The following is a 72,089-nucleotide window of genomic DNA, read 5'->3' on the forward strand; positions in this document are numbered from 1 at the left end:
TCCTCTGGAACCCTGTTACTTTCTATCAATAAAGTTTGCATGTTCTTCTATATACTTGTTTTACATAGATGCTTTTGTGTTTACATGTATATTTGATGCAACCTAATCCATGCTTCAATTATGATTGCTTGTATCTCGTAGTTTGCTCCCTTTTGTTGTGCAGATTCTGTGTGTAGCTGGATCGGCTTGGAGAGTAAAGAGCTGGGAACGGGATACAAAGCGAGAAGGACAAGGATCGACTAAGCGCAAGACACCAGGTTGGTTGATCCTCTTTCTATTCTCTCTGTGCTTTCATAAAGATGAACATGAAAACTTTGTCATTCAGTTGTTGCTAAAGTCTGTCACCTTTAGAAAGGGTTAGTGTCATCCGCATCGGATACTTTTCCCCACAACAAACTGGCGACTCCGCTGGGGAGATCCTAGTATCTTGTTGTTGTAGAATTTTGCTATTCATTTCTTGAAGAAAGGAGTACCGAATCGAAAAGCTTTTAACTCTATCAAAAGCGAAGTAGAGGGTTTTTCTACTCTTGCTCCTTTGCTGAGCAAATTCAAGATTTAAAGAGCTAATCTACAGATGAATCCTTACTCTTTGTGATAGATCTTTATCCTCTTGATCATCCCTTAGCCTGTACTTAACCCATAGCATTTTATTTCAGTCAAAACAGTACATTTTTGAGCTTTTTATGACCCGGAATTCTTAGCAGACGTAACTCTCGTAAGTCAGTGCAGGCTGTCCACAGGCAGTCTGCATTACAGCGCAGGTGCTCCCTTCGGGAACTGCGCTGAGAGTGAAACTGGCAGACCAGTGCCTGCGCTGGTCCAGTTGGCCTTAGTCTAGCTCAGCTCTTCCTTTATGTCTTGGCCCTGTTTGCGCTTGTTTTTGGCTGATTGCTTGCTGGTTATTGTATTTGCTGTAGACCTTATCTCCTTGACATTATTCCGCCTCAGTTGTGTGATGAAATTGTAAACGTTCTTTCAGTATTTCTTGTTTCAGTTACAATTTCCCATTGTGAAAAGCGAACCTAGTAGCTGTGGCCTCTTAGATTGCGATCTTATGAGTTAGTGTTATTACTGTTCATAGCTGTTTAAGTTGGTTTGTTTTCACTTTATGGTTTGAATTCATATATTTTTGGTGTAAAACAAGTACCTGTAAAGCGTCTTTTCATTTAGACAATACTTGTTTGTTTACGCTTCAAATTGAATTCGAAAGTCATACAACAGTTTTCCTTTTGTTAAGCATCAACATTAAAGGAAAAGAAAAGAAATACATGCATCTTGCATTTGCATAGTTTGGGTGTCTGATCTAGGAGAAAGTGCATTAGTTTGTGCTTTGTGCTCTGTGTGGAAAGATATTGTTTTTCTCTCCCCTCAGTAGTTAGGATTTTCAAAGCTAAAAGGATTGTGAAAGCTTGCTTATCATTTTAGCTGCATTTAGGAATTTGTACCAATACATCTCGTGGTGATCCTGAAAGACAAACTGATAAACAAGATCAACTTAAAATATATTGAATGAATCTAAAAACGCATTGTAACATAACGCTCACAATAGAGGTCTAGGTAGAGACGTGTTCCGGCGTCGTTAAACGTAGTGACTGTCGATCTCTACGAAGGTGGGTGATTCCTCCTGAGGGACGATAGCACTAATACGGATTTGAGCTCCCGCGTACCGTCGCGTATATTGGGAGACCCCTATAGGCAATTATCCTTTATCCTTAGGAAGCCGTGTCGACCGCCCTACTGATCGCGATGCAGTGAACACAGCATTCACGAAGATCGACCACCCGTACCGTAAAACGTATTCTGTGGTTTCGCGAAAGGTTTGGCACACCCTCTGCCTAGATCTCCAGAGCAGTTTCTTTTGGCTCTTTTCAAACTCTATAATTGAAAAGGTCCAACCGAGCATTTGTCACTTCGGGCTCGTTAATACATCGAAGGCGACTAGAGTCATCTTTAGCTTTTTCTCGACTCTTAAAACATGAAAAAGCAAAGTTGTGTCCAAAAGCGTCTAATAAAATTCATTCAATACGGAAACATAATTCCCCTTTTTGTATTTTAGTTGATCAAGTAATCCGCAATCGTGGAGGAAAGTCAATTAAAACCCCGTCGTTCAGGGAGGCTTGCAGGTCGACCATCTTTGTCTCCGGAACCGAAAGTAGTACGAGCAAAGCGATCTCGCTGGACCAGGTCAAAATCTCCTTTTAAAGTTAGAACGGAAGTTCCAACAACATCTGAGATTCTGGTCACTCCCAATATTTCTGGAATCCCTGCCTCTATTGAAGAAGTTCAACGGCAACAGAAGGACAATTGTATTGATCCTAGTCTGAAAACAAGTACTTGTTTAACTGAACCAGTTCCATTTGAAACCGGTCCACAGAGTCTTGCTGTTCAAACAACTGTCGCTGTCGAAACAACCCCTTCTTCGGCACCAGAAATCTATTACGGACCTGACGGTCTGCCTCTTCCTCCTGGTCTGATCGCAATAGAAGAAATCGTAGAGGACCAGCAAGCAAATACTCCAATTCATTTTGGAGTAGGTTCCACTCTTTTTCCTTCTGCATCAGAAGTTTGTCTATCGCCACAAGAAGTTCCTGAAGAATCGTTAGGAAGTTTATTGGATAGACTTAAAATGTCTGAACAACCGTCGACATCTAGAACTGTGCCAAACGACACGGCGACAGCAGAAGCTCCTGCTGCCATTCCAACGATGTTTGCCGGCATACCATCTGTCCCAACTAGTTCTCATCAACTAGAAGGAGTCCACCCAGGGACTATTATGACAACTTGGTCTGTTCCAGTTTGCTCTTCCGGTATAATACCCGGTAATTCTTATGTTGAAACTAGACAAATTGATCCCTTTGGGAATCATTTTGGGCCATCCAGTCCTCAAAGGCCATCTATACCCTTGAGCTCCGGATTGTTACCGTATGGGGGGCAATATGCCCTTTCACTTCCTCTTTCGGGAGGATACCCATACGGCAGTTTTCAACCACATTCAGGTTTGACTGAAGTAACGACGAGTGGTTGGGTACCTATGTTACCCCAACAACCAAGAGTTGTATATTCTATGCAACAAAGTGTACCTATGTCTCATATCCCGACAACGCTAGCAATTGTAACCGTGTCGCAAGTTCAATCGATGCCTGTTGTATGTCAACCCCAAGTTGTAATGCAACAGCCAATTGAACCTGCAACACAACCACAATCGCCAACTGCCGGGACGACACAGATACAAACGGGGACCATAACCCCGCATCTTGGGCCGTCGGTTAGTGTTGCACAACAAAACATGGCTTCACAACCATGGATGGTGCAATACCAACAACCTCAGTTTCAACAGGTATACCAGGGATCTGAGCAACAGATCTTTGCGAATAGTGGGCAACCCTATATTCAGAACGGGTTAAACCAACCACTTTACAGTGGCCAAGCCCACCAACCATATCAGTCATATCAACACCAGTTGCATTATACTGGTATGCAAAGACCTACTGCTCAGGCGATTCCATCGTACCCTGGGTACGCCTCGCCAAACCTGAATCAGCAGTTGCCATTCGTGGCGACTTTAGAATTACCAGATTTACATCGATTGACGAACGATCCAATCGCCTATGCCCATTGGTGGCCAGCGATTCCTCACAAAATTCCTTCGGACATTCCTAAATTCAATGGAAATCCGGGCGAAGACCCGTCGAATCATGTGATGACATTCCATCTGTGGTGTTCGTCGAATACCTTGAATGATGATTCAATAAGGCTTCGTCTTTTCCAGAGGACATTGACTGGTCCGGCGGCCAAATGGTATATTGAATTACCTAGAGCCTCTTTCGACAATTTTAGTTCCCTAGCCACGACTTTCTTAACACACTTTCAGTTACCTATAAGGTACGAAACTGGAACAGAAATCTTAACTAATTTCAAGCAGACAACCGCCACACATATATCTGATCATATACATGAGTGGCGTCGTCGTCGCAGAATGGTAAAGACCTATGTTCCAGATCAGCTATTAGCTGAGTGGTTTATAAAGTCGCTTCTGCCGGCAATTACAGAAGATGTGGCCAAGGGGGGCGTCGTAACAGAGGAGCAGGTTATTGCTCGTGCTCAGTATTTGGACTTAGTGTATACTCAGTCGGGCACGCTCTATGATAAGATACCTGATGCCCCCAGACCGGAATTTTCAATCCCTCCTCCTCCCGGATCGAATAGTGACTCTCATGCCGGTGATGGCGTGATTGGAACTGCAAACGCTAAGTCGACAAGGGATTCGAATAAGAAAGCCCGTAAGACTTCGAATCAAAAAGCAAATCAAGAGATTCTTGCTTCGGAGGTACATGCTGTATCTACAGATAAAGACAAAAACTCCAATCAACCAGGAAGCAAGAAGAAACAAAACAAAGGGAAGAAGAAGAAACAAGGTGGATCATCCCCTCAAAAAACTTCTTCAAACCCTCCTGGGCAAAAAAACAATTTCCTCCATGTCAAATATGTGATGAAAATCATTCAACAAGGAACTGTCCGTTCAAAGCTGAGTTGAAGAGGTTCCTGAAAAGTTCCCAAACTTCAGCTGTGTTGACTGATCCGTTTCCTGCCCCAGGTCAGAATATGGTTGATAGTGGAAATGCTTCCCCGTCACAAGTGCTTATGCTGTCGGTTTCTAAGCAAAGTGATGCTTTGATATCGACTAGGAATAAAGATTATGGAAATCCGCCGGTGTCGAACGACAAAGGGAAAGATCAACCCAGTAGTTCGACAACAACTTCGGCAGAAGTTGTACCCCCCCTCACGCATGAATTAACAATAAAGCCACCTAAGGGAGTAGTCCACAAGTCGACATTCAACCCTCGCGCCAGAGCGGCGCAACACTATAATGTAGTGGAGGATTTGGCCCAATCGCCATCTGCTATGTCGACTCTTGAGGTACTACAAAATTGCCCATCCCAAAGACAGGCATTGTTATCAGCAATTGGTGGAGTGGATCCTAAAGATTCCAATCTTGTATCCTTTGATCACAAAGGATATGATCCTCAGTTACCAGCGCAATTAGCTTTCCTTATTCAAGTGAAAGCACTCAACAAAACTGTTCATAGAACGATTATTGATGAGGGCGCATCGACATGTATCATGTCGATGAGTTGCTGGAAAACTCTTGGATCTCCAACATTGTCGTGATCTTTGACGACATTGAAAGCATTTGACGGTAGGACGTACACTCCGTACGGAATCCTAAATAACTTTAAGGTTGAACTAGGAGGAAAAACAGTAGAGATTGATGTTGAAGTCATTGATGGCAATCTTGACTATAACATTCTACTGGGAAGACCATGGATATATGCCATGGCAGCTGTAGTGTCGACATATTTTAGGAAGATCGCATTCCCGTTTGAAGGAGGGATTACGATCGTCGACCAACAGAATTTCCTCCCTAATGGTTCACAAGTTACTGGAAGCATTCCCCTGATCCATGGGAGCGACCATTCAATAAAAGATATAGGAGTAGGCTTGCTAAAAGATCCCACAATGATGGGAACTTTCGCGTTGCCACCTCCGTTCCATGAAGGGAATATCCCGTTTGTAGCAACATGCAACATGGTATCTTCATCGAAGGTCGCAGAAGACAAAGTCGTCATGGATCATCAAATGGTTTTGCCCCCTAGCCCTATTGAAATATTGTAGCAATCAATGTTTCAGGCATGGGAGGCGAGCCCAAAAGAACGCTCGTCAAGCGTTTGGGTAGATAGGTCCGAAGAATATGGTACCCCATTAGATCCATGGTCAAAAGTTCATGGGACTGACGAAGGAATCTTGCAATCAATGATGATTAAGGGGGCACCATGGAATGATAACCACCATCGTTCCCTTCTTCCAGAGTGTGAAGAAGAAACTCATCACGACCTATACCACCCTTCAGTGTTTGAATTCCTAACAAATACTGTAAATACGGTGGATTCAGAAAGAAACCTATCCAATATTGAAGAGACCATAGCCATAAATATCTCGACAAAATCTGATGTTGTTGAGAATATTCATGTCGGCAAAAGTTGTTCCCCTTCAGAACTAGAAATATATAGTGCTCTCTTTCGCGAATTTAGAGATGTCTTTGCATGGTCATATGATGAAATGCCAGGCATTGACTCGAGCATAGTTGAACATGAAATTAAAATGTATCCTGATATCAAACCAGTAAGACAACGGCTTCGGCAGGTACATCCGAAGAAATCCGCTGCCATTAAGGCGGAAGTTGAAAAACTCCTCCATGCTGGATTCATCTACCCGGTTCCTCTAACCGATTGGGTATCGAATATTGTCCCTGTTATGAAAAAACAAGGGACGATAAGAGTGTGCGTCGACTATAGGGATGTAAACAAAGCTTGTCCAAAGGACAACTACCCTACACCCTTCATCGACCAGATAATTGATGAATGCGCCGGATGTGAAATCTTTTCATTTATGGATGGATTTTCCGGGTATAATCAAATAAATATCCGCCCACAGGACCAGTCTAAGACTGCATTCATCTGTCCGTGGGGCACATTCGCTTATCGAAAATTACCCTTTGGTTTAAAGAACGCAGGGGCGACGTTTCAGAGGGCAATGAATTATGCCTTCCATGACATCAAGAACATCGTTCAACCTTACCTCGATGATCTTCCGGCTCATTCGCGGAAGCGGACTGATCATCCGCGGCATTTGAGAGCAATATTTCTACGTTGCCGACATTACAAGATAAGACTCAATCCACATAAGTGTGTGTTTTGCGTCGACTCTGGTCGCTTACTTGGATTTGTGGTTTCTAAGGACGGGATTCGTCTCGACCCCTGTAAGGTTCAGGCAATCATTAATTTGCCTCCACCTTCAAATTTGCTTCAGATTCAGAAACTCCAAGGGAAAGCAAACTTTCTGAGGAGGTTCATTCCTAATTACGCAGAACTTGCAAAGGGTTATACTCGTCTTTTGAAAAAGGATGTACCTTTTGTCTGGGACCAGGTTGCGCAAGCTTCCTTTGACGCTCTGAAAGATTGTCTAGTAAGAGCATCATTAATGTACGCCCCGGACTATCAAAGAGATTTTAACCTGTATCTTGCTGCAGCAGATACGACCATTGCGATGGTCTTAGTGCAAGAAGTCGATGGAATAGAACATCCTATTTATTATTTAAGTAAAAACTTAAATGACACGGAAAGTAAATATTCCTATGTTGAAAAACTAGCGCTTGCTGCTGTTCAAGCGATTCAAAGGTTTCGACATTATGTCCTCTTTAGGAAAACTACCGTTTTGTCAGATTGCAATCCCATGACATATATACTGTCGCGACAGTTGCTTGGGGGCAAATATTCAAAATGGATAGCCATCCTTCAAGAGTTTGATTTAGATTTTGTAAAATCCAAATCGAAGAAAGCCCTAGTTTTCGCGGAATTATTATGCGATCTCCCATCGTCGTCCAACGATAATACATCAGAAGAGTCAATCGTGGATGAAAATTTGTTTCTGATATCAGTAAGCGATGAGTGGTATGGAGACATCATTGTTTATCTCCAAACCCAAAAATTTAGGCCTAATACCTCACACTCGGAACGAAAACGTATACGATACCAATCAAAAGACTACATGATCGTCGGTGATACACTTTACCGTCGTGGCATCGATACAGTTCTGAGGAGGTGCCTTACCCATGAGGAGGCCGAAAAAGCCCTGAATGATTGTCATTCAGGCGCGTGCGGGGGGCATCAATCTGGATATGCAACAACACAAAGAATCTTACGAGCAGGATACTTCTGGCCAACTATGTTTAAAGATTGCATAATAGCTGTCAGAAGTTGCCATGCATGTCAGATCTTTGATAGCAAAACCAGAAGACCACCCGCACCCTTACAGCCGATAGTTGCTGTTGGGCCCTTCGCCAAGTGGGGCATCGATTTCATGCAATGTAACCCCACCTCGACCGGGGGGCATGGGTATATTATAGTCGCTGTTGACTATTTTACCAAATGGGCCGAGGCGATGCCTACATTAGATAACACTGGTGAAACAGCTGCCCTTTTCTTTTTCAATCATGTAGTCGCCAGGTTCAGCGTTCCGCAAGCTATAGTGACGGATCATGGATCGCATTTTCGCAATCACATGATGATCGAATTAGCTGCCAAACTAGGGCTATCTCACGACAGCTCTACTCCGTATTATCCACAAGCCAACGGACAAGTTGAGGCAATCAACAAGGTCCTGAAGCGTATGTTGCAAAGGATGATTGGGGTTCATAAAAGAAGATGGCATCTAATCCTGTACTCAGCACTATGGGCTTACCGAACCTCGGTAAAAAACGCCACTGGGTTCACACCATTCCAATTGGTGTATGGCCTGGAGGCAGTTTTACCGATCCAGTGCGAAATTTCGTCACTTAAACTCGCGATTGACCTCCTCCCCGAAACCTCAGAAGAAGAGGCTCGTTTCCTGGAATTGATCCAGTTGGATGAAAACCGTCGTGACGCCGCTTTGGTGAACGAGGCTCATAAGAAACGAGTCAAAGCACAGTTCGATAAGAATGTCAAACCGCGCAACTTCTCTGAGGGTGACTTGGTTTTGCTTTACGACCAAGAATCCGATAAATTAGGAGCAGGAAAATTTCAGTCCTTATGGATGGGTCCTTATATTGTTAAAAGGGTGTTAGCAAAAGGAGCCTACGAGTTAATGGATTATGACGGAATACCACTGGCGCAACCCCGTAACGGGTTGTACCTCAAGCGTTACTATGCCTAAATAGTAACCTGAGTGCTTTTGTTGTATTTTGTTTTCGCTAAAATGTTTGTTTCGGTAGTAATCCACCCTTCTCGTTTGTTGCAGATGTCGAATTATTCTGAAACATATGTGGGATATGCCGACGGAGCGAGTCGTAGTACGCGGAATTTGTCCTCCGCTGCCTGGGCCATTTTTGATCCAAGTGGCGAGTTAGTGAGTTTCAGAGGTGTGTGTATTGGACGGTCGACAAACAATATCGCTGAGTATAGTGCGTTGATCGAACTCCTCTCTGATACCATTGCTCATGGTATACGCCGACTAATTGTCAGGCTAGACTCACAACTTGTGATACTACAGCTCACTGGTATATACTCAGTCCGCAATCCAGCTATTTATCGTATGTTTCTAAGAGTTAAGATTTTGGAAAGAGAGTTTGATTCAATTCAATACTAGCATATTTCCAGAAACTTGAACACATTAACAGATTCATTGGCAAACTATGTATTAGATAGACATTTACAACATATATAAAAAGAGATGCATCGGTGCTATGTAAGTGGATCACAAATAAACTGAAATAAACTCCGAAAATCAAAATATATAAAGCTGTTTATAGTTTGTACATAATGTGCTGTAATCAAAACAAAATTGGTCATACGACCTAGAACTCAAAAAGATGCTAGGGGGCACCCTAGCCTAATGGTGCTCATGAAAGTACGTCACGGTCTGTGCGATCATGCGCAAGAGACGAGTCCATCGTCTAGGCACGCCGATGGTGTGTCGCTGCAACTGTAAAGGTAACTCGTCAATCTGTACATCCGGAAGGCCACGAGTAAGGCTCTCAACCTGCTCCTGCACAGCTGCAAGTATCTCAGTATCACCAAGGTCGCGAATAACAACTCTCCTAGCAGGCTCTGCTGCTGGGGCAGCAACTGGCGACCGTGGACGAGCTACTGGACGAACAGGACCAACATCTGCATGCACCCAAGAGTTTGATCAGTTTTGAACAGTAAACATCATGAATGAAAACAATAAACAGTGATATGGTCAGAGATTTTACCAATAGCACCCCATTGCTCGCCATCCGGAAGCACCAAGTCCGGATCACCTCGGTAGTCCATACCCACGTATGGATACTCAGAAAATGCCATCTCCTGACGCTCGAACCACCTAAAGAAGGACTCAGTGAATGTAATATGAGGTTGACCAGCATGCCGGGACATATGGTCAACCCACCTCTGCATGCGTGGCTCGGTCGGAGAAGGCACATCAAGCAAGATGTACTGAGGTTGCATCAATGGGATTTTCTCCAAGACAAAGGCAGTGAGAATAGAACCAAATCCGAAGTTCTTCAGCCCCCGTCCTTTACCTTGGTCAATTGACTTTTCATCTGAACAAGTACTGCATCACACCAGTTAAACACTTTCGGTTGGAGACACTCCAAGGCGTGCTGCATATAAGATCTGTTGGCAACATGCAAAGCTGCGCTACCGGCCATCCTACCAATAGTAAACAGAATGGACCTGAGAGACCTGTCAGTGATGTCACGGATATTGATCTTGCCGTCTTTGCTCGGCTGTGAACCTTCCCGGCAATGCTGACGGATATAGTCTCTGGTGGAAGTAGTCCCTCGAGCCGTACCTGACAAAGAAATGGGAGCACCCCGCCTTGACAACCCAGTCAAGAAGTACATGTCCTCTATGGTCAAGGGGAAGGACTTCCCCCTAATCTGAAATACTTGGTTAACAGGATCCCAAGCATCTAGCATATACTGCAGTAAAGAAATCTGTGCTCTCATGCTAGAGATACGGAAGAACTTCAGCAGGCCACAGTTCCGAAGCGCGTTCACCGTGACTGGGTCATGGAGTGCAACCATGTCCTCTGCTTCATGTTCTCGTTCTCGCCATGTAAGGGACATTTTGTCCAAAGTTCCCTACAATCAAACAAGAGAATGAGTAAGTTCCTGAATTTGATGAAAATCTGGCGAAAAAACATCAAAAAACTCATGCAAACTCAGTCTTTTTAGGCCCAGCGCAGGCAGAGATTGTTCCCCCTGCTCTGTAATTCAGTTTGCCTCAAAGCTGACTGGAATACAGCGCAAGTTTCGAAAGGGGAACCTGCGCTGATGCCAGGGCGCCCTAATGGAACCCCTGGGGCCCAGAAACACTGAAAAACAGGCATGAAACTGAAAAAGGAAACCATGAAAGTGAAGGGCTAAAGTTTAGCTCCTACCTGGTCCAAACGGCGCCGAAAATCGTCCACAGAATCTCCCGGAATCAGCTGGTGAAAATCAAGGAAGAAGAGGCACCTCCAGAGCTCCAACAAGCAAAATGCAAATGAAATGGTAAATGAGAGGTAAAAACCCCTTTTTATGACTTTTTACACCGTTTAAAGTTAAATATTAGGGTTATATTCTCGTTTTCATGCAATTATTATCCATTTCTAACAAAATTTGTTGCAGCAATTGATAATGAAGTACTACATTTGAAAAGAGAAAAGCTAATGAAAGTAAAAAATTAAATTTGACCATGAAACGAGCAGTTTTACCACGGAATTTATACTCGTTAAAAAAATAAAAAGTGTGAGCAGAGTTTTTCCGCCAAAGTTCAAGCTCATTAAAAAATGAACCTATCTAGGTAAATAACCATTGCGATCGTAAATTTATAAGCCTTAAAAACCTTGGTCGTGTTTTCATCCGTCACCTCCATTTCATTTGGCCGATCGTTCACCCCCATATGTGTGTTTACCTATTTTGAGGAACAGCTGCGAAGAGTGATTTCACCTAGCCCTCCTTGTGACACTACCGTGATTGGAAATTCCAATTTGTACCTGGAATCAGTTGCTATCCTTGTTTATCACTCGTTCCTCAAAAGACGAGTCTTCTTTGAGCTCTTTTCACTGACTCGTAAAATATGAAAAGTTTGCCGAGTTTTTGGCCTTCTAGCTCGTTAAACGACCGAAAGCTATCCCTCCTCTAGATTTTAATCTTTTTGGACCTGAGGGATTATTACACAAAAAGATCGAGCGCTTGTCTTGTTCGGCTCGTAAAAATACCGAATAGCCATCCCTTCTGTATTGTTTTATACTTTTTCGGACTTAAGGGATTAGATGACGAAAAAGGAATTATGGAGTTGACTTTCTGTACCTTTTTAGACTCTCTAAAAATGAAAAGGACCGAGTTTTCCTTGTCGTTAGACTCGTTAAAATGATTAAATAGCGACAAACTTGTCTTTAGACGAGAACGAGTTTCCCTATCGCTAGGCTCGTTAAATCTTAGCGATGGGCTTGCCCGAAGGGCAGGTTATAGAACAAGCATATGTTATCCTCCTCAAGCTTGACAAAAATAAAGAGGTACTGGTCAGAAATGACTGGGGAAAAATTGGGAGAACATCAAAGTTTAGAGGTAGCAAGTCACTCTTGAACATGACACTTTTCCTCCGTATCACATCGGGTTGGGTTGTCTCATTCACCGGTTTCATCACCATGGTCCTCGCCACACCATCCATTCGGGGTAATGCTACCGATCCATCGCATCAGTGTCGTTATATGTTCAAGAGGGGTCATTCAGAAAGTGTCAACCGTGTCCCATCCACTACCATACATTATCCTTCATCCATTTCACGATCGCCACCCTGAATCATATGTCACAGTTTGTTTCCACCTCCACTAAATCATTAGCTCCGTTCCGTGTCATTGATGTGGGATTCATTAAGGCCCTCCTTTGACGGATCGCTTCTTGTCGACATCAGCTCATTATCCAAGAAGTCGATCTAGGAACACCCCCATCAGTACTTTGAAGCTTGCATGCCTCAATGGCAAGTTTCTCACTTCCGGCGACAGGTATACATCAATGACCTTCGACCAGAAGATTTTGCGTGGCGTTCGACGCCAAGTCCTTTATTCACGCCACGTGAATTGTACTGCCGTACCTTGAGGGTCATCGTCCTTATTGGTGATTCCTCTCGCGCTTGTTAACGGTTTTCATTATTGACCGGTAATCAAGCGATGTCTTTCCATGTTCGACTTCAGCGTAATTCTCACATGGATCGACTTGTACTTAGAGTGAAGATCGAACGAGTTTGAAGACCCCGGATCTAGTTTCATCCATCCGGGCTGCGATATATATTCAGGAAATATAAAAGCATTTGCCATGTACATCATTGCAGCAGATGATCATCCTCCTCAAAGGATGATAATTTTAGCGGAAGATTATCAGTCTGTCTTCAGACGATCGTCTGCCATATGTACCAAAATGTATTTATAGAAAGCTGAGCATGGGAATACCCGCCTCAGCTAGATCATGAGAATAATGATGAATGAAAGATAATGTATTGTATTGTATTGTATTACAGGGCACTCTCCTCAGCACTGAAACGAACTTCGGACCCTCTAGCTAAAGCATTTCACCCGATTAACGGCCTCATACTTTAGGGGGCAACTGTTATAGATATTTTTGTGCCTCGCGTCAAGGAGCAGGAAATGTCGATAATTACAGGGATCCTCAGTCCCTAAACATGTTGTTCTTACCCCTAAAAGAACAAGGTCATCAATCAACAGCACTTCCAATCAGTTCTCCACCTGAAAACACTTCAGAACAGGCTTATTTTGGATCATGTCAGCTGCTTAACTGAGCTTCTGCGCTGTATTGCAACTGTCCCACTCTGTACCTGCGCTGGAAGTAAAAAACAATGAAGGCTACCTGCGCTGGGCGAGATTGGCCAAGTGGCACAGTCCTCCTGCAAGGTGTCAATTGCCCAGGAAGCTTCCAAACTGACACTTGGTTCATCAGATTCGCCTTGTGATGAGTAAGAGGTACTTGATCACCATGTGTAACCAAGGATCTCCAAGTGGACTCAAGAACTGAAGATTAACTGAAGAGGGAGAGGACACTAGTCAGCTCTATGCCAGCCTCAAGCTGACTCATCCTCTCTTCTTCTCTCCTATATATAGAGCTCTTCTATGAGGTCTAATGAGGCTGGAATTTTGTATAAGCAAGGAGGTGCTGTTGGTATACTGCCAGGATTATTGGGTGATTGTTTTACTAGAGGTGAAGAAGAGAGTTCTTGCTGCCGAGGAGGTGCTGCTGGATTGGGGCCAACATCATTGGTTGTAACTTCCTCTGGAACCCTGTTACTTTCTATCAATAAAGTTTGCATGTTCTTCTATATACTTGTTTTACATAGATGCTTTTGTGTTTACATGTATATTTGATGCAACCTAATCCATGCTTCAATTATGATTGCTTGTATCTCGTAGTTTGCTCCCTTTTGTTGTGCAGATTCTGTGTGTAGCTGGATCGGCTTGGAGAGTAAAGAGCTGGGAACGGGATACAAAGCGAGAAGGACAAGGATCGACTAAGCGCAAGACACCAGGTTGGTTGATCCTCTTTCTATTCTCTCTGTGCTTTCATAAAGATGAACATGAAAACTTTGTCATTCAGTTGTTGCTAAAGTCTGTCACCTTTAGAAAGGGTTAGTGTCATCCGCATCGGATACTTTTCCCCACAACACATACTTAACAGTATATGCGTGCAGAGTATTACAAGAAGAAAGAACGACACAGGCGTCAAAGCAAGCCCAGGTTGCAGTCGTAACAGCACAGAACCCGCAAGCAAATACAAGGAGCAACACGGCTATTCACAAATCAAATATAACAGTTATTAAAGAAGAGGTAACAGTTCAAACTATACTGTTTCTATTAATAGAGCATTTCATAAGTCTTTACATACAGAAAGTTCGGCAAATAACACAGAACCATGTATTAAACCCGGCACCGCCGTAACAATACCAGTTCCAAAACCTTGTTGCATTGAGACCGTATAATGACGCAAAGGGACACAACCCAGAGACTGTAAACGCCGGCAAAGGGCACGGCTAACCCTATATAACTTAAGCAACAGAAAACTACAGCTAACACCATATTGAGCAAACTATAGAAATGCTGGAGCAGGAGTAAACCCTACCCGATTACAAAGGGTACCAGGGTTGGAAGAAATCGAAGACTGCAAACTTGGAACCCTCGTGAGCAGGTCTCCTAGTCAACCTGCACAGAAAAACAATTTGAGTTAGTCCGTTTACCAACCAGAACAAATATCAATCTAAGAGAACGAAAGGGCAGCAAGGTGCGAGTGGAAAGGAACTACGAACTTACCCACAGGTCGACGGAGATTGCTGAGACAGAACCCAGTGCCACAAGCTGAGAATGCACAAAAACCTGTAAGTGTCGACAATAGGTGACAGAGAAGGGTAAAACATAGCACGAGAGTTTACCTCGAGAGCAGATAGAGTTCGGAAGAGCGGCAGTTTCGTGGTCGCAAACACCTGTACAGAACTAAGGCTCAGAAGTTGAAAACCAAAAAGACTTCTACACAGAATCCATGAAAATATAAACCACTTACCACAGACTTCCGAACAAAACCATTGAAGATAGCAGCGAAGGTGAAGGATTCGCATTTCAAACAGAACTGTAACCAGTGACGGAGCAAAGGGTTCGTTGGGCTATCGCACAGTGAGCATCGCCACAGCAACGCGGAGAGCGCAACAGCAGAATGACAGAGTGAAAATGAGCTAAGGATAACCCTTTAGGGTTTAACATAGGCGGGAAGTCATCCTGACTGGACGAGCCGGTGACTATACCCAAGAACCGGCAGATAAATGTTTTAATGAGCCTCGGATTGGGGGCCAGGTAAAGTCCACAAGATATTTGTCCGCGCACAAGTGACCACCGTGGGACTGAAGTGAGTCACGTGACTGTGTCCACGTCACCGAGTGCTGGGCCAGAGGGCTGGGCCATCAAAACCCCTCTCAAATATATGTGCACTATATTATCACATAGACAAAAATATAATAAAAAATAAACTGATTAATCTATGCGAATTTTTATGGAAATAAATATTTGTTTGGTTTTCTATTTTATTATTATTTTGATGGGCCTGTATTGACAAGTATCCAATGTTAGTTCTTAAAACTTTTTCGGGCTACAGGATCTCTGCTATTAGATTTCCCAGTTCATCAAAATGATGAATGTTTAGCGCATACAATTTAAGCCATTAAGATATTGCCAACTTCGTTAACGACATTGATTTCCAACTTAGATAATCATACACTTTTATTTAAATTAACATAAATAGGTATAGGGCTTATAGGAATGTAAGTAGTTTTTATATACTCTATTTCAGAATGAACAGACAGCAGAAATAAAGCTAGAGTTTAGATGGTACCTGAGTTTCAGAAAATGGTTACCATAAAAAAAACTGGTATTAAATACAACTATAAATTTTAAATAAGAAAAATTAGATTTCATGCATTTATTCATTATGAACCCTGCACAGCGTGGAAACAACACATTCCCTCCATAAATGCCCACAATGTCAGTGACGAAAGTGACCTAATGAGGAGCACCGTGAAGGGTCTCTTATCACTGTCAAAAAGTAATCAACCACTGCTCAACCCTTTTTAATTTATCTAAACACAAATTACCATTGAATTTGTCTGCGGGTCACTTGTTTATACTCGGTATTTCCTAAATTGGACTCCAATGGCAGCAAGCAGCGAATAGGCTCTACACTTTTATTCGATTATGATGCGATAGATAAGCCTAAACCAGAGATCCGAACTACTTGCTTCGGACCATTACGCTATAATTCAATTCGCAATTTCAATGCAACAGAAAGTTCTAAATGCCAAATCATCCACACATTTGGTGGATTAGGTCAAAAGGAGAGAGAAAACAGATTCGGAGTAGTCCGCCCAGTCGTGTAAAATATAATAATCTTTTAAATAATTGCAAGGGAGACTTGGCTAAAAGACAAAGAATCACAGTGCATGGACAGGGAAAATGTACAAAATGTGATTCTCTCTCGCTAAAGGATTTCGGTCATACACAAAATGTGAAGGGAAAATGTACAAAATCAAGCAGAAAACAGCTGTGGGAGGCATTAGGATGGTAATGGGTGAAATCGTCGCAAAAAATCTCTTGATGTTGCCACATGAATCATTTATGAGCATTAACTACTAAACTTACCAAACTTGTAGCGATTCTCACTGATTGTTGCATGTCTTTACTAAACTTGTAGCGATTCTCACTGATTGTTGCATGTCTTTTCTGCGTGATGTAGGATGGGTTATAACATACATGGGCTTGAATCATTTATGCGCATTAACTACTAAACTTACCTCACTCGTCGCGATTCTCAGCGATTGTTGCATGTCTTTTCTACATGATGTAGGATGATTATTGCATGTCTTTTTTGCAGGATGAGTTTCTGAAGAACAGGGCTTGTATTTTCTTCAGGATTTTATTGTTGAAAGAACAATACAGTATTTTCCTCAGGATTTTGTGGTTGGAAGAACAATACGGAATAACCTTTCTGTTAAGTTAATGGTGGAATGTTGGCGGTGAAATGAAGTAGCAGGATGAGTTTTTGTCCTCAGGATGATTTTTTGTGGTTGGAAAAACAGTACCCAATAACCTCTCTTTTGGTGGTGGAATGAAGTAGAAGTGTGAAAAATAGTGTTATTGGCCTTGAAATGAAACAATGATAGGTGGTGAGAACTACTGGCCACAAGTGATGGGAGGTGGCATGAACTTGGATAAAGGTTCTAGACTTTGTATAAAAATAAAATAACTTACCAGAATTTCCATAAAATTAACAAAGAGAAACCTCAAACTGAATCCAAACTTTGGATAATGGTGGATAGACCATTCTCACTCCATGGGCTCCACCACCAAAGGTCCAAAATTTGGATAAAATTAACAGAGCCAAATGGCAAAGCTAGTTCATACTTTGGATAAAACTTATTTGTGGATTGCAAGTTTTACAACCGGGTAATAAGATCTCCAATATGAACTTTTGGCTAAAAGCAAGTGTTTTTGCAAAAATATTGGTTAAATGCATAGATCAACCCAAATTAATATCGATAAAGCAAGTATTTTTGCGAAAATATTGATTAAATGCATGGATCAACCCAAATTAATATCGATGCAACGTGGAATCGATCACTATAGGTCCCTGCACTGCCATAGGCAGGGACTGACAACCATTCGAAAGGATTATTGACAAGCATTTAAATAATACGATGAATAACCATTTAAACAGTGTGTTAAAGAGACCATAAACAATAATGTGCGTTGAAGGATACACTACAATTGAACGAATATTCCTTATGGTTCAAAAGATAGTGATATTATAACCCTTCAAAATGAGATATCGTACGATGCAGATGAGAACTATATATCAATAGCAATAATATCAAGTTCAAAAGACTGCCACAATGTTCTATTAAATGCATGCGATGAAAAAATAATTCAATGCAATCATGAAATAATAATAAAATGATGCAATAGAATATAATAATGCATAAAGGATACAATGAGGTCAAGGTTTAACATTGAAAGCATGCCATCAAGTCTATGCCCAAGCACCAAAGTGAAAAATATTACAAGGCTTTGTAAAAGAAAGGAAGGGCAATGTGTTAAATAAATAAATGTCTTGAAGTAATACATTAACATTGCATTGTAAAAGGGAAATATGATAAAACAAATGCTTTGCAAAGAATAATATTGCAAGAGAATATTAAATGATGCTATAAAAATTAATGTCAAATGTCCCCGCCAACACACTTTTAGAGGGTGTAACTTATGATATTGATAGGAGAAGGGTTTGTGTAGGATTTAGCATATGATGAAATGAATATCTAAGCATTAGGGTTTATATTGCACACCATGCTTGATCAACTCTCAGCACTTTTCAAGCTAATATTAGAGGGATATCTTCTTTCTCTGAGCCTTGCATAAACCATTGTTCAAGAAATGATTCGAGCAAGAGAGAATGAAGCAGTTACAACAAATGAAAGCATACTAACAAGTGTTTTATAAAAAAAATCCAAAGATTAAAGGATGAAAACTTAAAGCACTTCGCCATAGAATGGTGGTAAGTTTCATTCCATAGAAGATTTACCTGGAAATGGAAGTGAGAAGAAATGGAAGATTTTCTAAGTAGTACAATCAAAAAATTGCTACTATCTTTATTAAATCATTGAACTTTGTGAAGCATTAACAAACAAGGAGTTAATTAACATATGTCATTGTATAATAACAACAACATGGTCATTTCATTACAAGATGCAAAGTTCTCCTCCCAATCTCTTAGTATTTATTTGGGTGCTCTCATGAAAATACTTGTTATGCATTTTTTTAATTGTTAATATGACGAGGTGTTCTAATTATTGGTTGCATGCTTGCAGGAATAGAGCTAGGTGAAGACAACATAAGAACACTTAATTACACATCCTATGGATTTGCATTCATTTTATTTTAGTTTCTTTATTGTACATATTATTGTTTTATAATAGATTACTTAAGGGTGAAAAGCCATTAAACCTAAAAACCATAGTCATAGGAATATGTGAAAATGATATGGAGGTTTTAAGAATCTAGCATTCCTTTCAAAATTTGTGAAGGGTTGTGAGATACTTACATGAAATTGTACTTTAGCTTGCTATAATTGCTTTCATAGTTTATTATGTTGAAGCATTTTACATTTTATCATGTTGGAACATTTTATGCATTACCATAATTATTGTTTTCTTGCTTGCATGAATAAATATAGTTGGAAGCCTACTACATTGCATGAATTCTCACCGTGGCATTAAATTTATTATGTCTTATTTCAATATGAATGTTATTGTTTTCTCGTTATAAAAGACAAAATATCCCACAAGCTAATCTATGCATGAAAGTGTCATGAACCCTAAAGCCTTTAGTCATAGGAATGTGTAAAGTGGTAATGCAAAAGTTTTAGAAATCAGACAAAATATCCCACAAGCTAATCTATGCATGAAAGTGTCATGAACCCTAAAGCCTTTAGTCATAGGAATGTGTAAAGTGGTAATGCAAAAGTTTTAGAAATCAAACATTCCTTTGAAAATTGCACAATATAATGAGGCATTGACTAGAGACTACCCCCTAGCTTGCTGCAACTATCACCCTCTCCTTTTAGTGATTAAGGTTTATTCATTTATGCAGAGACATTGTGGAGAATTTAGATGCAAATTCATGCATTATTAAAATGAAGTTGGTTTTAAATGGAGAAATTAATAAGTTATTTTGATGATTATGCAAGACTATTGCAATGATCTTGTATTTGTGGCTCAAGTTCACCTAATGCAAATGTCTATAGCAAGCTCATGAATAACATAAATCCACAACAATAGAAACCTAGTACCATTTAAAAGTTGGAACTATGGAGAAGGTTTTCAGTCATAATGAATTGCAAGCTCAAGCCTCAAAGCCTATTTCATTTCTTTTATTATATTGTAATTTCCATGTCAATAATAAACAATATGATTCATCCAAGGGTAACTTGGACTATAAAGAGTTATGTAATTCAAATGGGTAATGAGGGAATCTCAATAGTCATGTGAAAGGTGAAAGGTTACACACTCATTTGCATAAAAGGCCCTCATGCCTTATTCTTAGAAGGCTTTTAACACTTGAATGCTTTAGCATAGTTGTAGCATTCTAGGATTTCAAGAGATCTGCTCTTGGTAGTTGATATGACTAGTGATTCTAAGGATAATGTTTGTGTTTTGAAGATGACATGAACTACACTGATCCCACTATTAGGTTTTGAGAGGCTTGCCTTACATGTGCTTTTATTTATCAAGAATATTAATGAGAAGCGTTTTACTTATTGCATTGATTCCCGTGCATGACACTTGTAATGCATATCCATGCTTTTTTTGTTTATGGATGCATTCTTACATATTGGTTACATGTTAATGAACTAATTTATTGTATCCATCTAGTATGTTTGCTTTGAATCTTTGCTTTCCATTCCATGCAATGTTAGTAATTAATTTGTGAACTAATTTGTAATTGTTCTCTAACACTTTCCTATTTATGTATGTCTTATATACTCTCAACTATATAATTATCTCTTAAGACATACTCTTCCTAATTGTTTTGCTACTACTTTCTTGTATTTTGTTTTGCAACCTATCAATGGAGGGTTGATTTCATCTTCATTATTTAGGCATTTTACACTTGGTCTCACATTCATTTTCTACATTCAAAAGCCAAGAGAAACACACACATGGTGGTAGCTGGGCCAACAAACTCGATGTGGTTCCTATACCAAATGGTGTGAGGTATAATTTGGACTTCACACCAGGGACCCCCTACAGTTGGTGGAAAATCGAGCACCATCAACACAAGTCCAATGCAACTCCTTTATGACATGTGGCTAGTCTGATGTATTATTTGGTTGATGTGGTAGAATCACGACATGTGGCAGGTCCTATATAACACATTTTTATGTTGATGTGGCAAAGATGGCTAATGTGGTAGAATTAGTTGATGTGGTGGAAGTAGAGATGGTTGATGTGGAAAATGTAACCCTAAGTGGAAGATTTGTTTGACGTGGTGGAAGCAGAGATGGTTGGAATGGTAGGACCATGACACATGGCACCTCAAGGACATGACACATGCATTTTTGAGTGGCCAATAGGGCTGATTTTGGGTGACACATGGCACCACCCAAATGGAACCATGTGTGCATGATGACATCATGCCTATGTCAGCAACACGTTTCCCATTGACAAGTAAGGTTCTTGTCACTTGGTGAGGTCATATGGAAAACAATTCCCTCCCATAATCCCTAAGGGTCAACTAGTCAAGTTGTTGTCATATGGGTTGTATGTCATGTGGTAGACTCTAAAATTTATGAATGAAAGGTCTAGTCAACCCAACACAGGTTTGTCTCAACACACACACACACACACATATAACACTCATCACTATTTAAGGCATGGTGAAAATTCATGAACATAAAACATACATTTCATATCTCTATGGTCTTGTGTTTGAATTGGAATCATGACTCTATGGCTGAATGTTAAGTTGTATCTCTAATCACATTGGAATTGTAGTTATGGATTATATCTCTATGGAAGCATGTCCCTATGGTTGAATGTTGAGTTGTGTGCTTGTGGTCTCATTTTTGAGTTGGAGGAGTTGTTTTGTGGCTGGATGTTGAGTTGTATTCCTATGGTATCATGTTTGATTTAGAAGCATGCCTCTATGGATGAATGTTGAGTTATATGCATGTAGTCTTGTGATTGAGTTGGAGGCATGGATCTATGGTTTAATATTGAGTTGTGTGCTTGTGGTATCACATTTGAGTTGAAGGCATAATTTTGTGGTTTAAATAGAAGGACCACATTTTGGTCTGCATAACATATATCGTTTGGTACTGAGCTCATCTCATATGTAGTGTTCACAAGCTCAAGTCTTGTCAACAATGTGTTGAGAATTGATAATACATGTATAAATATATTTAGCAGAGACTAGCTATGGAAACATAACACATAGTTGAGTTGGTATTCGCATCGATTTGGTCTACAGTGGTCACGTGTTTGAGTTTGAGGTTGAACAATTTTGGTATTTGGAAACTATACGAGGGAAAAGTATATTTTTTGAACCACATTCGTGCATCTTTTCAAACTGATTGGTACATTTTGTAGAAGACACATGGAAAGGTGCATTTTTTCAAACCAACTGGTACATTTTGTAGAAGACACATGGAAAGGTGCATTTTTCCAAACCGACTGGTACATTTTGCAGAAGACACATGGAAAGGTGCATTTTCTAGATGGTGAACCTAAATGGTACATTTTGTTGATCTTATAGGATCATTTTGTCAAACATTTAATCTTTATAATGTTTTGTGGGTCATTTTGAGTTCCAAATTAATTTTGGAAAAGGGGAAAATGGATAGAATCCTTTTATGATCTAAAAAGGGGGACATGAAAAGTCATGAAGACAATTTTATGAGAAAATGAGGCCATTTTTCTTTTGTTATTGTTAGAATGTTATGAATTTCATGAGCATATTTTATATTGGTATGGAGAAGAGGCTGCAAATTGATTAGTGAAGAACATGTTGAAGTTTTAATGATATGATTAGCTTTGTCAAGGGAATTTGTTGTATTTTGATCTTGTGGATTTAGTATGAAATATTGTGAATAGTCCACTATGATTTGGTGAAGGAGGTGGGTGTCTCAATTAGGTTGGAGCCTACATATTTTAGATTGGTGCATCTATCAGGTTGGTGCTTACATATTTCATAGGTTGGTTCCTCAATAAGGTTGGATCCTACAACAATTTAGTGCTTTCATATCTTTGAAGGTTAGTGCCTGCAACAAGTTGGTGCCTACAGATATATTTTGTGGGTTGTTTCCTCTAGTAGGTTGGAGCATGTAAATCTATTTTTGGGGTTGGTGCCTCTAGTATTTTGGTCCTTGCAAATCTATTTTTGGGGTTGGTACCTTCAACAAGTTGAGGTGTGAAAATTGTTGTAATTAAAAGATTGAAGAATATAAGAAAATTTGTGGTTTTCTCTTGTAAGGGTTTCCATGTACATCTGGTGTTCTCAAGTGTTGATATGATGATTGATTTAATTGATGCATTGTTACACCTTCAGTTATGATTAACTAGAAAATTATTTAAGTTGATTCAAATTGGTCTATACACTTATTCACCCTCTGTCTCAGTGTAATCATAATTCTAACAATGGGTGTATGGAAGGAATTAACGGAAAGATATTAAGGAAGAGAAGAAATGGATAGCTTCAATATCACCTAATCAATGACAAATGATGTGGATGGTGGAGGATATCCAAAAGGAAGAAAGGAGTGGGGGGTTAAGAAATTCATTTCCTACCCAAAGTATGATGATGGAGTAGAGGATATGGATGGGGCTAAAAGTTGGGGATGAAGTAAGGTGGGGAAGGGGAGGAAATTTGGGTGGATATATTTAAAACACACCCCAATTGAAAAAATTATGGGAATATATGGATGAGGTTGAAGGTGGGGGATGAAGGGCAGGAGGAAAGGGGGTTCTAATATCACATGCATCATACCTAGACGATGAAGGATGGGATACAAGGAGATGGACAAAGGAAGTGAATAAGGAGGGTTTGGGATCTCTGTTTCTTCCCATGGGTGAAGGAAGGAAGGAGATTGGTTTAGAAAATATGGAGGATGAAGAAAGTGAAGAAGTGGTTGCTATAAAATTTTGGCTCACTTAAAAGGATGATGAAAAGGGATAGATCATTAGGGATTATGTCATTCCTAGCAATAAATTAGCCTCATCGATTCAAACCATAATTTACCTATGTAGTGGTTGCTGGCATCTATCTAGTGGTTATATCCATAGATAGATTCCATGTCATGAGAGTATGAGCCTAGCCTAATTGATGATACTTAAATTCACAAAAAAAAATTGCTAAAATTTTATAATATTTTAGATTTAGCATTTTTACTATAATGATATTTGTATCAATTAATGGTTTTTCTTAGGTTGTTAAATAGAAAAGGAAAATCCTATTTGGCAATGGAATTATTGATTTGTAAAAAGTTCATATGACATATGTCATGTCAATCTTTTCTATTATCTATTTAACAAAATACATACTTTTCATATAGCCCATTACATATTAGATAACTATAACAATGCTTTTCTAAGATGATTCAATCAAGTATTTGTGACATAATAGATTCAAAATTTAAATAATACTACCCAATCCATCTTAATTTGTAAACATGTGTGAGTAGTAACACCTTATAAATGGGGATTCAATGTCTAATCTAAGACAAACTCATGCTTTTGCTGGATAACATTCATATATATTATAATTTTTCAAATTTATGTTAACACTTTTCAATCATACATATTGTGTTAATGATAAGTGGATGATTAAGATTTATTATTTTAAAAGATTGAAGTACAAAGGATTTGTTATTCTCTTCATTATAGATTCATTCTCCATTCACACATTTGAAATGGTATTCTTCTAATTAACTCTTTATATGAACAAAATTGCATATATATATATATATATATATAATTGTCATTGTCATTGTCATTGTATAATTAAACACTATAAATGACTAAATCTTCTCTAAATTATAATTTTTTTTGGTTTATAAAATTATATTGTAAATTAATTGTTTTTTTTTTTTTTTTTTTATAATTTAATTTTTATATTTTTAAAATTATTCATAATAAATGAAAGTTAAATTTGATTTACATGGTATGAATTTTTAATAAATTTTTTAATTAAAAATAATAATTATTTTATACTTCCAATTTAAAAATAAAACTATGTGATTGATAATTATTCTCTATTTTTCCGCATATTTATATTAATAATTAAAATAATTATATTAATTTGATATTTAATAGGATTAACTTCCGATTTAATCATATATAAATATATGTAGTTGTTAAAAAATCAATTTAATTATATTTTAAAAACAAATCTTAGTTTGTTAATAAAATAATAATCAAGGTCACAGGACACTTATTCCAAGCTGAATGTTGGGAAAAAACATAGTGATGGGATCACTTATGATTAATAAATGACTATGGAAATTGGCAAAGGCAAAGTGGCATTAATTGGCATTTCATTTATGAAAATAATGGAAAATAAGAGAAAAGGAAGGTGAAAAGTAATAGAATTACATGAGGAGGAAATTGAGAAAAAATTGAGGGAAAATAAAGAAAATGGAGGCCTCAATGATAAAACGGCTTCTAATGATCAATTCATAGTATTTTTCAGTTGAGTCTCTTGACAGTTCAGTTTTGGAGCTCTCTCTCTATTCTCCCTCTATCATACTCTTGCACACTTAGAGAAATATTGGAGCATGCTTGGATCACTCTAGTTTTCATTGGATTTGGAGAAAGAAGGAAAAGGAAAAGAAAGAAATCACAAGGGGACAATGAGATTAACAACTGCAGTAAGATTGTTTTGTAGGTATCGAGTTGCACGCATGCTTTCCTTGCTAGTTTTTGCATGCATGGTATATGCATGTGGTTATTTGATTATGATCTGTTATTGGCATGGAGGATTGTCTGGATTGACATTGGTTTTTCCTAGCCTTACCATTTCTATATAGTCATGGTGTTGTGGGTTTTCCAGTTGTTGTTTCTGATTGGTGCTCAGGTTCCTATGGTTGTGGGTTGAGTTACTAGTTCCTTGACCTGTTGGTTGGAACAAATGCTCTGGAGCCCTGGAATAACCATAGGGGATTCACTCAATGAACCTCTGACATATCACATGCATGGCATACTAAACAATACTCTTAATTTCACTACATATTGGAAAATACCTCTAAAATCACATTATTTAGCCCCCTACCAATACAAACCCTATACACCTTCCCAATTTAAAAAACCTTTACGTTCACTAGGTATTGTAGGTATCCATTTTTTCATTAACATTTTTTATACCCCTTTATATTTTTCATTAACATTGAGCTCCCATTTTTATACCTGCCAATATAAAAACCCTTTACCCCATATATATACCCCAATATATTATGTCATTTTTTCCTCAATATATATCCCCCAATATGAATGCACGTGGTATGGTATTTCTCCCCTATTGAAGCCCTCCTGGGAGAAAATTGGGTTAATTTACTAGTCCTGGAGTTTTGGTTGGACAAATGCTATGGAGGCTTAGAAGGTTGTGGATTGAGTTATTAGTTCCTCGAGCCGCGATTGGGACAAATGCTCTAGAGCCCTGAACAACTTGGCTAGAGATTGTTCTAGTTGGTGTTAGTGATGTCCAACCACGAGGTGGAATCACTGGTTGAGGGTTGAGGTGGTTTGGCCTCTAGAAGCCCTGGTTTGGTTTTTCTTGGTTTATTCCATGATATCCTAGATTCATTCTTAGAATATGGCGCGAGTGTGATTGGATGACAAAGAGAATTGGTTCAGCGCAATCTATGGTTGTGTGGTATGTGGAATTCCGTGACTTGGTTGGATTTGTATATGTTAATAAGAACTCTTTTCCTCTTGTATTTATATGAGTAATTGTACTTGTTATTATGTAGCTTTGATGGTTATTCTATCATGATGTATATGTTGTTCATTTGTTGGTTATAAGATGTATATTGGATATGGCTCTTGATGTGTTTTGATTGATTGATAAATGGTTAATGAATGCATGAGTTAATATATGTTATTGCATCTATTATGAGAGGGAATTAGACCTTCTTGGTGGTTCACATATAAGTTTCAAACTCCTATGTTTAGATATGCATTCATGATATGTAGATCACATGTTCACTATATATTTGACGAAATGTCTGTCATGGTTAGGCTTGGTTAGGTCAAGTCCTTAATCAAGTTTTGTGTTATAGGCTTTGTCCTTGTGTCATTTATTGTTCTAGAAAGTGCCATCAAGTCCTGGGTAGTGGTCTGGAGACTAGCCCTGAAAAGGTGGCTCAGATTTTGGAACCGCACCCTCAGAACTGGGAAATATGGGTCACAGTCGCATGGAGGGAGAGTTGTGCATGTGACTGGAGGATCATAACAGCTAGCTTGCAGGCGTGTGCATGCAACTGAAAGTCTAGGTCAGTGAAAAATAAATCCAACTCATAATTTGGGCACTTGGAGTGGTTGTTCAGCTCTTGGGAGTCCAAAGGAAGGTCAATAAAGTTTCAGTTTGTTGAATCCACTTCCTTAATGAATCTAGGAGGTTGGGTTAGGTCATAGTATCTCCTCCTCTCATGCTTACCTTAACAGGTTGGTGAAACTGGGTAGATATGGGAGGGGTGGTTACAATCTCAAGGAGCGAGTTGAGGTTGACCTTTAAAAAATGTGGGTTTGCAAGATGAAGTGAGGAGACTTCAAGAAATAATGGAAGCTATGGACACTGTAAAAAGGAGAGGAGTTGATGTGGGATATGCTAGTGATGCTAAAGAAGTGTCTTTCAATGAAAAAATGGAAGAAATAATAGAGAAAAAGATGTTAAATATTTTTTCGAAGATGATCGCCAAACCAAAAATGGAAGTACCATTATATGAAGGTAACTTGAATGTTGTAATGACCCATCTCAAATTTAGGACATAATATGATTGCTATCATTCATATGAGACATGCACATGATAGCTACACATCTTTGCATGGCATGAAGTTCATTAGTATACCTACTAATTAGCTATGAAGAATGTCTAAATATGGATAAATGATTTAATATTAAATTTAATACCTAACTATCATGAATGTAAGGAATTTATTAATTTTAGAATCCTATAATAAAACTTAATGGATATAATAAACCAATATTATAAGTAATAAACTTATTTAAAAGCTCATTAATTAATAAGTCTGCTTAAAAATTCATTAATAGAAAAAAATAGCATGCATGAAATAAGGACCAGTGCACCACTACCAAATTATTATGGACATCTCAGTTACAATTGATTACAAAATTGTTTAAGTTGATTCAAATTGGCCAATACATTGATTCAACCCCTCTCACAGTGTAATCATAATTCTAACTAGGAGTGTATGGAAGGAATCAAGGGAAAGAGATTAAATAAGAGAAGAAAAAGATAGCTTCAATATCACTTAAACTATGACATATGATTCAAATGGTGGAGGATAAGTAAGAGGAAGAAAAGAGTGGGTGGTTAGAAAATTCACATCCTACCCAAAGGATGATGATGGAGTAGAGAATATAGACGGGGATAAAGGTGGGAGATGAAGTAAGGTGGGGAAGGGGAGGAAATTTGGGTGGATATATTCGCAACACACCCCAATTGAAATAATTATGGGAAGATATGGATGAGGTTGAAGGAGGAGGATGAAGGGAGGGAGGAAAAGGGGTTCTAAGATCACATTCATCCTACCTAGAGGATGAAGGATGGGGAACAAGAAGATGGATGAAGGAAGAAAATAAGGAGGGTTTGGTATCTCCATCTCTTCCTATGGGTGAAGGAAGGAAGGAGAGTAGTTTGGAAAATATGGAAGATGGAGGAAGTGAAGATGTGGTTGCTTTAAAAATTTGGCTCACTTAAAAGGATGATGTAAAGGGATAGGTCATTAGGGAATTTTGAGTTCAAAAATGGTTAAAAAATGGGCCTAAAAATAAAATATGTACTAACAAAATCAGCTTTAAAAAAACCAATTAGAATCAAAATGATGATGTCAATCTCATCAGTAAATTAGTGTCATCAATTCAAACATAATTTACCTATGTAGTGGTTGTTGGTATCTATCTAGTGGTTATAGCTATAGATAGATTCCATGTCAAGAGTATGAGCCTAACCTAATTGATGATTCCTAAAGTTACAAAAAAAAATTGGTCAAATTTCATGATGTTTTGGATTTAGCTTTTTTACTAGAATAATATTTGTATCAATCAATGGTTTTTCTTACATTGTTAAATAGAAAAGGGGAAATCTATTTCTCAATAGAATTATTGATTTGTAAAAAGTTCTTATAACATATGGCATTTCAATATTTTCTATTATCTATTTAACAAAATACATGCTCTTCATATAGCCCATTACATATCAAATAAATATAGAAATGCTTTTCTAAAGTGATTCAATGAGGTATTTGTGAAATAATAGATTCAAAAATTTAAATAATACTACCCTATCCATCTTAATTTGTAAATATTTGTGAGTAATAACTCTTTATAAATGAGAGATTCATTGTCCAATCTAAAACAAACTCATGTTTTTGTTTGAATAACCTTCATATATATTATAATTTTTCAAATTTATGTTAACACTTTTGAATCATATATATTGGGTTAATGATAAATAGATGATTAAAATTTTGCACTAACCATAGTGTATTATCATATAAAATAATAAAGATTTATTATTTAAAAAGATTGAAGTACAAAGGATTTGCTATCTCTTCATTTTAGATTCATTCCCCATTCACACTTTTGAATGGTATTTTTTAAAGTTAATTAGTTAATTTTATAGGACTAAAATAGCATGCGATTAAACGAGAATATTCTTGTTTTATCTCTTTTCATTATCATTGTATTGCATAATTAAACATTATAAATGATTAAATGTTTTTTAAATTATAAATTATTATTGTTCATAAAATTATGTTGTAAATTAATTGTTTTTCTCATTTAATTTTTATATCTTTAAAATAATTTATAATAGATGAAAGTTAAATTTGGTTTACATAGTATGAATTTTTAATAAAAATTTTAATTAAAAATAATTAGTATTTTATATTTTAATTTAAAAATAAAATTATGTAACACCTCCTCTCTCTTGTGTGTTAGACTATTGTAATCTAAACTAAGAAAAGATAGGTGTGATATATAATATGGAAAACAAATATATTATTAAATAAATTAATAAATAAATCACTTGGAAAAGCAATACACCAAGAGATGAGATTCTTGCCAAATCCCACTGAGGAATGGGATAGGATAAATCTTTCATGGTAAAGCTTCTAGATGTGATTCTAGATAAGCTTGGATGGATTGGAGATAAATATCTATTGGATGGAATGGAGATAGATATCCATCAAGGAAAAAACATAAAATATTTGTGAGAGATAAAGGCAAGCTTTTATGAGGAAAAGCCTCGCGGGAGATAAAGGTGACATTTTCCGAGAAAGGCCTAGGCAAATGGATAAAAATCCATAAAAGCGAGATGCCGCTAATGGAAACTATATCATGAAAGCGGGTATTAAATACCCATTGCATAGATCAATTGGGGGTAGTTGATCCATGGCAAGAACTTATCTCGGGGGGAATAAGAGGAGATTCATGGTTGGGTGGTGGTTCTCTGCTCTACAAGCGGTGTCCCTTCTTTAGATCTTGTCGAACTCATTTGCATAGGATCTTTTGTATGTTGGCCTCTAACCCATTATGTCATTAAATCATGTAGCTTAGTTGTATAGATGATGTGATAATGGTATGTGTGAAAATAATGGAAGTCTTATGCATGTAACTCATATTGCATCCAAGTAAATGGTGTAATTATAGTAGATAGATGTTACTACTTGTGCCAATGAGTTAGTTTACTCATGATCGATTTTGCATATGATTGTTATACAGGAATAGATTTACCTAGGCTAATGATATTTATGAGATGGTCATATATAGATTAATGTGTGAGATATCTAATGGCATGAGATATTAGTGCATGTCAAAAGAATGGGACCTTATGAGGTTAGTTTAGCTGCTTTTGCATGTTGCATAAAAGTCATATCATTTAATCTTTTGACTATGCATGTAGGATTATGATCTTGACTCCTAGCTATGCTGGTTACCATTAAGCTCAAATAAATGTTTCATTAATTCTTGTGTGGGATTTCAAATTCTTGCATGATGTTGTCAAAGAGTTTTGTTGACTGCATGCTATGATTAAATCCTCTCTCCCAATTGTGAAGTTTGACTAAAGATTGACTGACATACAAGCCTTATAGATGGACCTAAAAGTCCACATCATGGATCCACCTCTATTGTCATCAAATTGATAAGACTATGGGTTTTTTTATAAAAATAATAATGATTATATAATGACAGACTAAATATACCCTTGGCAAGGGCATATTTTTAATTGTAAACAAAGAAAAATTTCTAGAATAGGGAGCCTAGTAGCTAAATCCAAAGGGTAGGCTCAAGAGGTACAATACAAATGGTATCAGAGCCATAGGTTCAAACACTAAGGCATATGGACCAATCCACCTCTGCAATTTATTTTTTTGTTGATGATTTTTAATAAGAAAAATAACCCCAAAAATTTATAAAGGGTAGAGTTTAATCTTGAAAATTAAAGGGTTGAATTTCAGATTGATTTCTCGCCATCAAAGAAAATTACGATTCTTTGTGAATGAATCCAAATATTAACATGGTTACTAAAGGGTCAATAAAATATATAAAATTCACTTTATATATAACATGTTATTATTTCCATGAGTTTTTATGTATATGGTCCTTATAAAATAAGGATCTCAATTGATTAAATTATGACATAATTGTGCATAGTGAATTATGCAAGATTGGGAAATGAGTTTTGTTTAAGGATGAATTTAAAGATTAAAATGTTTTGATTAAGGAAATGCGGAAGCACTGACATTCGTAGATGCTAATCCACTTCATGTAAAATATTATGATGATATTAAATCACATAAAGACCGGTGGGTATTATGCATAAATAGAAGAGCGATCTTTATCCAATGAGGGTTTAATGATGCTAAGGACATGTCCTTATTTTTAAATAAAAAAACTGGCTTCATAAGGCTCCAAAGTTAGGGTGCTAAATCTGGAATACGTTCTCCCACAAACGGTCAACCATAAAAGGATCATAGGAACCTTAATCTACTCTGATTGAATAACGGTTTTTTTTTTCAAGCATAAAAAGGTGGTGGGTATGTTTTCGATGGCATAATTCTCCCTCCACCTCCCATACTATGTTATTGGGGAACTTAGTATTTCTAGAACTTCAAACTCCAAATCACGACCTCCTCCAAAAGTTCTTCGTGCACTCGACTTAGAGCTAAATGGTACAAATTATCAATTGCCATGATGATGGACAGATTTGGTACTTAGCCTAAATGTTGGATTTTTAGTAAGTTGTTAACGAGCCATTCATTAAGGGTTCGAATACGTTTTAGAACAGGAACTGAATTATTTTTCCTTAGGAAAAGAGTATACCACCGTAGATACAACTGCGGTCTCTGCTCGCCCATAGATGGAAAGGGTTTGGTTCATTCATTACCCAATCCAATTAGTGGATGTGGTATTGGACAGTTTTAGGATCTACTACATCACAGAATTTGGAATTCTCAAAGCCAAGCCACCACCGGTATGGGGTGCGTACATCTGAACGGATGGTTAACAATGTAGGAAGGCTGCCCAACATTGGTTTTTGGGGTCGTTTTAAAATCTAGTTAATTAAAACATAAAGCAACAACATTACAATGACACCCCTCCAAATCGCTGCACTGGTTGCGGGTAGTATTGCATAAATAACAAATCATCAAAAGATTTCTATTTTTTCTGGCTAAGCCACCCTCTGTCTGTCGAACTGTTAGTTGAAGGTTATCCATTGATAATGATTATATGCTAGTTTCCAATGATAAAAAAAGAGCGATAATGCCAGATGGACCCGGGATAGGTTCAACCATATCCACGGTTTGGGAAACATCCAGGAGAGCTCGACCATGTCCAATAAATCAGAGAGGTTTGTTTCCAAAGGCTAACTTTCTGCTTACAGATATAGAAATGTTATCCATGATCATGTTGGTAAAAGTAGTTGGAAGAAGGAAAAATAAAATAAAATCTTTTAATGATATGGATTATCTAAAATGATAAGAGATAAGCCTTTCCGATGATCATTATCTAACCGCCATGGCATATAAACCTTGCCGACAAGGAGGCAGTGGCTTTTACTCTTGCTTTTGGAAAAAAGCAAGGCAAAATTCACAGGCTTTCTGGTCATGTCAACAATAAAAAAGACTATTGTGAAAGCAACTCAGTTGCTATAAAGACCATTCGCTGAAATCTCAAACATACAACACCCTACGTCTCTTGCCTTGCATGATTTCTTCTGTTATCACTCAGGTTGTCCTTTTGGTCAGCTCAAAAGGATACGGCCGAGGTAACCACAGACCAATCTTTGGACTGCAGGTTCTAGCCCACCTGCAATCAGAGAGGGCTCTCTCTTTTTTATTTAGCATTGTTGATAAGGTTCTTAGGCTAGTTATTGAGTTCAAGGGGTTTTGTTTTGTTTTTTGGTGGGAAGGATGATGCTTTCAAGTAAAGAGGCATGGATAGCATGAAAGTTTTAGAACCATTGGGCGTGGAGTCAAGGAGTAGGACTGCTGGTGCGTTTTCCTGGTCACAAGAAGGAATATGGAGCAAGCTAGCTGTATATGAAACAATCATTCGAGGTACAAGAGATGGGTTAAAGGCTAAGGAATGAGGGGCAATTAAGAATCTCTCATTCAGGTTAGCAAAGAGAAGACAAATGAGCCCTATCTAGGAGAAGTTAAGAATTCCTAGATAACAGTCATTCATATGTGAAAATAGGTCAAACATGAGCCATAACAGAATTCATATTTATGCCTAATTCAAGAGGAAAACATTAAGAAGCCACAAAACTTGAGTATAGAGTGCAACCAAGCAAATTCTAAACCAATCCTTTGTTCTGTGACTTGAGCATATGTGAAATCGAAATAACAGAGGTAAGGAAAACTTATTGATTCATATAGCAGCACAAGAATTCCGCATTCAATTATTCAAAACCATTAGACACAGAGCAGACAGTCATTCCTCCAAAGCTTTTCAGCAATCTTTGATTAAGTAAACATCTCAGATCTCCAGTGCGAGTCTCTAATGAGGATTATCAACCAACCACACCCTTTAAACAATACAGAGGGTCCATATAAATAGGGAAAATTATCCAAAAATTAAACTATTACAGCCGACCTAAACAGGTCTGAAAGAAAATTATTACTTTAACCTAATCTTATCCAGAAATAAATGCATGAAAATATCTTTGAGCTGCACTGAGGGCAGCTGTATCAAAACTGAGTTAATGTCTGTCCTGGGTGGCTCGGTGCAGTCCTCATGTAATCATTGTGATTTGTCCTTTATCTCCACCTCTAACTTGGTTTTGCTGCTGTTCGCTGGCATTAATGTGTACTAATCCCGACCAAATAGGCTTTTAAATGGCCTTAACTGCTTTATTAACTTTGATGAAGGTTTTTAATTTAACCTACTTTGATGTTGCTGAACTGATACTCTTTGCTGCTTCATCTTCCTTGTGATACTCTTTGGCGCTGATCCTGGAGTCTTTAATATCTTTTGAGTGGTTTAGACTGTCCCATCGATCTTTCATGGTAGTTGTTCGGCCCCCTGTTGCTTTAAAAACTGTGTTTGCCTCTTTCTGAATGCTTCGCGAAGAAAACCGGGTCATTCTGCGCCTTTCGGGCTTGCTGGGGGTTGCGCGGTGAGGGGCTTTCCACTTTGGCCTATTTCCCGTAGCCATGCGCGATGCCTCAGATTCTGATTCCGGGCTTCCTAGGCTGCGATTTGCGCCTTTCGCCCTTTTTTACGATGACGTTAGCAGTGGGTCCCAATACGGCAGTGACGTGGCAGGATGACGTCAGCAGTACGGCCGGGTGACGTGGCGGTACGACGGAGGAGGTGACGTGGCGGTACGGTGGCAGGGCAAGGGGAGGTGAGGGATTAGGTGGCGGCAATCGTGGCACAGCAGTGGAGGCGCGGAAGGTGACGCATGGTGGAACGTCGCGCTGATGTCATGCAGGCGAGGGCAGTAAGTGGTTTCATGGCGCACCGCTTTAGCGCCTGGGTGGTTTGGGAGGAGGGGGCTCCGCCACAGTCGGGAGGGTGACGCGTGGCGGGAGTACGACGGCAAAACAGCCGATCTCCCGGGTGTTAACCATCGGCATGTCCGGGCGCGAAAACACCCGCCCACCGTAGATCTTGGGCGTGCCAGATCTGACGGCTGGCGGGGCGGACAAGGCAGCGAAAGGATAAGGGACAGGGCCCGCGGTGCCTTTTGAATGATTTATTAAATGGAGGGGGGTTTTAAACATTAGAAATGCGGGTTATGGGTTATAACAGACTTTTAAAGGCGTCGGAAGGGGTCCGAAAGCCTGGAAAGATGGATTTATGCATTTTGAGAAGGGTTTTAAGGCAAAACGAGGGGTTTATGCCTTGGGAGGGTGAAAATAAGTCAAATAGGATGGTTTTTTTTTTTTTTATACACATGAAAGGAATTTTATGCTATGTGTTGGAGTAATATGCATGAAGAGATAGTTTGAGGGTGGAGATGAGGGTTTTTGCTGAGTTTTAGATAAACTTAGCAATTCCCAATGAACTTATGGTTATGTTTCAACCAGGGGGAGGGGATAAGTATATAGGGGAGCTATTAACATAATTTTAGTGGGGGAAGGGGAACACAGATAGGGATTTACATAATAGAGTCAGTAGTTAATATGGAAATGACAAGAAAGCGCTAAGTATGTGGATATTAGGCTACCAAAGGGGGAAAAGTGACTCATAGAGGAAGAATGGAAATCTTTGAGTGAAGCAGATCTTCACCCGACAAATGATATGGAAAATGATGAAACTAAGAGGAATGAAGCAGATATTGACCTCTTCAGGGAAATTAGTGAGTGATTTGGGGGAAGAGGAAGAAGGAGAGGTTAGAGATATCCAGTTTGAGCTCCTCCAAATGAAAACTGCCTTGTAGCTGTGATCTGAAGTACAATATCACTTTAAAACACAAAACTGATCACATATCAACATTCTGCAACCTCAAAAACTACCTACCCAGCCTACTTACCTAGCATTTTTTCTTCTTTTTGGTTTGGGTGCACTTAGACTTGCAGACCCTGCTTTACAATTTTTCTTTTGACTGCCCTCCTATCTAAATTTATCCTTATTTCTTCCAAGGGCCTAGATTAAGCAGTTAGGCTCCTTTGATTCTCTACCTATCTACAAATCTGCCAAGATTAAGCTGTTTGGACAGATATCAATTCTCTATATTCTAAAACAAGAAATTGAAACCTAGGGAAGCCAAGATTAAGCTGTTTGGACTTCCCTTTTACAGAACATTCTTCAAAAATGGTTAAGTCATCAAAATTGGAATACAGCAGAGGCATTTGGACTGGCACATATTCATGGCCTCTTCTTTGGCCTCTTTAAGAAATATGGAGCATTGCAATATGCAAAGTATGACATATTTGGCATGTAAAACTATCAATCATGAAAGATGAACACCTGTTGCAACAGGAGGCTAACGGTGGCTCCACTTGGGGATGGCTTTTCCTTGTGAAAAGCCAAGAACAACAGGTTAGATTGCCTTGATCTTCTATTGTTGCTGTAGATTGAAAAACTTCTTTATGCTGGCTGTTAAAGTGTGAAACTTTGAAATATGAACAGCTCCCTCCACAACTGAATTATTGTGAACTGTATAGCATCACCTGCTTTCTTCTACGTGCTTGATGTTATGTACAGTATTGCTTGAGCATTGTGCCTTTGAAAAACATAGATCAAAACTGATGTGTTTCCTTTAGCTCTGGTCTAGAAACAGTTGCTGATGTGAAATTAAAAAATGCTCCGCTCTTACTGATACTGTTTGACTGAAGACTGCAAGCTGCCCACTGTTTGCTTTTACCATGAATTTCTGTGATATGACAGTGCTACTATTGCTGTTTTACCGAGAGTAATGCAGAGACAGAGCTTTAAAAATGGGATACTGGCAATTGGCTGTGTGTTCACAAACATTGCTGCTGCTCCTCTAACACTCAGACTGCTTATACAAAAAATAAAAACAAAGCGCTGATATATACAAATATCAATATACAAAGAGATATGTACAGAGCTGGATTGTATCCCTTTAAAAGGGATCATGGTAATGTTTCAGCATTCGGCCATTCACAGGGCCTTCTTCAGCCGTGTTGCCCTCTACAGATTTGAGAAAATATGTGTTATTTCTCTGAACAACAGAAATAACGAATGGCCCTTTCCATAAAAAATCAAAATTTGCATGTTTTCCCTTGTCTTCTCTCCGTGAATCCCACCTTAGAACTTTGTCACCAATGCAGAAATCCTCAGCCTTAGCTCTCTTATCAAACATCTTTTTGAGCTTTTCTTGCAAAATCTGAGCTCTGTCATAAACTTGCTCTCTGGTTTGCTGAAGATGAATGGTTTGGTTGATTCTTCGTTGAATGTCGTTTGGTTCAGCCTGAATCTCCTGTAACAGTCTGATAGTAGGAATGCCCAAATATGAAGGAAACCTGGCTTCCATGCCATATACTAGCTCATAAGGGCTCATCCAAATGGATTTCTTTGTTGAAAGTCTGTTTTCCCATAGGGCATTTGTGAGCTTTCTATGCCAGTTCTTCTTGTTTTCTTCTAGCACTTTCTTTATGATATTAATCAGGCTCTTATTAGATGACTCAGCCAAGTCATTACCTTGGGGGTAATAGGCTGTGGAATGCCCCAAGGTGATGTGAAATTTGTGGCAAAAATTGATCATTTTTTTGGATTTAAAAGCAGCAGCGTTATCAGTAATGATCTTCTCAGGGCAGCCAAATCTAGAAAGGATGTTGCACTCAAGGAATTGGATAATGATGGTGTCATTGGCTTGTCTGCATGGGATGGCCTCAACCCACTTGGTGAAATAGTCGGTGGCTGTTAAAATCCAATTGTGTTGGCCTGAGGAAGAGGGATGGATTTCTCCAATGAAGTCAAGACCCCATTGTTGAAAAGGCTTTTCAGTTGAGATGGGTTTAAGGGGCAGGGGCAACAGTTTTCTTTTTCCCTCAAAGATTTGGCATTTGTGACATGAAATGGCAAACTTCTTTACATCTGCAAAAAGAGAGGGCCAATAGAAACCAGCCCTTAGAATTTTATCAGCAGCAGATTTCCAATATAGATGTCCTCCACAGTCACCTGCATGGAATTCTTTCATGACATTGTTAGTTTCGTTCATGATTAAACAATTTAGCAATATACCTTCATGATTTTTCCAAAATAATGCACCATCTATGATGCAAAAATTTGAAGCCTTCATTCTTAAAAATCTTTTCTTAGTTCTGGACAATCCTGGGGGAGCAAACAGGATTAACAAAACAAAGCATATATCAACATACCATGGGGATTGCAAAAAGGTTTCACTGATCTGTGGAGTCGCCAGCTCCTGTTCATTGTCCAATTGGTTAATGTCTAAGGCTTGAAAGTTTGTTTCGGACATCAGTTTGGCTAAACCTTGTCCCTTTATGAGCTTGGTTGGTTTTATTTCTATGTCATACTCAAGGATGTTTGCAATTCATTTGCCTTTTTTGCCCTCTAATCCCTCTTGGGTTAATATGTCTTTTACAACAGCATTTGGGACAAAGGCAATCACATGTGAATATAAAATGTACACTCGGAAATCTTTGATTGCTTTGACCAGGGCATAGGCCTGCTTCTCCATGATTGGGTATTTCAAAGGGGCATCTCTTAAGGCTCGGCTGAAAAATGCAATTGGCTTTTCATCTCCCTGATCATCCTTTTGCAAAAGGAGAGCAGCTATGGTGTGATCAGATGCAAAAGAAAATATGATAAAGTCTCTATCAAATTGTGGACTTGTAAGGACAGGGGCTTGGGTTAAGGCCGATTTTATGCCCTCAAAGGCTTGCTTGGTTTCAAGAGACCATCTTACCTTGGGATCCTTTTTTAACATGTTGCTTAACAGTCTTATCAACTCAGCTAGATTTGGAATAAATCTCCTTAGGAAGTTGATCTTTCCCAGGAATGCTTGCAACTCTTTTATGTTTCTTGGATATGGGATTTGGAGGATGGCTTGGATTCTTTCAGGATCAATTCTAATCTCATCCTTTGATATGATATGGCCAAGGAGTTTTCCTTCTTCAAGGCCAAAGAGGGATTTTTTGGGGTTCAAGGAAATGCCATATTTCCTACATGTCATGAATATTTGCCTCAAATGTTTCAGGTGCTCTTGATCAGATTTAGAGAAAGGGGTTAGATCATCAAGATATACAACTAGGAAATCATGTATTTCTTTGGCAAATGCAATATCCATTGCCCTTTGAAAGGTAGCACCAGCGTTTTTAAGTCCAAATGGCATCTTCACATACTTAAATGTTCCCCACGGTGTGGTAAAGGTTGTCTTGTCTTGGTCATCTGGGTGAACCAATATTTGATTGAAACCTGAAAAGCCATCTAGCAAAGAAATTCTAGATGATCCCACTACTCTCTGCAAAATATGATCCATTTTGGGCAATGGGTAGTGGTCTTTTAGGGAGACTTGGTTTAAATTGCTTAGGTCTACGCATAGCCTAATCTCTCCTGTCTTTTTTCTTGTAGGAACAAGATTGGATACCCATTTAGAAAATCTGATGGGTGCTATGATACCTGCTTCAAACATTCTTTTCACTTCCTTTTCAATCAAAGGGAGAAGCATAGGATTGATTCTCCTCAGTTTCTGTTTGAAGGGCTTTTGGTTTGGTTTTAAGGAAATGGTGTGTTGGATTACTGAGGTGTCATAGGATTTCAAATCCTCATAACTCCAAGCAAATACATCTTGGAATTCTTTGAACAAATCAACATATTTGGTCTTCTGATTAGGTGGCAAATTTTTATATAATTTGATCATTTTGGGCTTCGTTGCTGTCCCGATGTTATGTTCTTCTATAGTAGTGTTTAGAAGTTGCATTTTTGGTTTCTTGGGAACATCATTAGCATCAAACATGTCTTCCAATGGAGTGAGGCCAGCAGGGAGTAAGTTATCTTTCAGATCAACGATCTCGGCCTTTGTTTCGGCTATTTCCTCCAAATGCATCAGTTTCAGCTCTTCTATATTTGTATTATAAAAAACAGTTGGGTTCAGCATTCGTCTGGCCGTTATAGGTGTTACAGCCTGCTGATTTTCATTGGTTTTCTGTTGTTCATCCGTCATAGCATCCATGTCAATGTTAATATTTGAAAACTCATCGTCAAGAGTGAGGAAATTGTTAATCTGGGCATCATTCTCGAACACTTGCCAATCTTTAACATTATTTGGGACAGCGGGCCTGTGTTTTATTTCAGCAGTAAAATGATGATTTGGCTCAAAGGAAAGGTTTCATGTACTAGCAAAAGTGGCCAGGCTGTGTGCATGAATGTTATGCTCTCTTGAAATCTTGGCAAGCTTGGATTCAGTGAATGTGTTGAGTATACTAGTGGCAGCAGTCCTATAGTCCCTCATTCTATTGTCATTGGTAACTCCTTTCATCTGTTGTATGATTAAATTAGAATCACCTAAAATGGATACTTTTGCAGCTCCTAGAGCTTTGAGCAGTTTAAGGCCTAAGAGGAGAGCTTCATACTCTGCCATGTTATTAGTGCATCTGAAATTTAGTTTGTAGGCATGGCCTTCTGCATGATTGTTATATGTATTGTGAATCCAGACACCTGCCCCTGCTCCTAACTTGTTGACAAAGCCATCAAACTCTAAATACCATATGATTTCTTGCTTGTGGTTAGTGTCAAGAGTTTCAGTCATTCTTGCAGCGGACAGATTTGTATTTTCTGTTTGGGGAGGTTCTTCTTGTAAGCTGGTTGCCTTGATTGTTTTGACAGTTTTATCAGTATGGGCAACCGATTCTTCATTGATGTGTGTGTTCATTTCTAAAGCCAATGACTTGTCATCAATGGGAGGACTTATTTCATCATTAAATAAAATAAAAGAATCCATATCAGAATGGATTGAGTAAATGGGAAAATTTTTCAGGCTTGCTCTCACTAGTTACCACATATTTCATTAGTGTTTCTCTATACAGTCTCTTTGGTTGCCCAAAGACAGATATAGTGGCATAAGATAGGTCTAATTGGAGGGATCCTTGGAGTTTTTCTCCCCAAGATCTTGACAATAAGATGCCATACTTTGGTGGAATGTCAGCAACCACCACATCCATGAGGATTGTCTTGTTAGGAAATTGGACTAAGGAGACACACAGGTCTTTGATGAGGCCTAAACACTTGACTTGACTTGAGTCAAAGGAGAATAGATCTTTGTAGGGTCTTGTAACATCAAGGTTTGGCTTTTCCATTATAGCTTTGGGCATAAGGTTGTGTGAGGCACCTGAGTCAAACATGGCATTGTGCTGGACTTTGTCATGTATATGTAAACTGACATAAAAGGGCAAGACAGATCCATATGTTGATTTTCCATTAACTTCTGGACCAAACAGCAACTCAGGTTGATCATCAAGAACATTCACGTCATCCTTTACCTCCAACATCTGAAGTGACCTTTGAATTTGTTGCCTATACACATCATGTTTGGCCAGTTCGGATAAGGGGATGGATATCTTCAATTTACCATTTCTGCCTCTAAGTCAAATGATTTTTCAGATTGGTTTTTAGTAATGTGAGAGGCAAGTTTCCCTTTTTCCATTGGAGTATTAGCAACTTGGTCTTTCTTATCAGTGTTATGGGAAGTGTTTGATTGCGGTTTTTCTTTTTTAGGAGGGATTTTTGGAATGCTATTTGAATTTCTTTCGAGGAAGAAGTGGCAGAGGCTGGTCAATATAAGGCTGCATTTGTGTTATGCCCTCTACAATCACTTGATGCGAGTTTGGGACAGGTATATCAGCTGGTTATGTTATGACAGTCTTGCCTTTAATCTTGTTGGGTTGTTTTCCATCCTTTGGTTTGTTAGGTTCAGGAATATCAATGGTCCTAGTTCTCATCTTATATTGTTTGTGGACCTCATACACAGCAGTATCATAGCCTTGTTTAAAATCAAAAGACTCACCAGACTTAGTATGAAATTGATTAAAGTCATGCTCATCTTGGTCTTGTTGAGTTAGAAAAATTTGTTGCTCAGCCCTCGAATCCACCAGGTTCATGTGAGTGTCCTCTAGGGGTTCACTAGATGTAGATGCTTCCACATAATTTTCATGAAAATGTTGTCTTATATCATGGTCTGGACTAGACCTACCAGCATTTGTGTTCTGCGTTTTCCTGAAATTTGGGTTCCTTATGGTATTGGACTGTTGTCCTTCCCATGATGATTTCCTCTCAACACTTTCTACTCTGTCTCCCAGCCTTTGCATGCCATTGATAATAGCATCAAGTTTCTGATCTAAGGCTATGGGTTCTTCTTTGAAAGTGGTTCTTCACTCCATTCTAGCTCTATTTCTTTTGGCAATTAGGTTGGCCTCTACGCTAACAGCAACATTTTTCATGTCTGCAAGGGTTTGAGGGGCTCTTTCTTTTAACTGGTAGGCCATATCTAGGTCGAATCCATCAGGGAATTTATACAAGGAAAGGTCAGGTGGAGGTCTCAGGTTCCGTGGTATTGCATTATAGACATTATTGAATCTTGCACAGTAATCTAGGACAGACTCTTGAGGGCCTCTTTTTATTGTATCGTACTCAGCAAGTATGTGCAAGGGTTCTTTCTTTTTCTCCCATCTGTTGGTAAAGGATTGGTAAAACTCATCCGGAGTGGTTATGGAATTTGCAGCAAGTGATCTGAACCAAGTTCTTACATCACCTATTAAAATTTGAACAAAAATTTTCATTCTCACACTATCATCATCTATTTCGTAGTTATCAAAGTAGTCTTGCATCTTCTTTGTATGCTGAAGGGCTGTGTAAGTGCCAGTTCCATCAAAATATGTGATTTTACTTTGATAATCCTGAGGCATAGCCCCAGGGTTTGCAGGTAATTGCAGGGGTGCATATCTATTGGCCATGTTTACAGGGACGAACGGAACAACAGGGATAAGTGGAACAACTGGGACAATTGGAACAACAGTAGTGGTAATGGTAGTATGTGCAGTGAATGGAGGTGTGGAAGGAGTGCTTTGGGAATTAGATGATGAACAAGGGGAAGTAGGGGTTGAATGAAATAAAACTTTGACAAGGGTTGGAACACTGCTGGGGTGAACTGCTTCAGGATTGTTATCAGCAAAATCTTCTCTTTTTTCTTGCTTCCTAAGGATTTTTGGGATTAAGTTCGGATTTTCAAAAGCAGCTGGTGGATTTGGGTCTAGATTTGACCTAGTATAACGAGAATTCTTTTTGGGAGCCAGATTCTGAATTTTTTTTGGTATTTTCTGCGAATGTTTTTAGAATTAGCAAGGAACTGATCAAATTTCGGGGACAACTATCTGTAGTTTAAAACTAGCATGAAGATTGACTGAAGCAGCATTTATTTACTCCTGTAACTGCAAAGCAAGAATAGTTTCAAAGGCTTCCTGGCTGACATTCAGACTTCATTTGTAGTTTTAAGGAATAGACAACACTGATTTTTGTTCCTATGGAGTTTTCCAACTTGATTTGTGAAAATAACTGAGGATTTCCCCAGTGGAGTCGCCATTATGTTATCACTCAGGTTGTCCTTCTGGTTGGCTCAAAAGGATACGGCCGAGGTAACCACAGACCAATCTTTGGACTGCAGGTTCTAGCCCACCTGCAATCAGAGAGGGCTCTCTCTTTCTGATTTAGCTTCGTTGATAAGGTTCTTAGGCTAGTTATTGAGTTCAAGGGGTTTTGTTTTGTTTTTTGGTGGGAAGGATGATGCTTTCAAGTAAAGAGGCAGTGATAGAATGAAAGTTTTAGAACCATTGGGCGTGGAGTCAAGGAGTAGGGCTGCTGGTGCGTTTTCCTGGTCACAAGAAGGAATATGGAGCAAGGTAGCTGTATATGAAACAATCATTCGAGGTAAAAGAGATGGGTTAAAGGCTAAGGAATGAGGGGCAATTAAGAATCTCTCATTCAGGTTAGCAAAGAGAAGACAAATGAGCCCTATCTAGGAGCAGTTAAGAATTCCTAGATAACAGTCATTCATATGTGAAAATAGGTCAAACATGAGCCATAACATAATTCATATTTATGCCTAATTCAAGAGGAAAACATTAAGAAGCCACAGAAACTGAGCATAGAGTGCAACCAAGCAAATTCTAAACCAATCCTTTGTTTTGTGACTTGAGCATATGTGAAATCAAAATAACAAAGGTAAGGAAAACTTATTGATTCATATAGCAGCACAAGAATTCCGCATTCAATTCTTCAAAACCATTAGACACAGAGCAAACAGTCATTCCTCCAAAGCTTTTCAGCAATATTTGATTAAGTAAAACATCTCAGATCTCCAGTGCGAGTCTCTAATGAGGATTATCAACCAACCACACCCTTTAACAATACAGAGGGTCCGTATAAATAGGGAAAATTATCCAAAAATTAAACTATTACAGCTGACCTAAACAGGTCTGAAATAAAATGATTACTTTAACCTAATCTTATCCAAAAATAAATGCATGAAAATATCTTTGAGCTGCACTGAGGGCAGCTGTATCAAAACTGAGTTAATGTCTGTCCTGGGTGGATCGGTGCAGTCCTCCTGTAATAACTGTGATTTGTCCTTTATCTGCACCTCTAACTTGGTTTTGCTGCTGTTTGCTGGCATTAATGTGCACTAATCCCGACCAGATAGGCTTTTAAATGGCCTTAACTGCTTTGTTGACTTTGATGAAGGTTTTTAATTTTAACCTACTTTGATGTTGCTAAACTAATACTCTTTGCCGCTTCATCTTCCCTGTGATACTCTTTGGCGCTGATCCTGGAGTCTTTAATATCTTTTGAGTGGTTTAGACTGTCCCATTGATCTTTCATGGCAGTTGTTCGGCCCCCTGTTGCTTTAAAAACTGTGTTTGCCTCTTTCTGAATGCTTCGCGAAGAAAATCGGGTCATTCTGCGCCTTTCGGGCTTGCTGGGGGCCGCGCGGTGAGGGGCTTTCCACTTTGGCCTATTTCCCGTAGCCATGCGCGATGCCTCAGATTCTAATTTCGGTTTTCCTAGGCTGCGATTTGCGCCTTTCGCCCTTTTTGATGATGATGTCAGCATGACGTCAACAGTGGTTCCCAAGATGGCGGTGACGTGGCAGGATGATGCCAGCAGATGACATCAGCAGTACGGCTGGGTGACGTGGCGGTACGACGGAGGAGGTGATGTGGCGGTACGGTGGCAGGGTGAGGGGAGGTGAGGGATGAGGTGGTGGCAATCGTGGCACAACAGTGGAGGTGCGGAAGGTGATGCGTGGTGGAACGTGGCGCTGATGTCATGCAGGCAAGGGCGGTAAGCGGTTTCATGGCGCACTGCTTTAGTGCCTGGGTGGTTTGGGAGGAGGGGGCTCCGCCACAGCCGGGAGGGTGACGCGTGGCGGGAGTACGACGACAAAACCGCCGATCTCCCGAGCGTTAACCCTCGGCATGTCCGGGCGTGAAAACACCCGCCCACCGTAGATCTTGGGCGCGCCAGATCTGACGGCTGGCGGGGCGGACAAGGCGGTGGAAGGATAAGGGACGGGGCCCGCGACGCCTTTTGAATGATTTATTAAACGGAGGGGGGTTTTAAACATTAGAAATGTGGGTTATGGGTTATAACAGATTTTTAAAGGCGTCGGGAGGGGTCCGAAAGCCTGGAAAGATGGATTTATGCAGTTTGAGAAGGGTTTTAAGGCAAAACGAGGGGTTTATGCCTTGGGAGGGTGAAAATAAGTCAAATAAGATGGTTTTTTTTTTATACACATGAAAGGAATTTTATGCTGTGTGTTGGAGTAATATGCATGAAGAGATAGTTTGAGGGTGGAGATGAGGGTTTTTGCTGAGTTTCAGATAAACTTAGCAATTCCCAATGAACTTATGGTTATGTTTCAACTAGGGGGAGGGGATAAGTATATAAGGGATCTATTAACATAATTTTAGTAGGGGAAGGGGAACACAGATAGGGATTTACATAATAGAGTCAGTAGTTAATATGGAAATGACAAGAAAGCGCTAAGTATGTGGATTTAGGCTACCAAAGGGGGAAAAGTGAATCATAGAGGAAGAATGGAAATCTTTGAGTGAAGCAGATCTTCACTCGACAAATGATATGGAAAATGATGAAACTAAGAGGAATGAAGCAGATCTTGACCTCTTCAGGGAAATTAGTGAGTGATTTGGGGGAAGAGGAAGAAGGGGAGGTTAGAGATATCCAGTTTGAGTTCCTCCAAATGAAAACTGCCTTGTAGCTGTGGTCTGAAGTACAATATCACTTTAAAACACAACACTGATCACATATCAACATTCTGCAACCTCAAAAACTACCTACCCAGCCTACTTACCTAGCATTTTTTCTTCTTTTTGGTTTGGGTGCACTTAGACTTGCAGACCCTGCTTTACAATTTTTCTTTTGACTGCCCTCCTATCTAAATTTATCCTTATTTCTTCCAAGGGCCCAGATTAAGCAGTTAGGCTCCTTTGATTCTCTACCTATCTACAAATCTACCAAGATTAAGCTATTTGGACAGATATCAATTCTGTATATTCTAAAACAAGAAATTGAAACCTAGGGAAGCCAAGATTAAGCTGTTTGGACTTCCCTTTTACAGAACATTCTTCAAAAATGGTTAAGTCATCAAAATTGGAATACAACAGAGGCATTTGGACTGGCACATTTTCATGGCCTCTTCTTTGGCCTCTTTAAGAAATATGGAGCATTGCAGTATGCAAAGTATGACATATTTGGCATGTAAAACTGTCAATCATGAAAGATGAACACCTGTTGCAACAGGAGGCTAACATCTTCCACTTCGCATAGTTTGAGTTTCATACCCATTTAATCAACGGAAGGAAGAGTATGGTATTCGATTAATAATGTAAATGAGCTACCATATTTCCAAAGGGACTTGTAACATTACAAAGGGGGCATAGGTAGCTTTGCAGGGGGTGGATCAGAAGGGGGAGAGTTCGTAATGTCTGGAGATGCACTAAGCAGTTGGGGGGAGGGTTTTGGTGCACGTAAGCACTAAGAACCCTATTGTGCTAACATTGGAGGCAGTGTTGGGCCACCTTAAACCATTCAATTTCAACCTCCTTAGCTCTAGAGTGGTTTCTCAATATGGTTTGACCCCCCACCTAGTTTCAGAAACCATCTCTCAAGTAGGAAGGTAAAAGCAAACTAAAGAAAGAAGTAAGACGTTTGACAAAATAAAACATAAATTTTTTATTTGCAGTAATATAAGTAAATCTCTGTAAGGTTGCTACGCATTGACAATGGCATGGATATGTATTTTTTTTTTGTATTACGCGATATGATCACAGGTCTCGAATGAATATGAGATATGTGTTTGACCAGAAATTTTTTTAATATAACTTTATGAAACTTGAAAGTTTGATTGAGTTGGCTTACCGAGACATTGTAATTCAATGAAAAGTCGACCAGAAAATGGTACCTCTCTTTCAATAAGTTATGAATATTCTCGAGTTGCTTAAGGGTTGTATCCTAGCCTTTGTGTATATATATGACTTATTATGTGTTTATGATAAGCAACAAAGGGGTGCATGACCAAATTATGAGCATTTTCTCATGTCTAAAACCATAGATTTAAAACACTGTGGAAGGGATATGGGAAGACTTCATGAGTAACCGAGTAGGTATTAATCCCTACAGTTATATGAAAATTGTTTACAACTGAGTTATTATTTCATGCGTAAACTATATACCATAATGAACAAGTCGTTTAAAATTATGATGATAGATTTTGTTATGGTATACAAATATTGCATGAAGAATTAATGATATTATATGTTGCATATGGCTACTAGAATTTGTTCATGATTCATTGAATGAAATCGTTGTCTTGATATTAAGAGTGATGATGGCTTTAGGTTTTAATAATAAGTTAATAACGAGATGATGCCCAAGAGGGAGCTATTTGGTATGTGGTTACTAGAAGTTGCTCTGGTATGTTGCATGTAATAAACAATGCTAAGTGGAGAGTTACCATGAGTTGCTTTATTGTGTCCCCTCTTAGATGAGGAACTTTATAAGTTGTCAAAAATTAAGCCTTGAAAATTGATGCTTGCAAATATGTACAACAGGGTAGATAAATAATAGATAACCATGGGAAAGCATGGTCTTCAGATTAATACAATGATAAAGATCAATAACAAGTAATGCATATAGGAGGAAGATATGATTACTTGAGTGGTACACTTACATGTGTTGCCTTCATGAGTGAAGGAATGACGATTCTAAATTATGATAAAATCAAAGAGGAAGTTACCCTGTATGTGGGAGAATCTAGGATGTAATAGGTCAAAGATTAAGCTATGATATCTTAACAATCATTAAATGAATATATGAGCAAAGCATTACACCAATGATAAACATACAAGTTGTTGGATAGTTGTAGTGTATGGGGAAGAGAGACTCCCTGGAAAACTATAATGAAACAGGATCAAAACTAATTAGTTCAGTAAGTAATAAGTGATTGATAGATTTGATGACATGGTCAATATAACATATTTAAAATTTTAAGACTGTATGGTTGCCATATAAGGGAAAAGCCTAAATAAAATACCAACTCATGAATGTAATATAGTGATAAGTCATCTTATCCTAACTATATCTGAAATCAAATTATGAGTGTATGTTGTCTAAGAAAGAACATAACTTAAGGAAATTAAGTTATGCTTAAAAGATCCTAAGAAGGGATGGGAGATGTGAAAGACAAAGTTTTATACGTAATATGAGACTAAGTACTTTAAAGTTGTCTTTTAAGTTAAATGTGACTATATTGATCAATGCACATGCAAGTCATGATGAAATTAGACTTGGATATGGGTTGTCAATAAATGAATCATTTTAATAAGAAAATGATCTAAATACACCTTAATGAAGGAAACAAAACCTTATAGAAAATTATGCATAGTTAATTTAACATGCATAGGTTGGAATCTATGGGATTCCGGTTGAATAAAGCAAGAGTCATAAAGTACATGATAATCTAACCTAAACCAGGAATGAGATTGTCAAGTGGATGTGAAAATATGATACAACCTATTGTAAACATCATATATTAATAATGATGGTATGATAAGAAGGACAAGGAATTGACACCAAAAGTACACCTAGTGTACATACATAATGGAAATCTAGAAGAAAGTCTTGATGCTTCTTCAGAAAATGCCTCTGAGTTAGTACGCAGGAAATGGGTAAAGAATTTTTTTTTTGCAGAATTATCGCTCATAATGATCTAAAAATCTAATGTTAGGATAACACATGCATCAAGTAAGATAAGATAACCAATTCCTTGGTCTTAAGGATATGAAGTGGAGAATAGTATAAGTTTTCACTTATAACTCCTATATGGGAGTTGTATGCAGATGCATACTGTTTAACCATAATGTTTAGACCTACATGAAACTTATCATAACTAACAAGATGTTGGAAGAAGGAAATAATATGACATGATTATTTAAGATGGAATGATTAGTAATAAATAACCAAATTTGTTCTGATGAGCATGAGACTTCAAGCATCTATGATAGATTGAGTATCATAATTAATAGTTGGCTTTATGTTGTATTTCATTGTTGTTAAAACCTGGTATAGGTGATAGATTAAATCCCAAAACTAAAAGTTATGGGTATGATTAAGTTATAGTGTGCATGATGACTGTTATGATACTATTATAGTGTGCATGATGATTGTTATAGAAATGGAACAGGTCCATGAAAGTCCTTAGAAAAAAAAATCTGAACACAGTTTTCTCTATTTACTAGAAATAGATGAAGAAATGTTGGGCATAATGTTATCATGATTGAAAACATGTGGAGAAGTGTATGCCATGTAGGCGATACTAGGGACATTGGTAGGATATGCAGTGGTACAGATTGTATTATGTACAAGAAGTACATATGGTACCAATATGGATATATGTATGACATGATTAAAACATGATATGTATAGCTATGTGTGTAATACACCTTGTGTGCAGGTATGCATGAAGACACTGAGTGGGTGTCTGGTAGGGCAACCGACCTAGAGGTTGCACAAAAGAAAGAAACTAAGAAGTGGTTCAAGGATAAGTAACAATGGTTTAATTGTAGTTTGGAATACATATGATTATGATGAGTATATATGGTTATGATGGTATGTGAGCTAACCTGTTATGATGTTATATGCATATTAATGTGGAAAATATATTAATTGACTTGTTGTATGCAAAGAAATTGCAGGAAGCAAGTGTTCGGCAAGAACACAAAGGCTTGGAAGAATGCAGGGGAGAGACATGCATTCCTTCAAACACAATAAATGATGAGAAATATAAGTCATAGCTACTTTAGTAGTATTGTGTATTAAATTATGATGTTAATTGTGGAAAATTTTGTTGCATTTCTGCATCTAAAATTTCTTACAAAATTGTTTGAAACCAATGTTACAGGTAGCAATGGAAGGAGATGTGCTGGGAGCACTCCTTGTAACTGATATATATATATATATATATATATATATATATATATATATATCAGTAGATTTGCATCATATGGCAAGGCCATAAAAGTTGTGGATTCATAGACAACTACCTGTGAACGAGGATGCAGTAATACATTGAGGACGGTGTAAAATTTAAGGGGGGGAGTATGTAACACCCCTCCCTTGTGTGTTAGACTATTGTAACCTAAGCTGAGAAAAGCTAGGTGTGATATGTAATATGGAAAACAAATATATTATTAAATTAATTAATAAATAAATCACTTGGAAAAACGAGACACCAAGAGATGATATTCTTGCCAAATCCCATTGAGGAATGGGATAGGATAAATATTTCATGATAAACCTTCTAGATGTGATTCTAGATAAGCTTGGATGAATTGGAGATAAATATCCATTAGATGGATTGGAGATAGATATCCATCAAGGAAAAAATATAAAAGCTTTGCAGGAGATAAAGGCAAGCTTTTATGAGGAAAAGCCTCGCAGGAGATAAAGGTGAGCCTTTCCAAGAAAGGCCTAGGCAAATGGATAAAAATCCATAAAAGTGGGATGTCGCTAATGGAAACTATATCATGAAAGAGGGTATTAAATATCCATTTCGTAGATCAATTGGAGGCAGTTGACCCATGGCAACAACTCAGCCCGGGGGAATCAGAGGTGATTCATGGTTGGGTGGTGGTGCTCCACTCTCCAAGTGGTGTCACTTTTTCAGATCTTGTTAGACTCATTTGCGTAGGATGTTTTGTATGTTGGCCTCTGATCCTCTATGTCATTAAATCATGTAGCTTAGTTGTATAGATGATGTGATAATGGTATGTATGAAAGTAATTACAGTCTTATGCATGTAACTCTTAATGCATCCAAGTTAATGGTGGAATCATAGTAGATAACTATTACTACTTGTGCCAATGAGTTAGTTTACTCATGATCGATTCTACATATGACGGTTATACAAGAATAGATTTACCTAGGCTAATGATATTTATGAGATGATCATATATAGATTAATGTGCGAGATAGCTAATGGCATGAGATATTGGTGCATGTCAAAAGAATGGGACCTTATGAGGCTAGTTTAGATGCTTTTGCTTGTTGCATAAAAGTCATTTCATTTAATCTTTTGACTATGCATGTATGATTATGATCTTGACTCCTAGCTATGTTGGTTACCATAAGCTCAAAGAAATGTTTCATTAATGCTTGTGTGGTATTTCAAATGCTTGCATGAGGTTGTCAAAGAGTTTTATTGACTGCATTCTATGATTAAATCCTCTCTCCCAATTGTGAAGTATGACAAAAGATTGATTGAGATACAAGCCTTATAGATGGACCTAAAAGTCCACATCATGGATCCACCTCTGTTGTCGTTAAATTGATAAGACTATGGGTTCTATTATAAAAAAATAATGATTATATAATGACGGACTAAATATACCCTTGGAAAGAGTAGATTTTTACTGTAAACGAAGAAAATTTTTCAGAATAGGGAGCCTAGTAGCTAAGTCCAAAGGTAGGCTGAGGAAGTACGTTACAAGTTATGTGATGCACCATTATTTTCTCAATTTTTTAAAAATATTTTTATTGAATAATTAAAAATTATATTAATTTGATATTTAATCACATTGACTTCTAATCACTCCAATCATATTTGATAAATATATATATATTTTAGAATAATTAAGGAATATATGATTGAAAATAGACATATTGAGGGTTTTCAGAAATTTGGCTCAAGGAAGCAAGCCACATTTTCCAACCTCTATTTGATTTATTGATAATAATGAAAAGTTTCGATGCTTATTCATGTGAATTGTTGGGTAGCAGATCCCCCCATAGCGGGTTTTTGGGGCTTGTAGCCTGAATTTTGGTCAAATGTAATGTAAAGACCCCGCAAAATGCAGGTGTAGAGCACGAGAGTCTAGGGTTGTCTGCCCTAAAATATTGTAATTTAATATATAATGTGTCAGCTTACTCATGGTTCGCGGACCATGGGAATGTATAAATAGAGCGAGGCTCTAAGGGTAGAAGTCAGGTTTTAGTCTTGATCGTAAGTGTTATGGGTTTTTGAATAAGGAATTCACTTTGAGTATGTAAGTCCAAGTCTTGGGTTGTAGGAATAGGAAGAGGCTCTGTAGCTGTGTGCACAGAGGCCTGGGTTGAGTTCGCAGCTGTGTGCATGGACACCTGCATCTGAGTGCCCAGGGTGGAGTTGGGATTGTACTGAAACAATCGATTAATAAAAGATAAGTTGATTATGAAATATTGTGCATCTGCTCATAGATCTATATGTTTATGATTCTGTTATATCTTTGTATCTCTTTACAGTTTATGATTGCACACACTTGTTATGAATGTTGAATGATTGATGAGAATATTGGGCCCACATAATTGAGTTAAAGATCTATAATAATAACACCGTAAGGATAAAGGATCTAGACAGTGCCTCTTCGCGCTTGTTACAGAGCTGCACGAAGATCAGATGACTACATGGAGTGGCGCAAGCACATAGGATTGGATCGTGAACTTCTCAGACTTCATCAAGACATCCTTAGGGTGTGGAAACCTGGTTCCAACACCCTCCCATACTACCTCAGGTGAGACCTCAGTCTGCGCTCTGCAGACTGTTGTTGAAAGGGCCAGTAGTTTTAGGATTTGTTTGGCTAAATCACTTTTGAACTTGGGTTAGGCCCCAACAAGCAAATAAATTGTTTCATTGTCGGGACTAGGATCTGCCTAAGCGATGTCTGATGTCGGAACACTAGAATCCTATGAAGAAGGAAATTGAAGATTGGTTGGATCAAAAGCTTCACGAGTTTGTGACACAAGAAAACAAAACTCCACAGATATCTGAGAAGAGGTGGCTGGATCACTAAGTATATACAGAAATACACGAGATCTTTTTCACGTCCTTCTCTTCAGAGCTGTATGATTGGATCGCGAGGTTAGTCGACAGCCAGGGAAGGTATAAGCTCGATCAATCGATAGTGTGGACTCTGGAGTTAGTGCATAGACTAGAGGCATCAAAAGATAAGATCACACGGGTTGTGGACCATTGGCTTGACCGGATAATAGGGGGATTTATCACTCAGTTCGCGGTAGACATGATCGTGAGCTATAGCGAAGCAGAATGACATTTTCTCAAAGGACCACGATGTAGGTACATCAAATCCCTAAATACCTAGTTTAAGATGCTGTTATGTGAAAATCGGGTTATGCGAATACATTAATTTTTGGAACGATGCAGAGCGGAAAGCCCTACAAAGGTATTGAAGGATTAGGAAACAGTCCCTAAATTTCACCTTCACGAGAGAGCGAGGAAGAGCACGCTCGGGTTTCTCCGAGAAGTGCGGTCATTTTGATAAGGCAGTGCATTCCAAAGTTATCACCTCCACTTACGCCATCACTTGTTTCACCTACTTCACCTCCATCTTCACCCACCCCACCCCCACTAAACCTGCAGTTTCGCATGGCACGCGAAATCAAGCTACCCGTATTCAGAGGAGTAGGGAATGAAGATTTGGACCAGTTCTGGTTCATGGTAAGAGTAGTATGGGAAGCACAAGGGGTTACAAATGACAACATTAAGAAGGCCATATTGGTGAGCATGCTGCAGGATCGAGCGCTGACATGGTATATCAAGCACTCAAATGATCACCCAAATGCAGGAATAACAGAGATCCAGAATGCACTGAACAGATAATTTAGCCAATCGAAATCAGAGACATAGTCAATCATTATGTTTAAAGAGATCGCGATGCTTCCAGGTGAGACCCCCTGGGATTTGGATCAGAGGCTGAAGAGTACGATCCATGAGGCTAATATGACGTTAACGGATGCGCAGCACCGCGCATGGTTTGTGGCATCTTTGACACCACACTTGAGGATGGCGCTGTCACAACAGAAGCTTTCAACCCAGGCCGAAGCGTTGGAAATGGCGATGAGGTTGCATGAAACACCGATACATGATCCAGGGTTGGGAGTCCAAAAAACCCACGCACAACTAGAAAACCTATGCTTGGAGATGCAGAGTTTGAAGCAGGATAGGGTACCACGACTGGAGGCGCGTGAAGAAGTGTGGTGCATAAAGTGCAAAGGCCAGGGCCATGACAAAGACCACTGTCCAATATTCGCGAACTACTTGGCAGGAGGGGGGCCAATGATATTAAGACCAGAAGCACAGGTAGGGCCAAGTGCGGCACCCACACTATGGTGTGAAATCTGTCAGATAGGAGGAAAACACATGACAGATAACTATCACTTGTTGCAGAAGTATACGTAGAGTCCCCAAAAATGTTTTGTAATTTTTGTAGATCAGTGGGCCACGATGAGCATACTTGTTAGAGCTATGAGTTAATGATGGATCGGACCCCAACCTATTGAATGTAGACAGAAATGCAAGCCCTTGACCCAGCAGTGGGAATGGTGCACGATGGATTTCAAGGGTGAGGTCGAGGACGAGGAGGAATGGGGCCAAGAAGTGGCCGTAGACAATTAATTTGTTACAATTACGGAGGACCAGGGCACTACGCCTATGATTGTACCAACCTGATGAGACTATATTGTTCATACTTTGCTCAATTCAATCATGAGGCAGTAGATTGTCCTATGTTGATTGTGCATGTGTGTGAGAAAGGGGTACTTCAGCCTACTCCGACACAAAATATTCAAATGATGAGGTCTGAACCACACGAAGAAGACCCAAATGTGAATATGATGCTCAGAAGTGGTGCAACCACAGGGGAATATAAGGGGAAGCAGCCCGAGGAAGATACATGGGTTTGCAAGGCCCCTACAAAGGAACCTGAGGTTGATTTGGAACGCGCAAAGGAAACAATTATGGAAGCTAAGAAGACCTTTGCTGAGGCCTCTACTTTAGGTAGTAAGGATCAACCAGAGCCTGGAATGGATCCTTCTATTCTTACTACCTTTTTAGAGACGTGCATGAAGCTACTGCTTGATAATAGGGCAGTTAAAGGGCTACAAGAACTAATTAATAGGTGCCCGGGATCGAGTGAACCATGCGTAGTCTGGAAATTAGGAAAGCATATATTGCACACTGGAAGGGAAATGAGATTAATTACGTAGATTGGTGAATATGAAATGGATCAGGTAATACTAGACTTGGGTTCGAACACAAATGTATTACCAAAGCAGACATGGGAATGCATGGGTAGGCCCACATTGCAGTGGTCCCCTATTCAATTATGAATGGTGAACCAATAGAAGATTTTTCCCACGGGGAGGTTGCAAGGAGTAACAGTGGATATTGAAGGCGTGAGAATGCAGAAGGACTTTGAGGTGATAGAGATTGTTGATGACAGCAACGCTTACCCCGTGTTGCTAGGCATACACTGGGCCACTAATATGAATGGAGTCATCAACCTAAAGAAGTAGAAGATGATATTCGAGAAAAAGTCTGTACGCATGGTAGTTCCACTAGATCTAGCCAAAGGAGCGCGCTACACTGAACCTGTGCAAACGATGACAGCGACGAGGAGCTAGACTTCCATTTACCAGATAACGGTGCAAGACCAAGATCGGGTCAACCTGATTGCAGATGGGAGAATCTCATGGGAGCATGAGAGTTCCTATACTTCGGATTCAGATGAAGAAATAGAACATTGGCAGAACTAGTTGCATGAAGTGGCAATGCTGAATTGCAACATGATGACTAGATCACTGCGGTGCGTGATGGCAGAAGCAAGGGAACTACCAAAATATGATGGGACAATAGGAGTGGATGAATTCTTAGATAAATTTGAAAGTGCAGTACCAGAACAGTAGCAGTACGGTGCGCTGGAATGGGCGTTGCACGTGACACTCTGATGATGGTGGAGTACACATCAAAAGACTATTGGAAACTGGCACGAATGTAGAAGGTGGATGCGCTGGTAGTTTGGAAGTCTCCAGCGTTGAACAAGAGCTGGGCAGCTAGGACAAAGTAGTTTGCGTGACCACTGGTGTCGATGGGTGTAGACGTGTACTGTGCGAACACATCCCAGACTAAGGATCGAACATCAGAATCAGATGCGGCGATGCACACCACAAATATTCCGTGATGGAGAATTCAAAAATCTATGCAGAATCATGAACAAAGTTCACCAGGTGAGACAAACTAACTGGGACATGCGTGTACTAGCGATTCGATGGGCCTATGGGGCCATAAGCAAAAACCGAAGCGTGTACTTGACCCCAACACTGACAAGAAGAGATGAAACTATGACAGTAGAAAAGAATCCCCAAACCACAACTCCCACAGTTGGGCTAGGATGTGAGGCCCTGGGTAAAGGAATTAGGCCGTTACAAGAAGCCATTCAGCAACGGAGCTTGAAACTTCGTGAACTCGACGAATATTGGGCACAGATGAGGAAGAGAAGCATGACATTGGACGAAGAAATCAACAAACTGAACCCTGAAGTTGTGCAAGAAGGCTACGCCGAGAAACTAAGTACGATGGGACAAAGTCTGGACAGCCCTACTACTACATTAGAAGAAGTTGCGACCCTACTACTATGGTTGCGAGCGCACCTTACTAAACAGGGAAGCGTACCATACAAAGAAGAATGTGATGCACTAACAGACGCAAGGGTAGTTGAAGGGTGCCTCCGGCCTGGGCTAGCAGGAAAATGAAAGCTTCGCACTAGTGGTGCGACCACCTGACTATCTGTAGGAAGCACAGTCTCAACACTCCAAGCAGTTGAAAGAGAGCATGAGACTATAAACAAGTCTGTAGGAGGGCTACACGAGAAGGAGGTTACGTGCAGGATCAATATGTCACAGGGGTTGTAGTCGTGCATAAGGGGTTACGCTGCTATGCAGGTTGGCTGGAAGGTGACTGTTGATGTCACAGTTCATGACAATAGGTCCAATTTAAGGTAGAAAGCAGTGGGCGGTGGGCTATTAAGATAGGAATTAAGAGCTACATTTAGGACGATCTACTGCCAAGAAGGTATTAATGACTCAGAAGTGGAGGGAATGGTCGAATTCAAATTCAAACGATACTATAAAATCCCTTGGGGTAGCCTCGAGATAGCACTTGGTTGTTTAATATTTGAGCCAGTATAGAGCATTGAGCACCAAGCTACCTTGCCACCTGTGAGTACGCGACCGAACGAATCCAGTGAGAAACGATGACGATTGCGAGAACTAGAGTGCGATTCACGGAAGTTACCCCAGAGCCCCGTTTGACCTGGGAGGAGCCTGAAGAGGCGGCAACTACACTAGAGGTTCCAAAGTCTCCACGCACACCGTGACCAAAAAAAGACAAATAGACAATGGGGCCAGTCTGGGTATCACCACGAAACCCATGATTTAGTAAATTGTCAATGGCAGAGAAGGGAAAAGCTCACACCTTTGAAACAGAGGAGGAGGAGGAAGATTTGCAAGCCCTGATTGCCCAAATTAAAGCATAAGATGATGAGGCAGAGAATGTCTCCCAAGTACCTTCGGCGATAAAGTTACCCCCCTACATCCCCCTGTGGAAGGGGATAGCCAAGATGCCAAAGGACTTGGAGGCCACGAAGAGTGCGCTCCAGACCCCACTTCTTCTGGATGAAATAAGGTTTGAAGGTCCGCCACTAGGACGGGTACCTAATATAAAGTTCAAATACTGGGACCTCATAGACAGCAAGAAGTTCCCACAATTGGCCGCGGAGAAATTACTGCAGCAGAAATGGCTACGCAGTGTGGAGAAGGATGGGTTACTCCATCTGTGCTGGATACCCCACTACCATCACACGCCCATCATAATTTTTATCATCCAGAAGCTACTATGTCTAGTACATGATGGGTATCTCTAGCTGGAGGAGCCGATTCCCATCATGACCAATTTAATTCACTTGATTCTTGGCTGCCCATCAAAGGAAACAATCCCACAGCCATAGCAGGAAAGAGAAATGACTTGGCCCTCACAGAAGCTATGAAGGCCAAATATAAGTGGGAGAAGAGGAAGTGAGGGTATGTAATAGAAAGCATCAAGGACCAAGGGGTGTGTCTAGCCACCCAGCTACTAGCCAGCAAGCTAATGAGGAAATGTCACGCAGACGAGGTGCCAACATTTGTAATTGCATTGGCAGAGCAGTGCGCAGAGGGGCTCCAGTTCAACTGGGCGTAGTTTCTTTGCGATGAGTTTTTGACAAATTTTATGGAGGCCTAGGAGCAGGGTAAGACCTTCCACTACATGTGGTTGCTCTTATCCATCCTATTGGTTGTAGGGGAGCTGCCGGAGGATAGCCAGTTTCCCACCATTGAGAGGAACCTACTTGAAGCCATGAGGTACACCTCGCTCTGGGCAACGAAAGACGCGACGAGGGTTCGTGAGATCAAGGTGTTTTGGGTGTTCATGGAGGCAAGAATCCGAACGTGGATCAACTGCAAGCCGCGCTTGTCCTCGAAAATATATAACAGTTTGCAAAGCGCGACAGAATTCAAGGTGGATATGCATAATCTGTATATCTGGGCGTGAAAGGATGTAGCCTGAACGTGGGTGAAGCTTCCGTTCATTACAATGGACGATGCAAGCTTTGATGTAATGGCGTCATGGTCTTCGGAGTGGCACGCTCCAGACTTGGCAGAACTAGAAAAGATCGCAGCACAACAGCGGAAGAAGGAACCAAGCTGCGCATCGCGAAGCTGGCGGAGAGAAAGCGCCAATAACAAGAAGTGGCCACACAGTGGAAGGCGGATGAGGTAGCAGCGATAGCGTAGATGGCACAAACCACAACCACACCCACCGAAGAGACCGAGGAAGGTAGGGAAATTTCCACAAAGCAGGACATATAGGGGGAGGCTGAGACAGAGGAACGCACAGACCCTACAAGAAAATCGACCCAACTCAAGACAACACACGTTCAGGAGAAGCCAACTACACAGAAAAAGACAAAGGAAATGAAGATCTCTAAGGGAGACCTTCTTGATAGTGGTGAACCAGTTCACGATTTCACTAAGGATGTTCTTGAAGAATTAATGATGGAGCAGACAATTGTGTTGGGGGCGCTCAAAGCACAGTTGCAGGCATTACAGGTGCGACCGAAAGGAATGATGACACTACACCTTGTGGAAAGTGCATCCGAAGCCGAGCAGATGTTGTGTGCCTACACATCAAACACTTTGGTGTTACCAGAAGGCATATTCTTAGCAAAATCTCAGGGTGACATGTGGGGTTAGGGGTTGAATTTGGCTGCCCTTCCCAGAGAAACCCTATACCAGCTGCAGGATGGGGTAGCTACTGAGGGAGCGGTGCAAGCACACAGGATTGGATCGTGAACTTCCCAGACTTCATCAAGACATCCTTAGGGTGCGGAATCTTGGTTCTAGCACCCTCCCATACTAACTCGGGTGAGACTTCAGTCCGTGCTTCACGGACTGTTGCCGAAAGGGCTGGTAGTTTCAGGATTTGTTTGGCTAAATCACTTCTGAACCTGGGTTAGGCCCCAACAAGCCAACATAAAGGAAACAACACAAGTTGCATGGCATTTTTCATAAGTTTTGAGACGTATTGTAACACCCTCCTCCCATATCTACCCAAGTAACCACCCAACCAGGTTAAACATGTGACTAGAAGCTACTATGATATGATTCAACTCCCTAGGTGAAAGTTAAGGAAGTGGAACCGACGGAACACATCACAAAAACCTTTTGCACCTGCTACAAGACACTCATAAGCCTTCCCAGTCATCCCCATGATCAATCCCTAGGTCCGACTGAGTTTTTAGACCATTAAACCCCTAGATTCTCCCTTGATATGGATGAGGGTGCGTCTGGGAGGCTCTAGTCACTCCCACAACAAGGCATGGTTGTGTCTGGGGACTTTTCTCCTCAGTCTTGTGCCTGCAACTCTGATATTTGTGCCACTTTTTAGGCCCATAGCCCAAGTCACTGCCTAGAACTCAATGATAGGTTCAAAAATGAAATTTCACAGTGAAACAAAGATACATTTGCAAAAACATCAACTAGGACTAGACTAGACCCCTACTAGCCATGACAGACAATTCGTCAAACATGTCACAAACATGAAAGCTACAGGTCTTAACAAAATAAATGAGCATAGGGGTCTCATACTTATATGAGAATTGCTATGAAGCATTAATGCCTCAACGCACTAGTTGTAATTTCATCTATTAGGCCATAAATACATTGTTCATTCATGTACAAGTAAAAACATGATGAGATCCATACATAGCCACTGTCATAATACATGTTTATAACTAGCATAATAACAACAGAAATATCCAGGATACATCAGCCATAGAATCCACATATAAACCAATACAATTACACACGAGATACCAAGGAAAGAACCTCTTATTAATGAATGCAAAAGCCAACCCGGCATGGGACTACCATGCTCCACCCGACCATAGATTAGTTGAGCCAAATATCTCTTTGGACAATCACCCTTGTATCATATTCCAAGCATGAATGTGGGAGTCAAACCAAAAGAACAAACCAGGACATCCTGAGGCTAAACCACCTCATTGTCATCAATAAAAACCCGACTTTAGCACAATCCACACTAGATCACTAGGCCAGAACAATAAACATGTAATAATAGGATTTACCATGATCTCCACCAGATCACTAGGCCAAAACAAGCATGGATGCCACTGGATTTCTCTAGCTACACCGTGAGGAATTTTCCTGTCTCCCAATATCTAGACTTTATCGCAATCCACATCGGATCATTAGGCCCTAACCGAGACTCAACTCTCTAGGCCATACCATACATCTTATCCCAGGATTACTAGGCCTAATGGAGAGCACCCACCTCTAGGATTTACCACATATCCCACCATTCACCGATCGAGGATTCCTAGGCCCACCGAGGCAACACAAAATCCGTCTTTACCACAACCCACATTCTGGTTCAGGGGTTACTAGGCCATGTGTTATTTTATTCAGAGATCCACCTCACTTAGATTTGAATCCATCTGACAATCTAGCTCAATCAAAACTTGAGAACCTGTTGATGGTGTTGGACCCACCAACTTTCAATGGATCTCCCCGATATGAAGTACCAACTAGACCTCACATCGTTTAGAGTAGGAGTCCTAATAGTGGGTGGTAATGCTATGCCTTAACTACGGAGATGTGCACAAAAAAGTATGATAACTTTGGGTAAGAGTAAGCTTGTGACCTTGCAGAGAGTCAAGTGTGATGCATGAAGGTTCCAACACATGAAGGGAAAAGGAAGTATGTCCCTTGGAATCCTGTAATAGTATGAAACTTGAAGGAACACAGGAGCGGAATGACATCACAAGCTAAGATATAGAATATTTCACAAATTGAAGTGATGAGTTAATCCAACAACCCACATTCAACACAATTCATACAAATGAAAACAAAATAGTTCATAAGCATATGCATAAGTTAAATAACATACATTTCCAATACAACAAGAATAGTCCTACTATATTAACAACATATTCATGAAATCATGTTGGCTCCAATTTTATTATTATAATTGAAATTTCCATCCATGCATACACCATTGACAACCACTAGCCCCAATAGTGGAATATTGTAGTCAAGAATACCTTCTCTTCCAAAGAAATATACTCACTCTATGTTATGAAGAAGCCAGGGCTCTTCACAATACTTCCAAGCTCTTTCTAAGCCTAAGCCTAGCCAAAAGCTTGGTTACCAAAAGCATGTTACATGAGTTATGAGGTTCTATTTATAACAAGAGGGGGTGACTCTTCAACTCCCTTTTGTGACCTTTGGACTGCCCTCACGACTCTTCAACTTCTTCACAAAATGACACATTACATTACATGATGAATTTTCATATTTCAATAATGACACTTGGAATTTCACTTACAACATAATTAAGAATAATATTACATTTTTCCATTTGTACCCATATCAGATAAAATAGGGTAGGGACAACTTAACAAGTCACAACATTATGATTCTGGAGTTTGGGGGGAGTCTATCTTAGTAACCTCCACTTGCTACTTCTCAGTCACATATTGGTGCCAAGCTTGGTACTATGTGATGGTGTCCCCAAACTTCTTAATGATGTCTTGTTGGAAGCGGATTCTAGCCTTCATGGCATCCAGGTACACTATCCTGGAACTTGTGTCCTACTCATTCTGAAGCATGAGAAAAATTGTTTTGACTTTGACAGGACCACCAATGAACTTCTGCATGTTGTGTGCATTCAACTCCAAATCTTCTTTGGTGGCTTCATGTCTTAGCTGCTCCAAGCACTCTTCAACCTCCTGAGAGACCTGTTTCTTGGGCTTAGCTTTGGTGAGGGAACCGATTGATGGGATCTAGTCTGTTCTCACCAAGACATCCAAACTATTATACAATTGCACATATGAGGCTTGTATGCTTCTAATGAATGGGGCGAGCTGATTGTTATTATGAATCAACATTCAAACCTTTTCCTTCTCCAGCTCTACTTGTGGCTTCATTTTCTTCATTATGTCAAGCGGGACCCCTTTGAACTGCATTGTCCACTCCTGTACATAAGTGATGGAAGCATGTATGTTTTTGAGAGTTTTAAAAAACTATTTGCTCTGCTGTTGTAGGCCATGCAAATATACAACTACTTTATGCATGGTAACAAACCCGTCATAGAGCTTCCATATGGTTTCTCGAAGTGCTGATACTTCAGCAAGTATGGTTGTTCTCATATCCCCCAATACGTAAACTAGATTCTGCACTTCTTCTCACAGTTTTTTTGCCTCTTGCCTGGCAGCTTGCGAGTTCTCTATCAGTTTCTCATTCTTGGCCGTCAAATACTAAAGATTTGATCTTGTTGCTCTTGCATAGTCAAATATGGCTTCGGAAATGCAAGTTGGATGCTTCCTGGTATTTGACAGTATCACCCTTTCTTTGATGAATATAGGTGAAGCGTGATCATCCAAAAAGTGCTTCCTCTACGCTTGTATAATCCTCTTATGGAACTCATCGAATGATAGATTGTACACCTCCATGACTAGATCATCATCAAGGAGAACAACATATCCTTGCCCACTCAGGGTTGGCTTTGCTATTGCAGGTGGTGAAGACTAAGGGATGACCTGTGGTGCTCTCAGCATCAGGTTAACATATTCATGTTGTGGCTCCTGTTCCAACTCCATGTTTGTCATTTCGATCAATTTCTCTATCTGTTGAGCAAGCTCTTGATCCTCATATGTTCACCTTCCTCCTCAATTCTTGGTTGTTTTGGTTCTTCAACCTGTATTGATGTTGTTTCCTCTATCATCGCACCTTTCCTTTTTTCTTCTTCATTATTCTGCTTCTCTTCTTGTTCTCTCCTTCTCAACTCTTGTTCTTCCTTCATATTCTTCTTTATCTTCTACAACTTTAGTTCTACTTCCTGCAACGTCTGATTTTGTCTCTTCCTCCACTCTTCTCTCTGCATCCTTTGCTTCCTATTTTCTTTTTCTGCCAAAGCTTCCTCTGCGATAAGAGGATCCACTTTGATTTTGGAGCTTTGCTCTCCTTTTGGACTATTAGAAATATTCCTCTCTCCCTTGTCCCACACAAGATTGCTGGCTTTTGTTGCTGTTGCTTCTGAAGTCACTTTTTTCTATGGATCATTCTTTAAAGTCCTTTCTATACTAATCGACTCATCGATTCTGGAGGCATTATAGTAGTACCTTCAAGGATCCTCTTCTAGCCAATGAAATTCCCCACTGATCTATAGAAAGTAAAATCTCATACAATGGTCCTTACAAATACTGTGGGGATCATACATGTTAAATTACTTAGTTCCAAATTCAAATTTCACTATCTCCTTAGTCTTGACATTTTCAAATTTCAAGTTCTTTATCTCGTATAATCTGATCCACAAAGGAAGAGTGGGCCATGGTGCTTTCTTCTTCCTGTGCAGTGTTGCTAACAACCCTATAGCAAGGTGGTATGACACTTCTTGCATGATCATTTTGTTAGTGGCATAACTTAGTAAGACATGTGAAGGATTATCCACACCAAACACTCTGATGAAGGTGCCACCTGGTGAGGCATACCAATCTGTAATGTCTACTATCACCTCCATTGCTTCTCGGGACATGAAAGGTGGATCTTGCTCAAATGTAAGGTTTTACAGTGGGATGATAAATTGGTCAGTTAGTCGTGCCATTACTTATCGATAAATCCATTAAGAAAGCAACTTGCAATAGATGTTCACGGCAGTCTCTCATGTGTTCATGTCCAAGTTCATGCCAAGGAACTGTTGTTGTGCATAGATTGTATCCAGTAATATGCAGAAATATAGAACCTTGCTCACTTATCTTTGGGCAGATTCTGAGCTTGTGCTACATGGGCCTTCAAATGTTGAGCCAATATATCCGACCAATTGAATGGCCTTCCATCGCTTACCAATTGGTCCAATAAGATTTCCCACCCTTCAGGAAAGGTTTCAGTGCTCTCTTGACCATTGGTCTTTCAAGTGAAGGTATTCAAGAATTGGTAAGCCTTCCTGAGGGACATTGTCTTGTAAACATGGGTGGGTGTCTGCCAAAAATTTTATGTCTCTTTCACCCAACGTTTGACAATGTCTCTTGTGTCTACGTAGATGTGGGTGGCATAGAAGAGTGATTCCATGCACTTCAATAGCTCGGGAAGGTGATACATCCACTGGAAATATTATTCCCTAGAGGTGGAAAGCTTCTTCATGTTGGAACTGCTCAATGTCATAGTATGTTCATCCATGTGTGAGATAATACAGTTGATGATGTATGGACACAGGAAGGCAGGATACCTGCATGTAAACTTGTACAACCCTAACTTTTAGATGCTAAGATAAACCTTATGGTCCTCTAAATCTTCCTCAAAGTCTTTTGCAAACGTGTCTTTAATTTGTTGCCATGTTAGTGTTGATCCCTTTTCTATAAAAAACTAAGTATCCTCATATACTAGCAAATCAACTGATGTTTGCTCAACTGCTTTCCCGGTACTGCTCTTGTTGGTTTCCTTTGATGCAAATCCCTTAGATTCTATGGTAATAATGACTGTTGGATAGATGCTCAACAACTGATGTACATGTGGGACAGAGAGGGAACTCATGGAAAGAAAATGTCATTTTAAAGAAAAAAAACTTACCAGGCAAGCTCAAGTAGCAAACTAGGCACTAGATGGGAAGGTTTGCACAAATTTTTTTGACAGGGGGAGCTGGATTACTATGGGAACTGTGCACTACCCAATTCCAATAGCCAAGGTGGAAACTTGTTGGTTGAAATTGCGCAATACGCAGTTTAGCCGGGGAAAAGGCCTAAGAGAGACTGAGCATTGCACAATCTCAGTGGCCAAACTAAGAGGTTGGCTCCTAGAACTGTGTAATGTGGAGTTGGAGCCAGCTGAGACTATGCACTGCATAATTCCAAAGGTCAATCTTGTGGCTTGAGCCTCCAGATTACGTAGTGCCAACTGTGCAAAGTAAGATTCGGCCAAGGGAACCTAGATCTGCCCAAGGGAAGTGTGAAAAATAAGCAGATCTGAGGGATAGTGTGAATTTAAGTGCAGATATGACTAAGTGTAGATGAATATATGTGAATCAAGTGCAACAATTGGTCAAATTTAAGGAAAATGAAGTAAGTGAGGAGAGTCGCCACAACAACGACCATTAGTGCAAAAATAGGAAAAATGATGCGACACTTGGGAAATGAAATCTATAACTTGAAACAAAAATTCTGCAAGTTATAAAAAGTTAAAACGCCAACAACCATGAAGAGAAACAAGTGAAACAACACTCACACAAGCCAAACAACAAAAAGCAACATAAAAAGCAATAAAGACGACAAAATAACAACTCACTTGAAAGAGCGATGATGATCGCACCGAAGGCTCCTTGATCTCCTCAGGAATGCTAGAGATCTAATATTGAGTGTGAAAATAAGCTCTAGCAGTGTTAATTAAATAGATTTTGACAAGTTAGGGTTTATGACACTCATGCCTAAAATCAAGGAAAAAACGCCACTTCGCAGAAGTTTCTAAAAGTAGTGCAAGTGCCTCCTTTGGGATACTAAAAATAGATCCCTTATTTTTAGGGATGTTTTTTTTTTCTTTTTTTTTCTCATTTTCTTTTTCTGAGGAAACTTTCCATGCACCCCACTAGGAAATATTGCGCAGCTCTGGGAACTGGGCAACTTTCTGGCTTAGTGCATTGCGCATTTTTCGATCTCAGTGAGTGTTTCACAATTTCTAGGCTCAGTTCTGGGCTGCCCCCTCTTAGTTGCATATTTCCTAAGCTCAAGGCTCACTGGTAGGTAGAAATGTAAAATTCCCATCAGTAAGGCTGGTTTTTCTCAAGGATTATGTAGTTTCTGGGGGCAAGCATGTTGGGTGTGGAGCCCGATTATCTTCTTTATTCAGAGGTCTTTATTTTAGTCGGATGTATACCCCAAGAAGAGTGTACACTCCTCCATGCATGGGGGGAACTTGTAAAATTCCCTTGTAAAATATTGTAATTTCGTAGCCAATCTAGACCATTGATTAGGCGAATGATCTCACATTACAAGTTATGTTTAATTTAGGGTTTTTTTTCCCTAGAAGGCAACCCCTCGCTATATACGAGGGAATTATATTGCGGCTGTATATATATGTATTCTGAGTGAGAAGGAGAGAGGATATTGTGTGAGAGCGAAGAGGAAATTATAGTGGATCTGTTGTAGGTTGTATCTCTTCATTTTGTTGGATAATATAAAAGGAAGAACTGGTTGTTTCTCCATGAACATAGCCCAAATTGGGTGAACCACATATATCTGTGTCTCTCTTGTTTTATGCATTTTATGTGTTTGTGTTTTTGCAATATTTTATGTGTTCCGTTTCTCTGTAATATATAATTTTCTAACAACTGGTGTCAGAATCAAAGGTATTTTTGGCTGATAAACTCGTAGAAGAGAAGGGTTCCTAGTTCGAGTTGGAGCAATGGCGGAATATGGTAGGTTTAGAGTCGAAAAATTTAATGACCAAAACTACCAGCTATGGAAGATGTAAATGGAAGATCATCTGTATCATAAAGATCTGTACCTACCATTGAGTAGAAAGATAAAGAAGTCGACAAGTATGATGAACACATAATGGGATATTCTCGATAGAAAGGAACTTGGAACAATACAGTTGTGCTTAGCGACATCGGTAGCCTTTAATATTTCAAAGGAAATGATAACAAAGTGTTTATTGCCAGCATTATCCAAACTATATGAAAAACGCTCAGCCTCAAATAAGGTATTTCTTATGAAGTGTTTATTTAATATGAAAATTTCAAAAAGTGGATCTGTTTCTGATAATTTAAATGAATTTAATATGGTTACCAGTTAGTTAAGTTCTGTAGGGGTAACTTTTTATGATGAAGTTAGGGCTTCATTATTTTTGTGCTCATTGCCAGAAAGTTGGAATGGTTTAGTTATGGCCATTAGTAACTCTATTTTTGGATCTAGTACTTTAAAGTTTGATGATGTTGTTGGTGTAATCCTTAGCGAGGAAATGTGAGGAAATGTGATGAAAAATCTCCAGTGAGACATCAGGTAATGCTTTGATTACATAGACTAGGGAAAGAAAAATCGAAAGAGGAAAGAGCCTAGGATATCGCAAAAAGTCAAGGAAAGGCAGATCCAAGTCCAGATCAGGAATAGTGTGCTGGAAATGTTGGAATAAAGGACAACTGAAGAAAGACTATAAGTCTCGAAAGGGAAAAGAAGGAGACGCGTAGCAAGAAAACAATCATGAAGTGAATGTGACAAGTGATGTGTTGCAAGGCACTTTGATTCTTTCATTAGAAAATATTATTGATGCCTAGGTGGTAGATTTAGGGGCCTCATTCCATGCCACACTTGATAGGAAACGTTTTCATGATTATGTTCAAGGAGATTTTGGACAGGCTTGTTTGGGTTATGATAAACCCTGTAAAATCATTGGAATGGGTAAAGTTTTCATAAAATATCATAATGGAAACCAATGGCTATTGAAGGAGGTAAGGCATGTTCCAGATCTGAAGAAAAATCTAATTTCAATAGGGAAGTTGGGAGGTGAAGGTTGTGTAACTACTTTTACAGATAAAACCTGGAAGGTCACTAAAGGAGCCTTGGTAATAGCAAAAGGAGAAAAGGTTGGTACATTGTATTTATGTAATGGTATTTATAATTATGTTAATGCTTTAACCTCTACAGGAGAAAATACAACATTGTGGCATCATAGGCTCGGGCACATGAGTGAGAAGGGGATGAAGATTATTCACTCAAGAAATTTGTTGCCAGGTTTGAAGCATGTTGATTTGGAATTCTGTGAGAATTGTGTTTATAGAAAACAAAAGAGAGCCAAATTTCTAAGAGTTAGGAAAGAAAAGAAGAACGCAAAATTAGAGCTTGTCCATACAAATGTATGGGGGCCTACTCAGGTATCATCTCTCGGTAGCTCTCTCTACACGAGCAAATACAACATTGTTGCATCATAGGTTCGGGCACATGAGTGAGAAGGGGATGAAGATTATTCACTCAAGAAATTTGTTGCCAGGTTTGAATCATGTTGATTTGGAATTCTGTGAGAATTGTGTTTATAGAAAACAGAAGTGAGTCAAATTTCTACGAGTTAGGAAAGAAAAGAAGAACGCAAAATTAGAGCTTGTCCATACAAATGTATGGGGGCCTACTCAGGTATCATCTCTTGGTGGCTCTCACTATTATGTTACTTTTATTGATGATGCAACTAGAAAAACTTGGATTTATTGTATTCGAAATAAATCTGATGTATTTGATATTTTCAAGAAATGGAAAGCTTTGGTTGAGAATGAGATAGGAAAAAGGTTGAAGTGTCTTAGATCATATAATGGAGAAGAATATTGTGGCAAAGAGTTTGATAAGTACTGTTCAGAGCATGGAATTCGTAGATAAGATAGTTCCAGGAACACCACAAGAAAATGATGTGTCAGAAAGGATGAACGCGACAATCATGGAGCTTGCAAGGTGCATGAGATTTCATGCAAGATTACCTTTAAAATTTTGGGTAGATGTTGTAGATACTGTTTTTTATCTAATAAACAGAGGGCCTTCAAGTTCCTTTGATGGAGGTATTCCAGAGGAGGCATGGATAGGTAAAAAGATAAACTACTCATTTTTAAAAACTTTTCATTGTGAAACCTTTGTCCATGTTAATAAAGAAAATAAAACAAATATTGAGGCAAAATCAAAGAAATGTACCTTTGGATATGGTGTTAATGATTTTGGTTATTGCTTTTATGATTATGAAAAACACAAAATCATTAGGAGCAGCGATTTCATATTCAATGAAAAGGTTTTGTATAAGGATCAGATGTAGGAAAAGAAACAACAAACAGAAAACAGAGAATACATAGTGCTTGATGCGATCACAGAAAAAGTAAAGGTTCCTGAAAATTATAATGATCAACTGGTAGAACAACAACAACAACCACAATAGCAACAAACACCTCAAACACCTGAAAGTGGTGTTAGAAGATCTACCAGGATAAGTAGACCCCTTGAACAATACTCTCCTTCATTATGTTTTGTATTGTTGATTGATTCTAGTGAACCAGGATGTTATGAAGAAGCAGTGCACGTAGAAACCGGGAAGAAGTGGGAGCTAGCCATGAAAGAAGAAATGGACACCTTGGTACATAACCAGAATTCAAACTTAGTCAGGATGCTTGCAGGTAAAACAACATTGCATAATACATGGGTTTACAGGTTGATGGAAGAAGATGGAGGTAGAAAAAGGTATAAAGCTAGACTTGTGGTGAAGGGGTTTGCACAGAAAAAAGGTATAGAATTTGATGAAATATTTTCTTCTATTGTTAAAATGACTTAAATTAGAACTATTTTAAGTTTAGTAGCCGCATAAGGTTTACATATTGAGTAGTTAGATGTAAAGACGACCTTTCTCCATGGGGATTTGGAGGAAGAGATATATATGCAGAAGCCACAAGGATATGAGGTCAATAGGAAGGAGAAACTAGAGTGTAGGTTGAAGAAGAGCTTGTATGGCTTAAAACAAGCTCGAAGGCAGTGGTATCTAAAATTCGACAGGTTTATGTCTGAACAAGGTTATACTAGATGTCACTGTGATCATTGTGTTTATTTCAAAAGGAAAAAATGATGGAAGCTATATTATATTATTATCGTATGTAGGTGACATGCTTGTTGCAGGGTCTAACGTGCAGCAAATAAATGTGCTCAGAGGAAAATTGGAAAATTCATTTGCAATGAAGGATTTTGGTGTTGCAAAACAAATCCTTGGTATGAGAATAATTAGAGGCAGGAAAAATTGTAAATTAACATTGTCTCAGAGTGAGTGCATACAAAAGGTGTTGGAAAGATTTAATATGCAAAAATGCAAAACTGGTTACTACACGTTTGGCTAGACATTTCAAACTAAATAAGGAGATGTGTCCCAAGACTCAGGAAGAGATGGATTATATATCTAAAGTTCCATATGCATCAACAGTTGAAAAGTTGAGTATGCAATGGTCTGCACAAGGCCTGATATTTCACATGCAATGGGAGTTGTAAGTAGGTACATGAAAAATCTAGGAAAAGAACATTGGATGGCAGTGAAGTGGATTCTCAGGCATTTGAGAGGTACCACATATCAGAATTATTCTTTGGTGGTTCAAACATTTCTCTATAGGGATATGTTGCTGAAGATATGGCAGGTAATTGAGATAACAGGAGAGCACCACAAGGTATGTGTTTACTGTAGGTGGAACAACTGTTAGTTGGGTTTCAAAATTGTGAAGTGTTGTTTCACTCTCAACAATGGAAGCAGAGTATGTTGTTTCTACATAGGCTAGTAAAGAAATGATTTGGTTACAAAGGTTTCTGTATGAATTGGGTAAGAAGCAAGAGTTGGGAAGGTTATACAATGATAGCCAAAGTACCATTTATCTTGCAAAGAACTCTGCATTTTATTCCAAGACTAAACATATACAACTCAAATACCATTTCATATGGATAGTGTTGGAAGATGGATAGTTGAAGCTGGAAAATATACCAACTAGCCAAAATCCCGCAGATATGTTAACAAAAATTGTAACTAGGGAGAAACTGAGCTTCTGCTTAGTTTCAATTGGTCTTCAAGTATGATTATGAAGATGAGAAACAACCAGGTCCAAAGTGGAGTCATTTTCCAGCATATGAAGCAACAGTGGAGTTGCTATCATCAGTGTCCATGTGGGAGATTGTTGGGTGTGGAGCCTGATTATATTTTTTATTCAAAGGTCTTTGTTTCAGATGGATGTATACCCTATGAAGACTTTACACCCCTCCACGTGGGGGGGTGTAGGGGGGACTTGTAAAATTTCCTTGTAAAATATTGTAATTTCATAGACAATATGGACTGTTCATTAGGCAGATGATATGACAGTAGAAGTTATGTTTAATTTAGGTTTTTTTTCCCTAGAATGAAACCCCTCGCTATATATGAGGGTATTGTATTGTGGCTATATATATGTGTATTCTGAGCGAGAAAGAGAGAGGAGATTGTGTCTGAGAGAAGATGAAATTACAGTGGATCTGATGTAGGTTGTATCTCTTCATTTTGATGGATAATATAAAAGGAAGGACTGGATGTTTCTTTGTGGACGTAGCCCAAATTGTGTGAACCACGTATATCTGTGTCTCTCTTGTTTTATGCATTTTCTGTGTTTGTGTTTCTGCAATATTTTATGTATTCCATTTCTCTGTAATATATAATTTTCTAACAAAGCCTAGAACTGTTGTGGGACCAAATAAGGAGATCAGCTTGTGAGTTAGAAAATT

This window comes from Pinus tabuliformis, chromosome 5_2, assembly GCF_031772625.1.
Source record: "Pinus tabuliformis cultivar Carrire ecotype Pingquan chromosome 5_2, CPIR1, whole genome shotgun sequence".
Classification (NCBI taxonomy): domain Eukaryota; kingdom Viridiplantae; phylum Streptophyta; class Pinopsida; order Pinales; family Pinaceae; genus Pinus; species Pinus tabuliformis.